The 72,089-nt window shown below is 40.3% G+C and overlaps 1 protein-coding gene across 3 annotated transcripts; it reads left to right on the forward strand.

Annotated features, from left to right (window-relative positions):
- The first annotated feature begins 38,102 nt into the window (after window positions 1-38,102).
- On the forward strand, window positions 38,103-47,938 carry LOC145114292 (nudix hydrolase 2-like). Of its 3 annotated transcripts, none has more exons than XM_079050294.1 (9): window positions 38,103-38,481; window positions 39,063-39,179; window positions 39,270-39,335; window positions 39,483-39,620; window positions 45,322-45,393; window positions 45,482-45,532; window positions 45,637-45,671; window positions 45,850-45,958; window positions 47,256-47,938. In XM_079050294.1, exons 1-9 carry the CDS (start codon window positions 38,284-38,286, stop codon window positions 47,478-47,480), a joined length of 1,011 nt encoding a protein of 336 aa, XP_078906420.1. In that variant the 5' UTR covers window positions 38,103-38,283; the 3' UTR covers window positions 47,481-47,938. The 3 variants fall into 3 exon arrangements, with proteins under 3 accessions (XP_078906420.1, XP_078906421.1, XP_078906422.1); XM_079050295.1 differs by having other exon boundaries at window positions 38,352-38,481; window positions 38,931-39,179; XM_079050296.1 differs by lacking the exon at window positions 38,103-38,481 and adding an exon at window positions 38,524-38,840 and having other exon boundaries at window positions 38,931-39,179.
- Window positions 47,939-72,089: the final 24,151 nt, after the last annotated feature.

A 72,089-nucleotide genomic window follows, 5' to 3' on the forward strand; every position in this document is an offset into this window, starting at 1 on the left:
TCGGGTCCGGGTAAACCGGGTCTAAAAACCGAAACCGGTGTTAGGAACCGGAACCAGTTTTAGGGCCGAAACCGGTTTTTGTGAAACGTTTAAAAGATGCATATCTCATTCGTTACAACTCTGATTGACATGCGATTTTTTCCAAAGTGTAGTTTAGAGTTTGTAAATGATTTTAGACTATAAATTTTCCATTTTTAGTGTCACACCCCCGAACCAGACGGCGGAAACGTCTGAGGGCTAGCGTGACTTAAATTGAAATATCATCACAATGAATATACATGAAACATAACATAAACATCACCATGCATTAATACATTACAACCGACCTTGTTCACATCAAGTACATTGTCTAAATATTACATATCCATAGCATAAATAGTTTGAGAGTTTTCAAAACATAACATCCTAACACACTTGGTATTGTTCTTCAGCTTATCTGTTACCTGAGAATACAAGTTATTTTGAAAACGGTCAACATATATAATGTTGGTGAGTTCATAAGCAGGTTTGATATGAAAATGCTTTGTATTGTTTGTAAAACCCAAAAAATCCGATATTTTCTGAAACGACAATTGTTTATACAAAAGGTGTGATGATCCATAAGTATATGCGTGTAACGCCCCGATTCTCAGGTATTGTTTAAATAATAATTTAATTGGTTTCAAGGCCTACTCGACGAGTTGGTTGCCCTACTCGTCGAGTAGCAACAGGCTTGGTACGCGTGTTTAGTGACCTAATCGTCGAGTCCATAAAGGGACTCGACGAGTAGGAGCTGGCAGAGGAAACCCTAAATCTCGGGGTTTTGCACTCTATTTAAGGAAGCATAAGCCTCCTTTGGCCTCTTTGCAGTCCTTTAAGAACTCAGAAAACCCTAATTCGTGTGGTGTTGCATTCTTGTGTGTGTAAAGCTTTGGAGAGGAGATCTTTTGAGAAGGAGAGCTTGGGGAACAAAAGGCTAGGAGCAAGGAAGTGTGGGAAATCAGAAATCTACCTCAGATAGCATCATTTGGAGGTATCAAGTCGTCACCTTTTCTCCTTTTTCTTTCTAGACCTCTTTTGGTTGAGATTTAGGGTTTTTATGGTTTGGTTGAGATGGTAATGTGGGATATGAGCTAGATCTGAAGTTGTAACTTCAGATCTGTAACCTTCTTGGGTTCTAGAGTCATAAAGCTCCGAATTTGGTCATGTATGAAACCTCTTTGAGTATGAAACCCCCATTGTAAGCTTGGATTTGACATTAAGAGCCTTTGTAGCTATGCATGCACGTAAAGTTTGCAACTTTACGTGAAAAGCATGCCTTAGAAGCTTGGATCTGTAGTTTGGAGCCGCTGCATGGCTCAAATGAGTCTGTATGGCAAAAAGGACTGAAGGGACTCGGCGAGTCGCATGGTCGACTCGACGAGTCACATGAAGATAGGCATGAACTCGGCGAGTTGGAAGAACAACTCGGCGAGTCCATTGAAGATTGTCATAGACTCGACGAGTGTATGAACAACTCGGCGAGTCGGATGAGGTTGCCCCAAATTATGTATGCGCGGGTAGCTGTCGAGTTGCAAGAAGGAAGCTCGACGAGTGGCCTTAGGGTCTCGATCGTAAACCAAAGGAACTCGACGAGTCACTCAGGTGACTCGGTGAGTGGGTTAGTACTTCAAGGAACTCGGCGAGTAGCCGGGGGTACTCGGCGAGTCAAGGTCAATATGGACTGTTGACCTTGACTGATGACTTTGACTTTGACCAGGGTTTGATTAGTTGGCTTAAGGGGTACCTTGAAGGGTTGGGAACTTATGGGTATGATTATACTATGGTAATAGGTGGTGGAGTTTGTGGCAGTGATCCGAGGGTTGAAGTTTATCTACCGATTCGACATCTGCGAGGTGAGTTATCCTCACTATATCGATAGGGTCTAAGGCACCAAGGCCGACCCTTTTGTTATCGTTATGGTATGCTACATGTGGATATGATCTGTTAGATCAGAATCAGGATAGACAGTATGTTATGCTTTTATGATCCGTAGGGATTGATATGTTAGTGACCTGTTAGGTCAGTGCTCTAGTTATGAGAGATTGCTATGTTTGGTAATCAATGAGATAGATACGTTCGTTGTTTGTATATGCCAGTAAATGTTAGTTATGCGCACATGGTTATTTGCTTGTTGCTTGGGTCGAGGCGGTCCTGCTTTGTGCTGAAGGCCAACACACCCTATGAGCGGTCCGGGAAGACTGTAGGCCCACGTGGCGGTCCAGTCATGCCGAAGGCTCGGTATAGATTCAGTTAGACTGAAGGCCCTGTAGCGCGGTCCAGTCAGACTAATGGCCCAGTATGCATGTTGATTGATTGATTATTACGGATATGGTATTATCAGTGTGGTATTGGTATTTTGGGGGTAGCTCACTAAGCCCTCGGGCTTACAGTTTTCAGTTTATTGTTTCAGGTACTTCAGGAGTTCATGTCAAGGCGAAGGCGTGACCGTACCGCTCCTCATCCTTATGATCTGGTTTTTGGGACACTCTGATTGAATAATGAACTGAAAACATTTTTGTAAACAATACTATTGGGTTTTATCTATGCTTGAAAAGTTTAAATTTGGCGTAAAAATTTTGGATGTAGAAGTTGGTATCAGAGCCTTGGTTTGAGTGAATTGGGGGAAACACACGTGTGAACCCAGTCTCAAATCAAGGAAATTTTCGGAATAAAATCCTAGAATGGTTTTCAAAATAAAGGATGGAGGATGCAGAGGGTACGATCAGCCGGAGCCTGTAAGTAAACCCCAAAATACCATACAGTTATTGATATTATGATATGTTAGAACAGCATGCTAGTGCTAGGCTAGGGATCTTCAGGAATCGCATGATAGACTTGCCTGATTATATGATGCCTACTAGCCTAGGGTTTCTTGTATATGGAATTGACATCATTACTGTAGTCGTTAGTGTAGGCATCACAGTGATGCGTAATCAAGATCTTATAGCCTGAGAATGTTTGATCCAGTCTTCGGATAGGATTGGGTATTCGAAAGTCTATTGGGTCCAGTGTTATGTGCGACTAGCCTGCACTAGCGCTGCAGGGGTTGATGAAAGTTTCATGTATGTGTGGGTTGTGAGGAGTTGTGAGATCAGTTGTGGGATAGGCGATGTTTCCCTAGGAGTAAGGGTTGAGCGCATATTATGTTGATGATAGTGTTAGGGTTTTGTGGTGATACTTGAGACAAATATGGGTAGGTGTGGAAGGTAGTATGGGCCCGTACTACTGAAAGAACAGGACCCATACGCGTAGCAAGGAAGTCACAACCCCTAGGGTTTGTGGGTTTTGGTCTCCCGATATTATGTTATTTATCTGATGGCTTGAATATATATTTCAGTATGGTGGTGACGAGACGTGTTGCTACTGGATCCGGATCAGGATCAGGATCGGGAGACGGAGGGTCAGAGGTGCCGATAGCACCTGAGCCCGTGGTACAAATAGGGATAGAGGAGTTGGATGCCAGGATCCGGGAGATTATGCACGACGAGATTGCCGCAACGTTTTGAGCACAGCTGCCAAAGATGTTTGGGTCGATTAAGACCGTGATGGTTGAGTACTTTTATGAGCGTTATGCAGCTCTAGCAGAGACAGCTGCCACTGCAGCCACTTCGGCTATAACTGCGACAGGGATTGGAGGAGGAGTCGGCAGGGCTTTCCAGTACCGGGACTTCGATAACACGAAGCCCCCGACGTTTGATGGTACACAAGATGCGATCAGGGTTATGAGGTGGTTATCTGACGTGGAGGGATGTTTCTTCACGTGTTCATGTCCTGCTGACCATAAGGTCAGGTGTGCCCTGAACCTGCTGAGGCTTGGAGCAAAGGACTGATGGAGATTGACGACAGGGTTGTACACTGATGATCAGCGAGCCGCTGTTACTTGGGAGCAGTTCCGAGATATGTTCCGCACCCGCTACGTTCCACGCGTTGAGCGGGAGCGGCTTGCTCAGGAGTTTTTGACATTGAGACAGGATGGGGAGTCGGTGATGGAGATCACTCGTATGTTCACGGAAAGGGCTATGTTCTGCCCGGAGTTTGCTTCAGAGCAGTCTCAGATGACTCGTTATCTGAGTATGCTCAAGACTGATATTCGACAGTTTGTTGCTATGCAACGTTGTGAGACTCTTTTGGATCTTCAGGAAGTCGCGAGGCGACGCGAGCTGGAGATAAAGCTGCAGTTGAAGGAGCAGCGTCAGGTTCCAGCACAGTCTCAGCCGGCACCTAAGCGGTCCAAGACCGCTGATACTCGGACCGGGGGTCAGCAGAGCCGCACTTGTGGAAAGTGTGGCAGGGGTCATTCAGGGATTTGTCGAGCAGGAGGTGGTTGCCACAAATATGGCAAGGAGGGGCACTATGTCAGGGACTGTCGCCAGTCCGCCCCTCCAGCAGATATGAGGATTTGTTATCATTGTCATCAGGTTAGTCACGTGAAGACCAACTGCTCGCAACTCGCCGCCAAGCCGACGCAGGGATCCGCACCGGCTACTTTGAGGATTGGGGATGGGAGGCCAGTTAAGGCGGAGCCTTCGAAGGCTCAGGGGCGCGCCTTCCAGCTCACAGCCGAGGAGGCCAAGGCAGCACCGGATGTGGTTGCTGGTATGTTTCTATTTTCTGTTTCAGTCATTTTATCTATGTTGTGCTTATCGTTGGTACCTGTGTTTAGGTACGTTTTTAGTAAACTCTTTGCCTGCATTGGTTTTATTTGACTCAGGGGCGAGTCGGTCGTTTGTATCTCAGACTTTCAGTAGAGAGTTCAGTGTGTCGGTAGATGAGCTTGAGTGTCCGTTGCGAGTTTCGATCGCCAACGAGCACAAGATTTCTGCTTCTTCAGTTTACCGGGGATGCGAGCTGGAGATTTTCGGGGTATCATTCCCGATAGATTTGATTCCTATTCCCATGGGGGAAGTATGTGTGATCGTAGGGATGGATTGGCTCATCCGGTTTGGCGCCATGATCGACTGTGAGGGACATCGAGTAGTGGTTCGAACCCCAAGTGGGGGAGAACTGGTGGTATATGGTGAGGGCACCAGAGTAGGATCAGGGTTTTGTTCGGCCGCCAGGGCTCGACAGTATATTCAGCACGGATGTGCAGGTTATTTAGCGTGTGTGGTGGACACGCGGGTCAGGGATCAGACTTCGGTTTCAGAGGTCCCGATGGTTAGAGAGTTTGCTGACGTGTTTCCAGAGGAGTTACCTGGAGTGCCTCCGGAGAGGCAGGTGGAGTTCAGGATTGATCTGGTGCTGGGTGCGGCCCCTATCGCTAAGGCGTCGTACCGACTGGCACCGCCAGAGATGCAGGAGTTGTCATCTCAGTTGCAGGAGCTGCTGGGTAAGCAGTTTATTCGTCCGAGTAGTTCCCCATGGGGAGCACCGATCCTCTTCGTCAGGAAGAAGGACGTTTCGCACAGGATGTGCATCAACTACAAGGAGTTGAACAAGCTAACGGTGAAGAACCGTTATCCACTCCCAAGGATAGATGATCTTTTCGATCAGCTGCAGGGTGCATCTTGGTTTTCCAATATCGACTTGAGATCCGGGTATCACCAGGTTAGGGTGAGGGAGGAAGACATGGAGAAGACCGCGTTTCAGACTCGTTATGGTCATTATGAGTTCGTGGTGATGCCGTTTGGGCTCACCAACGCACCGACAGTATTCATGGATTTGATGAATCGGGTCTGCAGACCGATGCTCGATCGCTCGGTCATTGTGTTCATAGATGATATCTTGGTGTATTCCAAGACCCGAGAGCAGCACGAGGAGCATCTCAGGGAGCTGCTGGAGGTTCTGGGATGAGAACGGCTGTATGCCAAGTTCTCGAAGTGTGAGTTTTGGTTACGAGAGGTCCAGTTCCTCGGAAATCTCGTTAACCAGGAGGGGATTTTGGTCGACCCGGCCAAAGTCGAGGCGGTTATGCAGTGGGAGATTCTGAAATCTCCCTCCGACATCAGGAGTTTCTTGGGATTAGCAGGGTACTACCAGAGATTTATTCGAGATTTTTCCAAGGTTGCAGTACCCCTCACTCGTCTAACGAGGAAGGAGGTGGATTTCCGGTGGGGCCCTGAGCAGCAGAGGGCGTTTGAGACCCTCCGACGACGTTTATGTGAGGCACCAGTGTTGACGCCCCCCGAGGGAATCGAGGATTTCGTAGTATTTTGTGATGCATCCATCACAGGTCTGGGGGCGCTCCTCATGCAGAGGGGACGAGTGATAGCCTATGCATCGCGGCAGCTGAAGCCGCATGAGACGAGATACCCTACGCACGATCTTGAGTTGGGAACGGTGGTATTCGCCCTCAATATTTTGAGGCATTATCTGTACGGGGTCCGATGTACTATATACACGGATCACAAGAGTTTGAGGCACATCATGGATCAGCCGAACCTAAATATGAGATAGCGCAGGTGGCTGGATGTAGTCAAGGACTATGATTGTGAGATCCTTTTGTTGGGTTTTAAGCATTCTAACACTCCTAAGGTGTACATGCAACCCTAAATACCTTGGATCTATGTTTTCTCTATTATACATGCAAATATCAATTTTCCAAGGTATTATTCTAACTAGCATAATATAAAGTACACATAATATAAATTCTAGTAGAATTACATACCTCTTGTTTGGTGCTTGATTCCATGGAGCTCAAGAGCCTAGTGCCCCAAGTGTGACACCTCAAATGGTTCACACAACATCATAAACACTTGGAATAACTTGAGAGAAATGAACACTTCATGAAATCGGTTTGCCCTCTACACATAGACTTAGTGGCCGATTTTGACAAGAATGATATGTTTATATAGTGTGACACTATTAGGGTAAACCCTAATTGTCATGGCTTTCCATTTCCTTGGATCCATGGGTTCAAATACACCATGGAGCATCCATGGAGCATCCTATGGGTTTTAGCACAACTTGATAATCCATGGAGCATTAGCCCACTATATAAGTATGGATGATTTACACAATCAACCCATATATTTAATTAGTCTTCTTTTGATCACTTAATTAATTGTAGATTAATTCTTGATCAATACTAATTAAATAATCTTATTAATATATTAGAACTTATAATATATTAATAAACCTTAAGTGTTATTTCTCTCATTTTAGTCTATCCAAATGCATGATGCCATGCAACCCAAATGGACCATGCCGGGTCGGGTCAAGTATATAGCAATTATAGTTATGGACTTAAACACTAATCCAACGGTCTCCCACTTGGATAAGTCTAATAACTATTATTGCAAGTACGCCTTCACAACCTGACCAGCAATCGTAGCTCTTAAAAGCTGTTGCTGAACTCTGAACAAATCAATGACGCGTCCATTAGATAATTGATCATATATTCCTCCATTCTAGATATCATATGGACTGAGACATGGATTATAATCATTCTCTCTGTCCATTTGTTGTTTTCCGATTTCTGATTTATGATGACGGACTAATTGAACAAATCAAATCAGTCCAGGCCCGGCCGAGCACTTACATTTTGTCATCACTAAATCATCGAGGGGCCCACAGATATCGCTTTTATCCCTTTGAGGGTAAAAGGAATGGATAAACTTCGACTCATATGCTTGTACCGACTACTTTGTTGAATCATACACAAAGGCACGTTTTATAACATCGAGTTACCAATGCGTTTTCGTGCAATCAATGTATAACCAACTCATAGTCAACAACTCATATCTCTAGGTTTGAAGAATATAAGATATTATCGTCTCATGATTCACTCGTGATAAAATCCATGAAGTGATTCCAAATGAGCGTGGGTTTAATCCAATACTCAGAACTTATGAGCACTCATGAATGTTGTAGCAACCATTGCTATGTCTAATGCACATTAGACAAATCATACAAGCCAAATTCATGATAGTCTTGATTCATATCTACTTCCAACATATGACCGACTGTGGATGGTTTAAATAACTTAGTCATTCGGGAAGAATGACCTAGTTATTCTGGAAGTCAAAACATGCAAAGTGAAACACAAAAATAATACTAATCTTGTATGGCCTCAACACTTTGAGTGTAAATAAAAACCCTTTTATCTAAGCACCATATTGATTACTCATTATTCATGTTTCGATTAATCAACTTAATACTTGAATTGAAACAATAGTCATGCCATGCACCAAGCATGCATGCTATGTTTACTAATGGTCTTTTCTTTTGTGAAATAGATCAATTGAACACGACTTCAACGATGCTCATTTCACAATCCCAATCCCTTTTGTAAATGTAAGAATACCAAACTCTTGCCATTTACTGTAATCTGTTAGACTCTAAACTTATATGCATTGATCCTCTTGTAATGACTATACCCAAAAGTCACAAAGACTTGGCAACAAACATTACAAAGAATTCCAATGGAGATCAATTCCATGGAAACGAAGTCTCAAATTCAAAGTACATTTCTTTGAACATCCTTCTTGCATTAAGTTCTCTAATCTTACACAGATTCAAAGAATAACCTCCACCTATGGAAACAATTCCATATTCCCATTTTGACCATCACTTTTGAACAAGAGTTACCTCTTTTCAAAATATGTCAATATGGTCCTTACTCTATACTTCCAATTGTCCATGAGTAACCAATCTTTGGTAAACCTCAAATTGTCCTCGACAATTGCTTAATCATTTTAGTCATATCCAGTTCTAATCCCTTTTCCCCTCTTAATGCCCTAAGCATTAGGAAAATTTAGAAAGGATAACTATTATAGCTCATGTAATCGATCCTATACCCGAAGCATATGGGACATGATTCATGCTATAAATTTTTTTTATTTGCCATGTTCTCACAATTCGAACTATGAAGAGGGATGTCGTAATCATAAACAAATTTTGAGAACGCAACATATATAGAATTTCCTTATGTTGAACCATTCCAGCATAACATTCATATATATTCTTGACTAAAGTAGATTAAAATGTCAATCTAAGCTTGTAGAATTGGAATGAAGTATAAAATCCTCTCCCTTAATTATAGGGAAACAACTTTTCAAAGCGAATTGAAACTTTTGTTTTCTATAATTAACATTGCTAACTTGCAACATAATCATCATGCTCCCACTAGCATAACGATTATTATCTCACTAGCATAACACTTATGCTCCCACTAGCTTTGACATGTACTCAGAAATCAGCTGGACCTCTAGAAATCAATACTTTATTGTCTTTCTTACCAAAGTTCAGATTTCTGATACGCAATTGCTTTGATAAGACTTTATCAAAATCATACATCTTTCCTTAGATAGCTCACTTGTGTGTCTAAACAATTATAAAGAGGGATGCCGTAATCATAATGTTTAGACCTTTTGTCATTCACACAATTGCTATCTACTTAAAATCTACTTAGTGAAAGAGTTTCCTCACCATCATTTTCATGAATCGGAGAGAAACCTTATGACACTTACATTTTTTATGGTGTAAGTGTTCCTATCCATGTGAATTTGTCATAACCATAATCACAAGACAAGGTTAGTGGCAAATCCAAACATATATGGACTGAACTTGTTCAATCTTAATTTATTGCCACCCGGCAGCACAAGGGCCTACCATTGCTTCCAGGTTATTATGCAAACAATTGAGAACTCATAGAACTCACAAGCATAGTCAACTTTTAACTGGAATAGACACAGAAATAAGAATATGTCAACACGATAGGTTACAAACCTCAAGCCGTGGGCTAGTGATTAACAAATATCTTGATTAGTTCTTGAACCTATCTTAAGATCTTTTAGACTCCCACTATCCTCTTGACATATAAGACTCTCTTGCCAAATATTCAAGAGATAGTGCGGATTCTTTTACAAACACTTCACACAATTGGCCTTAGTTGGTCTTTGTTTTATCCAAAACATCACAACTTACCAATTTCAAATGTACAAGAGTAAGAAAACATTTTACTCTACATTTGACAAGTGTTTTAAACCTTCTAAAGACTATGTCACTCAAGTTACAATCTTGGAGTATAACTCCAAGATTTGATTTTGGAACGAAGTATGATTTATCTTTTGATTTAACCATTTCAACAATTCATGATTCCTCTCCTTAGCCAACAAATGCACTAAGGTGTCCTTAGAGGATCAATTGTGATATGGTTCCATAATCACTAAGATAATCATAAAACAAGATACACAAGTACTCTCCCATCTCTTCAGATTGGAGAAACTTTTATCTTTCTGCCTTATTTGATTCTTCTTATTCATTCTGCCATATATTGAAACTTTTCCAATATTTCAGCATTACACTTAAACTTGTAAGCATAATCATATTTACTAAACTTTGGTAAATCATAACGAATAATCTTATCAACCTTTGTGGTGGACCTGACTAGTGCACAACCTAATGTACCCGATCCTTTAGTCCTTCGCTTGACTCACATGCGAATGTGAACAAGGAATTAGTCTTAATTTACCAAAGATGAAAAAATCTCATTCATCACACAATACAACTTGCATGATTCCAAGTTTCTATCCAACTGAAACTTAGGTGATGAGAATCTTTCCTTATTTGATAAATTATGACACTACCACAAACGAAAGAATCAAATTCATTTTCCAATATTGCTTATCAATGGAAACATATAAACAACAGTTTATCACAAATGCCTTTGTAAGGATACTTAAAATAAATAAAATCAAAACTTTTCTTTTATTTTAAAACGTGCGGAAAAACTTATCCTTACAATGCAAATTCATATGAAAACTTTGTTGTTATCTATTCCTAAGCAATATCTCATAACTCTTATGCAGTGGCTCAAAATTCTGGTCATCGAACCATGCGATCAAAATCAGCACACTTTTTCTTTAAGCTTCCTTCGATTCTTCAAAAACATCAAAATGTAATTACATTACATCATGTATTAAGAATCTCCAAAAGAGACTTAACAGAGTTAGATAACGGACTTTACCTGAAGTAGAGTCAAACTTTTGACTTTACCATCCTTTATGAGGTTTCAGGTAAATTCGGCAGCTTCGCAACCAATGCCCCTTTCCTTTAGCAATAGGCACATATGGACTCTTTGGGAATGGTACATGGGACTATCTCAGACTTAGACTTTCTCTTTACCATTTGGTCAACTGAGTTGACCGTTGTCAATGTCCATGAAGTTTTGGGAAGTCGATCTTCTAATCAAATTTGCTTTAACAGTGTTCCAAATCATTTCTGATTCAGTAGCACCAAGCAAATAGATAAGATCATTAAAGGGTCATATCGTGATCTGTCATCAGGGAGTGACTGAAGAACCAAGTCAACAGCCGGCTACCTTGAGACTTCGACACCCGACTCTCCCGGTTTGTCAATATGTGACTTAATGTCCAGGACCTAAGCACATATAGACTTTGTTTTCCAATAGGGATTGAGTGACTTAGAACTTATCAAGTCTTGAAACTTGTGGGATAAGGAGATTTATTGGAGGAGGTGGAGGAAGTGAAGTATGATTTCCAGTCCCACTAATGCACAACAAAGGGATTGATCTTTCACCTTGATTGCGATTTGGGATATCATCCTCATTAGGATAGCTTGTTCCTAAAGATTTGGGAAGACCATAGTTGTCTGAAGGAGACATCTATAAGGGAGAAATTCAAGTTAGTTGATTTAAAGTCCTTAATATAACACTCAATATGAAATATTAAGGCTAGGATCCAACAACCTATTTATAACTGGAAGAGGGATGCCGTAATCCGAGTTATAAAATAGTTGAAGGTAGGTAAATGACGATTTACCAAATTTCCACCATGAAAAACGAAATATAATTTAGTTTTAATTGGATTTGAAACTCCTAGATCTTTTGAGATACATTGAACTTTCAATGGCATGTTTGAATCTCGATTGTGCCCTCTCAAGTTTGTGACTGGGATGCCGAGGATCACAAACAAGGTGTGAATAACCATGCAAATTGACTTGGTACCCTTAACTTTATCACCTAATCGATGTGCCGGTTAACCACACACGCTCCACCGATCTATAATAAAGTCAAGTTACCCTTTGCCACTCTTACTAGTCCTTATTAGTGTGTCGGTTAACCACACACGCTCCACTAACAACTTGGTAAGGTACAAAGTGTAATTTCATGGGTTAGCACCTATTTCACATTTTCCTAAGTAACTAAGATTGGGAATTTATAAGTGTTTAGTTACTTAGTATTTTTCATTATACTTTTAATGAAGGGAGAATTATAGTCCTTTCCTACCCGTTCGGCTAACGACCCTCCACCAGTCAAGGAAGCGGTGGGTGAGAGTGGACACCCATTAAACTGCCATTTTATAGGCAGTAACCTTATACCCCCCTTATAGACATGCTTCATGAATGAGGCCTACTAATGGTAAGATTGACTTTATCTTATACATATCTATATAATTAAAATTATAATAATAGTATAAGGGTGTATTTTAAACATTTAAAATACTTGGTGGTTTAATCTATTAATTAAACTATACTCTTAATTTAATTAAACTTAAACCATGTCTTTATGAAATTATTAACTCTTTTAATTAAACACTTTAATTAATTTAATGAAGTCCATAAAGTTTGAATTTTAACTTTTAAAATTGTAGAGTTTGGAATTAAAGCATTAATGTGTGTGAGACTTTACAAATTCCAAAACTTGAGGGCAAGTTTTGAAACTATTCAAAACCTTTCATTTCATAACTTATGAGTTTAATGGTTCATTAAAATGAAGACACTTCATTTTTATGTAACCTCTTATTCTTTAATAACACTTTTAAAGAAATGACTCTTAAACATCCATAACTTGAAGACAAGTTATGGAGTCATAAAATAATTAAATGAAAAAGACTCTTCATTTTTATGTAACCTATGGCACTTTTATGATTTTTAAGATTCATAAATGTGACCTTTTATGTGACTTGAAGACATGTTACAAAAACACCTTTTATGAACTTCTTTTAGATTAATATGGATTGAAAACAACTAAAACACAATTTTTTTTTATTAATCTAAACTAACTCATAATCCAAGGAAACACAAAAAACTTTTGGTAATCCATAACTTGAGGACAAGTTATGGAGTCCATACAATTTCATTAAGATCAAGAATTATACAAACAAAACAATTTGCACATAATTCCTATGATCTAACAAAACTCATAAGCATGAACATTCATAATCAACATTTTTCACAAATCATAAATAAACTATACAAAGCTTGAAATTTTGATAATAATCATTTATTTGGATGAGAATAAACGTTACCATAACATCAAAATCAAGTTTTATGAACAAAAACACTTTGTGGTAATGATTCTAATCCAAAACAGGCCAAAAACTAAACGATTTTTCTTGCAAATAACATCAAGTATAATTGAAAACAAGCCTTGGCTCTGATACCACTGTTGGGTTTTGAGCATTCTAACACTCCTAAGGTGTACATGCAACCCTAAATACCTTGGATCTATGTTTTCTCTATTATACATGCAAATATCAATTTTCCAAGGTATTATTCTAACTAGCATAATATAAAGTACACATAATATAAATTCTAGTAGAATTACATACCTCTTGTTTGGTGCTTGATTCCATGGAGCTCAAGAGCCTAGTGCCCCAAGTGTGACACCTCAAATGGTTCACACAACATCATAAACACTTGGAATAACTTGAGAGAAATGAACACTTCATGAAATCGGTTTGCCCTCCACACATAGACTTAGTGGCCGATTTTGACAAGAATGATATGTTTATATAGTGTGACACTATTAGGGTAAACCCTAATTGTCATGGCTTTCCATTTCCTTGGATCCATGGGTTCAAATACACTATGGAGCATCTATGGAGCATCCTATGGGTTTTAGCCCAACTTGATAATCCATGGAGCATTAGCCCACTATATAAGTATGGATGATTTACACAATCAACCCATATATTTAATTAGTCTTCTTTTGATCACTTAATTAATTCTAGATTAATTCTTGATCAATAGTAATTAAATAATCTTATTAATATATTAGAACTTATAATATATTAATAAACCTTAAGTGTTATTTCTCTCATTTTAGTCTATCCAAATGCATGATGCCATGCAACCCAAATGGACCATGTCGGGTCGGGTCAAGTATATACTAATTATAGTTATGGACTTAGACACTAATCCAACACCTTTACCATCCTGGTAAAGCGAATGTGGTTGCAGACGCTTTGAGCCGCAAGTCAGCTGGGTCTTCTACCCCGACAAGGTGTATGAGGATAGCGGTGGATTCCCCGCTTGTGAGCTTGATTAGGGATGCTCAGGTCGAGGGCATGAGACCAGAGAACTGGAAGATGGAGCGGATTAAGGGCGAGAACGCCCGGTTTGTTCAGGATAGCCGCAGATTATTGACCCGACACGGTCGGGTTTGGGTTCCGATGTCCGGAGGGGTCCGGCAGACAGTGATGGAGGAGGTGTTGGATTAGTGTCTAAGGCTGTAACTATATTTGGTAAGTACTTGACCCGGTTATGCATGGTCCTTTTGGGTTGCCTTCACCATAGCAACTTGACAGGATGATTTGTTAAGAGAGAAGAAATATTATTAATATATTATGAGAATAATATATTGAGGAAATAATAATATTATTTGATTAATATAAGTCATATATTAATTGAGAATTAATTTGGTGACTTAAAGAGGTTAATTGAATAAAGGGGCATAAACTGTCAAATGTGTGATAGTTGTATTTTGGGCTATGTATCCTTATGGATATTAGGGTGAACGAAATTTAGGGGCTTGGGAACCTTAATTTCGTCCAAGCCTTGTATCTAGAAGGATCTTGGATTGCTTAGGGCCTAAGTCATTCAATTAGGGTTAAAGGAGAAACCCTAATAGCTCATAGTATAAATAGGACCCTTGGGATGGAGAAATCGACACACTTGCAAGCCAAGGAACCCTAGGGCCGATTTCTATCCCTCCTCCCTCTCTCTTAAGATCATCTTCTTGCTATTTGGTGTTTGTAAGCCATTAGAGGAGTGACAATTGTGACTCTAAGCTCCAAGAAGAAGAAGTATCAAGCAAGTAATTCAAGGTATTCTTTCAGATCTGATTTCATATGATTAGATTCAATATATTACATTAGATCTTGTATTGCAAGTCTTGGATTCAATGCATGTTCAATTAGAGAAACCTAGATCCAAGCAATTAGGGTTTGCATGTGCACATAGGAAAGTTCTTATGACTCAAACCCATCAGTGGTATCAGAGCTTTGATTGATTTCTATTGAATTGATGCATTGGTTGATTGCTTGTTTCTTGAAAAATTCGATTTTGTGATTCTGACTGCTGTACTCGGCGAGTTCCACTGTGGACTCGGCGAGTCCATAGAGGTACTCGGCGAGTTCGAGCGTCAGAAGGAGGAAGTTTCGGGATTTCTTGCTGTTTTACTTGAGGATACTTGCCTTAACTGTTTTGGGTCATTAAAATCCGATTTTAATCATATATATGAGTATATTCTTGACCTAACAAAAGATAATTACCAATTAGTTGAATAATAATTTCCTTATATGATAATTGTTGATTATTTGAATTGAATTGGTAAATTGTTTTGCAAGTAACATTAAATAAGATCAAATTGAGATAATCTAATTAGATGATTTATATTATTTGCTATTTGATCCTTATGCTTTGAAAAAGTTCAAGACTTGTCCTCAAGCTTTGAAATTTTAAATTTTGTGATTAAAAGTTTAATTTGGATAATTTTAAATTTCAATCCCTAGAATTTTACAAGTTTAAAATTCAACCCTATACTATTATATTATTACAAGCTTAATATATATATATATATATATATATATATATATGTATAATTTAAAATGCTAGTCTTACCGTTAGTAGGCCTCATTCACGAAGCCAGACTATAAGGTGGGTATAAGGTTGCTGCCTATAAAATGGCGCTTAATGGGTGTACATTCACACCCACCGCTTGCTTGACTGGTGGGGGGTCGTTAGCCGAACGGGTAGGATAGGGCAAACCTCCTCTCATTAATAAGTATAATGAATCTATATAAAGTAACTAAACATGTTTTATAAAATTCCCAATCTTAGTTACTTTAGGAAAAGTGAATTGATGCAATCCCATGAAATTACACTTTGTACCCTTGCTAAGACATTAATGGAGCGCGTGTGGTTAACCGGCACATTAATTAGGTTCTAAGCAAAGGTGGCAAAGGGTGACTCATTGTTTGTTATAGTTCAATGGAGCGTGTGTGGTTAACCAGCACATTGAATAGGTAACTGTAACAGTGGGGGCACCTTGTACATTTGCATGGTTATTCACACCCACTTTGTGATCCTCGGCATCCCAGTCACAAACGAGAGGGGCATATCGAGATTTAAACATGTCATTGAAAGGTTCAATGAATCTCAATGAAATCTAGGAATTCTCAATACATTTAAAACTTAAAGCTTATGTTTTTCATGGTGAAGAATTAGTGAATCGTCATTCACTTACCTCCAAATTATTTGCACATTGGATTACGGCATCCCTTTTCTAATGTGTAAATAACGTTGTTGGGTCCTAGCCCTAATTTTTCATTTTGGGTGTTAATTAGGGACTTAATCTAATCAAACTTTGTTCTTTCTATTTGTAGATGTCTAACGCAAACAACACAGCTGCTAGCTCATTTCCTCTAATGAGCCTTTGTCAAAAAGTGACATTCGATGGAACGAACTTTAGCGAATGGATAAGATACATTCGCACAATCGCGCGTTACAAGGACAAAGAGTATGTTCTCGATGAGAAGCTCGAAAAGATCAATCCAGAAACTGCTACTCCTGAAGAAATGGCTGTCTTTGAGAACCATGAGCGTGATGCAACGAAGGTCCATTGCATCATGATAGCCACAATGAACTCAGAATTCCAAAAGTCATATGAGGACATGTATCCTTATGAGATGCATCTAGACTTGATGGAGAGGTATCACCAAAGCGCGAGGCAAGAGCGCTATGAAATCATAACGAATATGATTACTGCTAAAATGGGAAGTGGAGAGTCTCTTACTGTGCACTTGCAAAAGATGCAAAGGTATGTTGATCGTCTTCGCAAGTTGAATGTCAACTTTGGGGAAGATTTGGCTATCGACATTGTTCTTCACTCCTTGCACTCATGCTACAACCAATTTAGGATGACCTACCACATGAACAAGGAAGAGGTCACCCTAAGCAAACTCCAAGGGCTCCTAAGGACTGCTGAGAGCAACCTCAAGGACAAGTCTGTTGCACCAACTCCCAATCCACCCGTTGCTCCTGTTTTGGCTATTGGACAGGGAAGGGGCAAGAAGAGGAAGGCTTTTTCAAAGAACCACCACAAAGGAAAGTCCCAAAATGGTTCCTCCTCTAGTGGGACCAAGGTTGATCCTGCTAAGCCCAACCCAAACCCAAAGGAGGCAGAGTGCCACCATTGCCACAAAATAGGGCATTGGAAGAGAAGCTGCCCGGAATATCTGCAAGCCATCAAGGATGGGAAGATCAAGCCATCTTTTGCAGGTATTTACACAATTAAATCTAATGATTCATCTCATGCTATTTCTTGGGTTCTTGATACAGGGTGTGGTTACCATATTTGTTCTGATTTGCAGGGACTAGGAAGAAATAGGGATGTGGAGCTTGGAAGAATAAATCTGATCATGGGAAACAGAAGAACGTCGCCTCTCACCAAGATTGGAGTGTATTCTTTAGAGCTTAGGAATGGTTTGAATTTAGAATTAAATAATTGTTGCTACTCGCCAGATATGGCAAGAAACATCATTTCTTTTCATGGTTTATTTAGACAAGGATTTAGATATTCGTTTAATAATGAGAATGGTTCGATTTATGCTTATCTAAATGGTGTTTTATATTTTGAAGCAATGCCTTGTAATGGAATTTATGAAACTGTTATGGTTGTAGATAACCTAGGAAATGATGTGTTGTGTATGGATTCTTCCAATGGTATGGATAAAGCATCCTTGTGGCATTGTCGTCTTGGACATGTCAACAAGAAGCGCATAGCCCAACTCCAAAAGGATGGAGTGTTGGAGTCGTTCGACCTTAGGGAAGATGACACGTGCGAATCTTGTTTACTTGGAAAGATGACCAAGTCACCCTTCACTGGCACTTGTGCGAGGGGTGAGGGTTTATTGGATCTCATACATACAGATGTATGTGGACCCTTTAGATCCACCACAAGGGATGCAAATCGCTTCTATGTGACTTTCACAGATGATTATAGCAGATATGGGTATATCTACTTAATCAAGCACAAGTCAGAAACCTTTGAAAAGTTCAAAGAGTTTAAACAAGAAGTGGAGAATCAATTGGGCAGGAAAATCAAGATGCTTCGATCTGATCGAGGTGGAGAGTACCTAAGTCTTGAATTCCACGACTACCTCAAGGAATGTGGAATAGTTTCACAATTGACGCCACCTAGGACACCACAATTGAATGGTGTAGCTGAGAGGCGTAATCGAACCTTGCTAGACATGGTTCGTTCCATGATGAGTCGTGCTTCACTACCTATCTCATTCTGGGGGTATGCCTTAGATACTGCCGCCCATATCCTTAATTTAGTACCCACAAAGAAGGTTGCCAAAAGACCTCACGAGATATGGACAGGGAAAGCTCCCTCGTTGGCACATATCAAGGTTTGGGGCTGTGAAGTTTTCGTAAGACGAGAAACTCACGACAAGCTCGAACCTCGTAGTGAGCGATGTATATTCATCGGCTACCCACAGAAATCCTTTGGATATCTCTTCTATAGGCCGAGTGACAATGTTGTCTTCGTTGCGAGGAGAGGGGTTTTCCGAGAGCGAGAACTCATAAGCCAAGGAGACAGTGGGAGGCAAGTCGATCTTGAAGAGATTCAAGAATCTAGCGATGAAGGAACCTCTAACACTGGCGCTCAACCCGAGGAGGAAACTCCAGTTGAACCAATTGACGAGTCCTTACCTCTTAGACGTTCCGAAAGAGTTAGAGTTCAACCCCAGTTTTATGGTTTTCATATTACTACCGAAGGGGACACGTATATTAGTGATGGTACACTAATAAATCTAGATGAACCTAATAGCTATAATGAAGCCATGGCAGGCCCAGAGTCTGTAAAATGGAAAGAGGCGATGGACAGCGAGATTCAGTCCATGTATGACAACCAAGTTTGGAATTTGGTTGACAATGTACCAGGTCGTAAGACGGTCGGGTGCAAGTGGATCTTCAAGAAGAAGACCGACGTGGATGGGAACGTGCACACTTATAAGGCGCGATTGGTTGCGAAGGGTTTCACTCAGACTCCTGGAGTTGACTACGACGAAACCTTCTCACCAGTTGCGAAGATAAAGTCTATTAGGGTGATGCTAGCCATTGCTGCATTTCATGACTATGAAATATGGCAAATGGATGTAAAAACCGCTTTCCTTAATGGGAAGTTGGCTGAGGATGTTTACATGGCTCAGCCAGAGGGTTTTGTCGATCCAAAGCATCCCAATAGAGTGTGTAAGCTTGAGAAGTCCATTTATGGGCTTAAGCAAGTGTCTCGCAGATGGAATCTTTGCTTCGATGAGAAAGTCAAAGAGTTTGGATTTGTACGAAGTGAAGATGAATCATGTATATATGTCAAAGCCAGTGGGAGTATAGTTATCTTTCTCGTTTTGTATGTCGATGACATACTGCTCATAGGAAACAACGTCCCGACTCTGCAGGAGGTTAAGTCCTGGCTCGGGAAGTGTTTCGCTATGAAGGACCTAGGAGAGGCTTCCTATATTTTAGGAATAAGGATAGTGAGAGAACGAAGTAAGAGACTAATAGGACTTAGTCAGAATACTTACTTGGATAAGGTACTAAAACGTTTTAGTATGGAAAACTCGAAAAAGGGAGAACTACCGATACAGAGTAATGCCAAATTGAGTAAGACTCAAAGCCCGAGTACAGAAGCCGAGATAGCTGAGATGAGCCGAATACCCTATGCTTCCGCAGTTGGCTCAATCATGTACGCTATGACTTGTACTCGCCCTGATGTGGCCTTTGCTTTGAGCATGGTCAGTAGATATCAAGGGAACCCGGGCAGAGCTCATTGGATTGCGGTCAAGAATATACTTAAGTACCTTCGGAGGACCAAGGAATGGTTTTTAGTCCTTGGAGGGAGTGATGACTTAAAGGTGCGAGGGTATAGTGATGCCAGTTTTCAGACCGACAGGGACAACTACCGTTCGCAGTCGGGCTGGGTCTTTACCCTTAATGGGGGAGCGGTGACTTGGAAAAGTTCCAAGCAAGAAACAGTAGCTGATTCAACGTGCGAATCAGAGTACATTGCAGCGAGCGAAGCGTCAAAGGAGGCTATGTGGTTGAAGAACTTCATTGGTGATCTTGGAGTTGTGCCTACCATAAAGGAGCCTATGGAAATTTTCTGTGATAATGAAGGAGCGGTTGCCTTGACCAAGGAACCGAGGGATCATGGTAGATCTCGACATATCGACAGAAAATATCATTTTATTAGACATCGAGTAGAAGAAGGACACCTCGTGGTAAAGAGGGTATCGTCAGAGGATAACCCAGCATATCCGCTTACGAAGGGACTTAGCAGGGTTAAGCATTTGCAGCACGCTAGGAGCATTGGGCTAAAGGACGATATTAGTTTAGATTAGATAGTTTGGAAACGTGTAATAGATAAATGTAATTGACATTTGATGATTAAATAAAGGAGTATTATTTATAAGTAAAGCTACTGTCTTATGTTAATTGTTTAACTATTGTTTCATTTTGCATGTTTTGACTTCCTGAGTAATTAATTATTTGATAATAATCGAATTATTCGAATAGTCCACAGTCGTTCATATGTTGGAAGTAGATATGAATGAAGACTGTCATGAATTGGTGTGTAGATTGTCTAAAGTGTATTAGACATAGCAAAGGTTTGCTACAACGTTCATGAGTGCTTATGAACTTGATTTGAGCATTGGAATAAACCCGCACTTGTTGGAATCACTTCATGGAATTTATCACGAGTGATCACAAGATGGTAATATCATATAGTCTTAAAACCTAGATATATGGTTTATTGTTTGTTAATTGGTTATGCATTGATAATACGCAAACACATCAGTAACTTGATGTTATAAAACGTATTGTTGTGTGTAAATTGATTAGTGGATAATAAATGCATATAAGTCGAAGTTTATCTGTTCCTTTTATCCTAAGAGGGTAAAAGCGATATCAGGGCCCCTCGATGATTTGATTTGACTTATGTGCCAGGCCCGGTCAGGACTGAATTGATGTGTTCAATTAAGTTCTATGTCAAATGAATCTGAGATCGAGAAACAAATTGCAGGACAATAAGTATGACCATGTTCCATGTAATTGTCCGCACGATATCTAGAACAGAGGATTATACGATCCCTTATCTAAAGGACAGGATACTGATAAGATCAGAGTTGACAGCGTCTTTGAGAGCTACGATTGCTGATCGGATTATATTTGCATATATAGTTACTAGACTTATCCAAGTGGGAGACTGTTGGATTAGTGTCTAAGGCTGTAACTATATTTGGTAAGTACTTGACCCGGTTATGCATGGTCCTTTTGGGTTGCCTTCACCATAGCAACTTGACAGGATGATTTGTTAAGAGAGAAGAAATATTATTAATATATTATGAGAATAATATATTGAGGAAATAATAATATTATTTGATTAATATAAGTCATATATTAATTGAGAATTAATTTGGTGACTTAAAGAGGTTAATTGAATAAAGGGGCATAAACTGTCAAATGTGTAATAGTTGTATTTTGGGCTATGTATCCTTATGGATATTAGGGTGAACGAAATTTAGGGGCTTGGGAACCTTAATTTCGTCCAAGTTTTGTATCTAGAAGGATCTTGGATTGCTTAGGGCCTAAGTCATTCAATTAGGGTTAAAGGAGAAACCCTAATAGCTCATAGTATAAATAGGACCCTTGGGATGGAGAAATCGACACACTTGCAAGCCAAGGAACCCTAGGGCCGATTTCTATCCCTCCTCCCTCTCTCTCAAGATCATCTTCTTGCTATTTGGTGTTTGTAAGCCATTAGAGGAGTGACAATTGTGACTCTAAGCTCCAAGAAGAAGAAGTATCAAGCAAGTAATTCAAGGTATTCTTTCAGATCTGATTTCATATGATTAGATTCAATATATTACATTAGATCTTGTATTGCAAGTCTTGGATTCAATGCATGTTCAATTAGAGAAACCTAGATCCAAGCAATTAGGGTTTGCATGTGCACATAGGAAAGTTCTTATGGCTCAAACCCATCAGGAGGCTCATAAGTCTCACTTTTCTATACACCCGGGGGCCACCAAGATGTATCGGGATTTGAGTTTGAGCTACTGGTGGCCGTGCATGAAGCGAGAAATCGCTTGGTACGTCGAGAGGTGCTTGACTTGTAGGATGGTCAAGGCCGAGAATCAGAGGCCGCATGGGAAACTGCAGCCCCTGGAGATTCCCATGTGGAAATGGGAACAAATCACGATGGACTTTATTACCAAGTTGCCGAGAACGGCGAAGGGGCTTGATGCTATATGGGTCATCGTGGATCGATTGACCAAGAGTGCCCATTTCTTGGCCATACGGGAGGGTTCGTCGGCCGAGAGATTGGCCGATATGTACGTCAGCGAGATTGTCTCTCGCTATGGGGTTCTAGTCTCCATTGTTTCCGATTGGGATGTCAGGTTTACTTCCCGTTTTTGGCAGAAGTTCCACGAGGAACTGGGTACGCGGCTGCACTTTAGTACAACATTCCATCCGCAGACCGACGGTCAGAGCGAGCGGACCATTCAGACCCTCGAGGATATGTTGAGGGCGTGTGTTATTGATTTCGGTGGGAGCTGGGATTCTCACCTACCGCTGGCAGAGTTCGCCTACAACAACAACTATCATTCCAGTATTGGCGCCGCGCCTTTTGAGCTGTTGTATAGTCGGAGATGTAGAACCCCGGTCTGTTGGGGCGAAGTTGGACACAGAGTGATGGGCCGGACGGAGGTAGTCTTGCAGACTACCGAAAGATCCAACAGATCAGACAGCGGCTGCAAACCGCTCAGAGTCGGCAAAAGAGTTACGTTGATAGACGCCGATCGGATTTAGAGTTTCAGGTTGGTGACATGGTACTTCTGGAGGTCTCGCCTTGGAAGGGTGTGATCCGCTTCAGGAAGAGGGGAAAATTGGGTCCCCGTTATATTGGGCCATTCAGGATTATTGCCAGGGTTGGCAAGGTGGCTTATAGGCTTGAGCTACCGGAGGAGCTTAGCCGAATTCATAGCACGTTCCATGTTTCGCAATTGCGGAAGTGTATTATGGACCAGGAGGCAGTAGTATTGATGGATGATATTCAGGTCGATGAGCGCCTGAATTACGTGGAGAGGCCTGTAGCCATCTTGGAAAGGAAGAAGAAGATTTTGCGGAACAAAGAGATACCTTTGGTAAAAGTGCAGTGGGAGCATCGGAGAGGATCCGAGTGGACGTGGGAGCCGGAGGCGGAAATGCGGGAGCATTACCCGGCGTTGTTTATTTCAGCAGACTTCGAGGGCGAAGTCTAGTTCAAGTGGGGGAGAATTGTAACGCCCCGATTCTCAGGTATTGTTTAAATAATAATTTAATTGGTTTCAAGGCCTACTCGACGAGTTGGTTGCCCTACTCGTCGAGTAGCAACGGGCTTGGTACGCGTGTTTAGTGACCTACTCGCCGAGTCCATGAAGGGACTCGACGAGTAGTAGCTGGCAGAGGAAACCCTAAATCCCGGGGTTTTGCACCCTATTTAAGGAAGCATAAGCCTCCTTTGGCCTCTTTGCAGTCCTTTGAGAACTCAGAAAACCCTAATTCGTGTGGTGTTGCATTCTTGTGTGTGTAAAGCTTTGGAGAGGAGATCTTTTGAGAAGGAGAGCTTGGGGAACAAAAGGCTAGGAGCAAGGAAGTGTGGGAAATCAGAAATCTACCTCAGATAGCATCATTTGGAGGTATTAAGTCGTCACCTTTTCTCCTTTTTCTTTCTAGACCTCTTTTGGTTGAGATCTAGGGTTTTTATGGTTTGGTTGAGATGGTAATGTGGGATATAAGCTAGATCTGAAGTTGTAACTTCAGATCTGTAACCTTCTTGGGTTCTAGAGTCATAAAGCTCCGAATTTGGTCATATATGAAACCTCTTTGAGTATGAAACCCCCATTGTAATCTTGGATTTGACATTAAGAGCCTTTGTAGCTATGCATGCACGTAAAGTTTGCAACTTTACGTGAAAAGCATGCCTTAGAAGCTTGGATCTGTAGTTTGGAGCCCGCTGCATGGCTCAAATGAGTCTGTATGGCAAAAAGGACTGAAGGGACTCGGCGAGTCGCATGGTCGACTCGGCGAGTCACATGAAGATAGGCATGAACTCGGCGAGTCCATTGAAGATTGTCATAGACTCGACGAGTGTATGAACAACTCGGCGAGTCGGATGAGGTTGCCCCAAATTATGTATGCGCGGGTAGCTGTCGAGTTGCAAGAAGGAAGCTCGACGAGTGGCCTTAGGGTCTCGATCGTAAACCAAAGGAACTCGACGAGTCACTCAGGTGACTCGGCAAGTGGGTTAGTACTTCAAGGAACTCGGCGAGTGGCCGGGGGTACTCGACGAGTCAAGGTCAACATGGACTGTTGACCTTGACTGATGACTTTGACTTTGACCAGGGTTTGATTAGTTGGCTTAAGGGGTACCTTGAAGGGTTGGGAACTTATGGGTATGATTATACTATGGTAATAGGTGGTGGAGTTTGTGGCAGTGATCCGAGGGTTGAAGTTTATCTATCGAGTCGACATCTGCAAGGTGAGTTATCCTCACTATATCGATAGGGTCTAAGGCACCAAGGCCAGCCCTTTAGTTGTTATCGTTATGGTATGCTACATGTGGATATGATCTGTTAGATCAGAATCAGGATAGACAGTATGTTATGCTTTTATGATCCGTAGGGATTGATATGTTAGTGACTTGTTAGGTCAGTGCTCTAGTTATGAGAGATTGCTATGTTTGGTAATCAATGAGATAGATACGTTCGTTGTTTGTATATGCCAGTAAATGTTAGTTATGCGCACATGGTTATTTGCTTGTTGCTTGGGTCGAGGCGGTCCTGCTTTGTGCTGAAGGCCAACACATCCTATGAGCGGTCCGGGAAGACTGTAGGCCCACGTGGCGGTCCAGTCATGTCGAAGGCTCGGTATAGATTCAGTTGGACTGAAGGCCCTGTAGCGCGGTCCAGTCAGGCTAATGGCCCAGTATGCATGTTGATTGATTGATTATTACGGATATGGTATTATCAGTGTGGTATTGGTATTTTGGGGGTAGCTCACTAAGCCCTCGGGATTACAGTTTTCAGTTTATTGTTTCAGGTACTTCAGGAGTTCATGGCAAGGCGAAGGCGTGACCGTACTGCTCCTCATCCTTATGATCTGGTTTTTGGGACACTCTGATTGAATAATGAACTGAAAACATTTTTGTAAACAATACTATTGGGTTTTATCTATGCTTGAAAAGTTTAAATTTGGCGTAAATTTTTTGGATGTTACAATGCGTGAATGATTTCAAAACGTGTAAAAATGATATGTTTCCCCATGATAAATTCTTGCATTATAGTTATTGAAAGTACAAGTGGATAATGTTGTTTCCCCGGAAAACCCGATGTTTTCCGATAAAATAGTATGATCGTTTTGTATTATTATATCGTCACAACGAATGAATATGATTTCCCATGATTACTTATATGGTATTGGATCTCTATGTGAGTCGTTATAACCATGCATGATAATGACTAGTTCGTCTGTCTTGGCATTCTAGCGAACGCCGGAATTGATCTTAAGATTTTGTCACCCTAGACTGGCCGAGTCTAACTGTAGCGAACAGCTTAGGTGTGGGGGAGTCACCCCTGTATAGATCTATACACAAACTCTCGCTCTCCCTCCAGGAGACTTTGACTATAACTACAGACTACGACCGACACTTATTGGTGTCGCCCGTTATTACTCACTTAATCAAAATGAATTTGAATAACCTTGATTAACTACCTGATTTTTGTTTACTTGAATAGAAGGTAAGCCTAACAGACGAAGAGAAGAGGACTACGAGGCCCTACTAATCACGTATGTTATTTAAGGCTGTCGAGTATACGAAGGACGCGTTAGCCCATTTCGCATTTGATTTAATTGGACCTTACTAGCAATGCTAATGGGCCACTGAGGCCCAATAGCATGTAAAAGCCATTGAGGGTCCCTTAGGCATGTAATTGGGTCCCAGGAGGCCCAATAAACATGTATCATTTATGTTAGGCCCAAAAGTCATGTTAATGAGTCACAAAGGCCCATTAAGCACGATTAGAATTATTTAAGCCCAACCATTTGAATGTTTACTTGTTTTGTATAGTATTAGTGTTGCGAAGTTGTTAAATCGATATGTCGTAATAATCACCAAATTGTTTTATACCGATTCATAGATTTATAAAAAATATATATATACTTTTCTATTTAAACCCATAAGTTATAAAATTTTGTATATTTTGACCCAATTATTTTAACATAATTGACCAAAAATATTAATTTGACCAATTCAGCCCCTTATTTTGGTAAAGTTGGCAAATTTTAGTCCTTTTTATAAAAAAATGACATATTAGGTCCTTGAACTATTTTTCTTGACATTTTTGACCCAAACACTTATTTAAATAATGTTTTAAGCCCAAAATTTAATTTTGGACAGTTTCAACCCCTTAGGTAAAAGATTTGCATTTAAATCCACACTTTTCGCAATTTTTACAATTTTGACCCAAAATCCAAAATATTTGCATTTTTAGTCCCTTTTGATAAATAAGGCCATTTTAACCCCTGAAATAGGTTTATTTACGTTTATAGCCCCTGTTTTGAGAAAACTTTCTATTTCAGCCCCCTTAAATTTGATTTTTCGCATATTTGGGCCTAAATAGCCGAAAAGCCCAAATTTTAGCCCATTAGGCTAAAATTTACATATTTAGTCCTTTAAAAAGCATAACATTTATAAAACTCTTATTTTAGTTGTTTTGACCTTTTGATCCTTGTAAAAACCGTGAATGACATCTTTTTCCCATCTTTTGTTTATTTATCAAAAATAGTCCAATAACCAACTTTATGTTGTAGTATGCTTATTATAAACCTTGTATGGTAGTTTATCTTGACATGTTAAGTGAAATATATCCTAGATCACATATTTTTCCTTCTTGAACTATAGATCTCGAAATATCTTTCATTTTTAGCACATTTTCACCACATACAAATACACATAGATCTACACATTTTACTTGTATACTCCCCTATAAATCATATGAAAACCGAAAATAGAGGGGTATGAACTCACCTTTGCTTGTTGTTGTCGGTTTTGAAGAAAGAAATGGAAGAGATTGATGAGATTCTCGGCCCTAACAACTTCTTGAAGAGACCTTCGAATTTGAAGAGTTATAGGGAGTATGATCAAGAATTTAGGGTGGTAAGAAGAGTGATTAAGTTGTAGAAAGAAAGTATGTTGTCAAGATCTTACCACAAGTATGTATCTTGGAGTGATTCTTGGATGAAAACCTTCTTGAAATGCCCTTAATCTCGAAAATTTTGAAGGAGGAATGAATGTGTTCTTGAGAGGATTTAGAAGTGAATTAAGTGTGTATATGTGTGTTTGGTGATCCTCGGCCGAGAGTAGAAGAAGAAGAGAGGGGGGAGAGAGTGGTTAATGACTAGCTTGGATACATGGAGGATTTTGCATGGATGTATGATGGACAAAATGGAGGTGGCACTCCAAAGTCAACCCTTCCCCTTTAATTCTCTTTCCCCTTTTTTTTTATTCCTACTTGGGCCGAGAGAGAGAGAGAGAGAGAGAGAGAGAGAGAGAGAAGGAAGAGAATGGCTTGGGCCTTTTGTGCTTGAGTCCATAATATGAGGCCCAAATTGGTGATTTTCGGCCCATTGGGCCTTTAGAGTAGTTCACAGCCCAATTTAGCATAAAGGAATGGATTTGAGTCTATTAAACCTATTTGGATTTGTTATGGCCCAATAAGGCCCATTAAGGATAAAACTAGTCCATTTTAGGCTTATAAGGCCCAAAAAGGTTAAGTCTCATGAGAGTGGTCCAATGAGAGCCCATTTAAGAGTTCTACGCCCAAAATAGTCAAATTGGAACTTTATTGGCCCATTAGGCCCAATAAGGAAATCCTAGTCCATAATGGACTTAAACCGGGATTTCTAGGGTTTCCAACCTTTTGTAGACTATTTGAGCGTTTGTATGGAGTGTTTGATGGAAAATTGTTGTCATTGAATAAGCATCATACATGTTTTCAAGTTTTAGTTACAATGTTATCCTTGTTAATTGTTTACAAAGCATCAGAATTCCTAGTTGTGACATTTAGTTTTATATTCATTGACTTACAGTCCCCTAAAGTCGAGATATCAAAGCTGAAAGTTTTTAGTTTTTCAGTTTTTTTGTATTCAGTGAAAGTTTAAAACTTGCATATGTAATTCGTTTGAAGTCGGATTGACATGTGGTTTTTTCCAACTTGTAGTTTACAGTTTGTACATGCGTTTAGACTATAATTTTATCATTTTTGATTTACTATTCAATGGTTTACAGTCCCCCAAAGTCGGGATATCAAAACTGAAAAATTTCAACTTTTCAACTATTTGTTTTTGTACTTTGTATTCTGTGAAAATGTTAACACATGCATATCTCATTCGTTTAAAGTCGGATTGACACACGGTTTTTTCAGAAGTGTAGTTTAAAGTTTGTACATGATTTTAGACTATAGTTTTGTCAATTTTGGTTTCATATTCAATGAGTTACAGTCCCCCAAAGTCGGGATATCAATATGAAAAATTTCAAAGTTCAACCCACTAAATAGTAAGTAATTACCAAAATAATCTTGTTTTTCCGGTTCTAAACCCACATTATCCGGTTCCAACCTACCCACTTTGATGTTTCCGGTTCTAGACCCACTTTACCCGGTACCGTACCCGGAACCGAACCGGAACCAGTTCCTATATACCGGTCTGGTTTCCGGTTCTACAAAATCCCGTTAACCGGTTTCGGGTTTTCCGGGTCCGGGTCCATCCGGTCCGGGTTTGACCCCACTTTCATCCCTAACCATAGGTGGCTTCTGGTGGTGGTGGTGGTGGTGATTGTGCTTGACCAGTGATGTGGTGTTAAGTAATAAAGGGGTGTTCACAAAAATAAAAAAGGCAGATAAAGGGGAGGATGTTTATATTTTCTTTTTTATTTTGTTTAATAAATAAAATTAATAGAAATAAATGAAAAAAAATAGCAAGGTCAAAATTGGTATTTAAAAAAAATTCAAAACAAATTGGACAAAACTTGCAATAATATAAAAACTTTGGACCTCTCGTGCTAGTCTAAACATTTTTCGACCAAAGTGACACTTTAGTCATATTTTTAACGTTTGTAAACTTAAAATTACACAATTACAAAACTAGGGGTATTTATCAAATCGTACAAACCGTTCGCCCACACCGAATAATGCGATTTCCAAAAATCTTAAACCGCAACATCAGGGTCGGCCCAGGGCGAAAATAAAAAATAGGCCCCCCAAAGTCACAAATATAATAAAAATTAAATCGAAAATAGATACATCCTATAAAATTCATTATTATTATTAAAAAAACACAAATATGGTCACACCATTATAAAACAACTAATTTAAAGAAAAATATTTCTCCTGATATGTAACGCCCCGTTTATTTAAATAAATTAATAAATGTAATTCCAGGATTAATTTGTGAAGAATTTTGATAGTTGAGGGTTGTTTAGTAAATTACGGAGTCGATTTGAGAAGAATTTCAGAAGTCAGGGTGCGTTTGGTAAAATTGGATTAAAGTTGAAAATATATTATGAAGGCAGGGGCTAAACCGTAAGTGTTGGATTCAATTTGAGAATAAATCATGGGAGAGGGGCTGTTTAGTAACTATTGGACTTAAATTGGAAAGGTTTTAGATGGTTGGGGGCCGAATGGTAATTTATTGAATGGATTTGAAAGGAATTTGTGGGACAGGGACTGATTGTGTACAAATAGAATAAAGTTTAGATGGAGTCGGTGTTTAAAACCCGTCACCACCTTTCCTCACCCTGGTCGCATACATGAAACCCTAAACCTACAAAAATGTTCCAGCCGTCATGTGAGATCTTCAGCCGCCACTCCCGCTACCCTCTCGTTTTCCGACCGACGAAGTATCAATCGACCGCCGCCACTTCTTCTTCCTCACATCTGTTCGTCGTCGGGTGTGTTGTAGCCGCCACCATCCTTTCTCCGCCAAGTCCAGCCGCCATGCGTGAAGACTGCTGCCGTTCGCTGTTCCGACCAGCAGGGGCCCGTTGCCGCCATCTCCTCGCCACCACCAAAGAACCACCGGAGCAGCCACCTAGTTCCGCCGCCGGCAAGACGAAGAGGCTCAAGGGATTAGGAAGCTCGTTCGTGGGTACGTTGCTGTTCGCGTTTGGGTGGCTGACTCAGCCCACGTCCGTCACTGTGGCGCTGAAGAGCAGCGATGTTGCCGTCTAGCGCCGCCGCCTCTACCTTTTTCCCGGTGACGTCGGCTGTTGCGTTGCCGTCCTAAAGTGGTTGCTGTCGTCACCGGTCACCGCTGGTGGGTGGCTGGGGAGTCGTTTTGTGACCATTCAGCGGGTGTGTGAGCATGTACTTCTGTTTAGTGCATGTTTGTTTAGCCGGAAAATGAGAACAGCCACCACCACCACCGTGAGGTGGTGGCTGCCGCCAAGCGCCACCGCCGACCACCATGGTGTGACTGTGTGTGTGTTAGTTAGTGTGTTTGTGTTTATGTTTGGATTAAACATTGTAATTGTAATTAGCTTTGGTTAATAATAAAAATAATGATAACCACCACCGTAAGGTGGTGGCCGCCGCCGTAAGCCGCCATGGACCACCACTACCCGAGGTGGTAGTGGGTGGTGCCCCACAAGCAAACCCTAATTGACCTAGTAAAACCCTAATGGGCTTAAGGATTAGTTTTGGGCCTATTGGGCCATGTTTGGGTGAAAACCCTAATTAGGGTTTAGAAAACCCTAATTGTGAGTAATTGGGCCTTAGACTTATTTGGACCCACTTTTGGGCCATTGAGATTGGATTGTGTATTAAGCCCAAATCACTCCATATCACTTATCTAGTAGAGTAAAGGACTTAATGGATTAAGTCCTTAATGGGTTAAGTAAGAGACACTTAACCCTAGTTATCATTTTATGTGAAACCCTAATTTCACTTGGGCTTTGTGTTGGGCCATCCAAGAACAAGCAAATGGACTAGAATAATTTAATGGGCTTTAGGGTAAGACCCATAGGAGGGTGTGGGCCCAATTTGGAAAATTGGGCCATAGATGGGCCATAGTTGGGCCTAGATGGTTGTATGGTATTGGGCCCTTAGAATGAGACATGTTGGACCGGACTGAACAATTGGGCCTTAAGGGAAGTCCATGTAGAGGTTTAGGCCCAATTTGGAAAATTGGGCCAAAGGTTGGGCTTTGAGCCATAGTTGGACTTTGGGCCTTTGGATTGGGCCTTGGGACTGAGTCAAGATAGGTTAAGGGTAAGGTAGTCTGTTACCCCAAGCATGGAATTATGGATATGTGATAGAACCCAATTATTAATTGGGTGTTATTTTGGTGTTGACAGTTCGGGAATCTGTCATCCAGCAGTTAGGGGTTGAGTCTGTGGGACTTCAGCAGTGTGGGATTGTGTCTACGGGACTTCAGCAGTGTGAGGTGAGTTTCCTTCCAGTAGGAACGGGTCTACGGCCACAATGTCGGCCCGTTTAGTTAGCAGTAGTTCCGGACTTCGGTCTGATGCAGTAGTTTAGTGTGCTTGATGTCTTTGTGATTCAAGCATGTCTTTGTGTTATGTGTTCCGGACTTCGGTCCGATGCAATATGCAGTATATGTGTTTATGCTAGTAGTTGTGATTATGCTATGCTATGTTCAGTCAGTTCCGGACTTCGGTCCGATGCAGTTTCCGGACTTCGGTCCGATGCAGAGGGCAAGACCCTGGTTAGTTCCGGACTTCGGTCCGATGCAGTTTCCGGACTTCGGTCCGATGCAGAGGGCAAGGCCCTGGTTAGTTCCGGACTTCGGTCCGATGCAGTTTCCGGACTTCGTTCCGATGCAGTGGGCAAGGCCCAATAGTTGCTTTATATGTTATTGTATGGTATGTGATAGTTTGGGGGAGCTCACTAAGCTTCGTGCTTACAGTTTCAGTTTTGGTTTCAGGTACTCAGTTTCCAAAAGAGGAGCTCGGAAAGATTGCAGTGCACACACCATTTGTTCAGCCTGGGATGTTTATATTCTGATATATTTGATAGTTGTTATGATATTTGAGACACATTGTTTATGATTCTTATATGACGTTTGATGAATATGGTTTTATTACTGATTTAAAATGAAATTTTCAGACTGTGTTTTTGGGATGTTTCATGATATTTTTTAGATAAGATAATTTTTTTCTATATATACCATATACTCTTTGAATTTTGGGACCCTTAGAGACATGGACCCTGAGCGACCGCTCGTGTTGCCCACCATCTGAGTCGGGCCTGCGCAACATTATACGCTGTGATTTGTGTTTTTAACTCTAAATATTCAAATTCATTATTATTATTATTATTATTATTATTATTATTATTACTACTGTATAGAGTAGGGTAGTCAACATATCCAGTCATGCATACCATCAAACAATATGATTTCTAATTTCTTACCCAGTCAGAATTTATTATTCAGACAGACCTTTCCAGTCAGCACTTTCTCAGTTAACAACTGTCACAACCTTTCCAGTCAGTACTTTCTCAGTTAACAACTATCAAATCAGTTCCAACTAAAAGTTTTAGGTTCATTTTGATTTTGGTTTTCAACCCGATTAGGTCGAATAAAACCGACCATAAAAATTGTTTAATTTGTTCGGGTCTCGATTTGATTATTTGGAACCTGGAAGGCGTTTTGCACAAGGGGTTTTCTAAGGGGTCGTTTGATAGTTGCTGACTGGGTTAGAGCTGACTGGGTTAGAAGCTGACTGGGTTAGAAATGCTGACTGAGTCCATATCTGACTGAGTTTATGCTGTTTGATTATTTATCTGAATGGTTGTGCTGAATAAAAGAAATGACCATATTACCCTTGTGTTGTTTCTTGTGCTGGATAAAAAAATTATAAAAACACAAATTATCATATAAAATCCAAATTAAACATACATCAATTAAAATCCAAATACAAAGTGTAATACAAAATCCAAATACAAATTGTCATACATAATAAAAAAAGTACATCATTTAACGTCAACCATTTGAAAATAACTGATTAGCAATCTGGTCACGCAAAGTAGTCATATAGTCAACGGCTTCTGAACTCCATTCTATGCCTTCTATGTTTTGGCCCTCACTTCCTCCACCACCCACATTAGGAGTAACCATAGTGTTTTGTTCAAAGTTCGTAAATAATTCATCTTCAATATCGTATTTCCTTATAAAATTATGGACCGCAACACAAGCAATGACTATGTCTCTTTGCACTGGAAAAAGGATAAGGAGCCATTTGTTTTAAAATTGGAAATCTCGCCTTCAATACACCATAAGCACGTTCAATGATATTTCTAAGTTGTGCATGAGCATGATTGAACTTTTCTTTCTTTGTTAAAGCTCTGTTTCTTCGAAAATCGGCTAACCAATACCTAGTATTGCGGTAGGGAGCCATAAATCCACGGGTGTTGGTGTATGCGGCATCACAAAGGTAATATTTATCTGTAGATGATTGACAAATTTATCATATAAATAATATAGATAATAAAACGTATAGTAAAGTTACAAACCTGGTGGAGGGAATGGAAATCCGGAAGTCGGGTTAAATGCAACTTCTTTCAAAACTTTAGAATCATGTGCTATGCCCTCCCATCCAGCCCATACAAAGGTGAATATCATATCAAAATTACAAATTCCAATTACATTTTGATAACATTCACCTTTTCCTCTTCCCCTATAACGAGTTTGTTGATCAACAGGCACAACTGCATGTATAAGTGTTCCATCTAGTGCACCTATTGCTCCGGGAAATATGTGCATTAGCCGTCTATGTCGTTCTGAGGTATTTCTTGTTGGATTAGACGAGGTTGGTACTATAATTTCTCGTGCAAAACACATCATTGCACGTAAGACCTCATGAAAACATTGGTGAATCGTTTGTGTGGAGTGATGAAATCTTTCTTTAACGGCTCGAAAACGTTCATTATGTCCTATAACATGTAAAAACATAGCCAACTTCTCTTCAACGCTTATCGTCCTACTACATTGCAACCAATGTCTTTGTGTAAAGTGATTGCATAATAGTACAAATGCATCTTGTGAAAGACGTATCATATCGTAACATTGTATAGGACATCCGTGTATCAAATCTTGCGTATACACAAACCCCTTTGCTACTTGTTCGCTAGCTCTTATTCTTTTAACTATTCTTTGCCTTTGTCGGACCAACATCAACCAATACCACGAGAATATAAGGAAATATAAAAATTCACCTTCTTTATCCATGTGTCCTGTTAGATATCAAATACAAATTACATTTAAATCAATAACATAACACTCAATAACATAACAATCCATAACATAACAAACTGTAACATGTAAATACTAAAAGCATAACATTCCATAACATATAAATTCATATAACATACTAATGTCAAACAATGAAACATAACATACTAATGTCAAATAATGAACCATAACATACTAATGTCAAACAATGAACCATAACATACTAATGTCAAACAATGAACCATAACATACTAAAGTCAACCAACTAATCTAAACTTTCTTCCCGCATTTGTTACCCACGACTCACAAGTTGACAAGTTAAGCCGCAACCAAATTTTCCTATTACCAGCACTTTCAGCAAATAACATAAGAGCAGTAGTATATTTCGGATCATATTCTCCCCACTCCAAGCTTGTCAACTTCGCCATACAAGCATCCATCTCCTTGTCAAGATTATTTGCTTCCGTGAATGCTTGTGCAGCCTTGATAATTTCTTTTCCAACTTCTTTCAATTCATCATCAAGTGTGGTTTCTTTAGGACCATTTCGTTTGCCCCCCTTGTTTTTTGTCCGCCCAGATGATTCCTCACTAGTAGGTTGAGGTACTGTTGAGCTTGGGGTATCTGCATGAGGTGCTGGCTCTTCCATCTCTGTATCCTCAAAATCATGTGTACTGAATGTTTCATTGGGATGAGGTAGTGTCGAAGATGGCCCCCAACTGTGAACACCGGTCGAGGTCGCCCCTTCAAATAGTTGGGTACAAAGTTCAGGGCAAGGGAGGGGTGCATTTCTCAGCTTATCTACATACTTGTTCAACTGTTTGAAAATTTAATAAATATTATTAAAGTATTAAAAAATAATCTAATTTAAAAAATATGTATATATGTACCTTCGCTTCCGCTTCCCATTCTTCATTAGTCATGTTAAAAGAATTCGTTACAGGATCATAAATATTTCCTGTTTTGTTTTTAAGTTTTAACCACACTGCATACTTTGCTTTTAGATAGTCGTATCGGTTTTTCATTTGTTTTTTCTCGACAACAAAATTATGATCTGTTTTCAATTTCTCCGCGACCACAGCCCATGAGCTTGCTTTTAGGCCACTACCCTACCGGCCATTGCTTGTTAATTCTTGTATACATGCTTCCAAAAAAGTTTTGTCCACCAATTCCGACTTCCAACTAACCCTAATTCTTTTATCTGTCATGTCTATTATAAAAAGGGGGAAAAATAGCTAATCATCCACATAACACACATTTACAAATAAATCAAGCATAAATGTGATTTCATCACATTCTTAACAGCATATACAACATATATTTTGATTTCATACAATTAACTTTTGATCTCATAAGCATATAACACTTTTTAATTTATGATTTCACACAAACATGTACAACATATTCAACATAATATTCAACATAAGTTCATTTCAGCAACCTAAAATCTGATTTTATTCAAACATTAGTTCATGTTAAAATCACACATTAGTTCATACAGATTTCATACACAAATATTCATTCCTTCATATAGATAAAATCAGATTTCATAAACAAAAACACATTATGAATTGATTTCATGCTAACCCTTCGATCTAATTGAATCCAAGAATAATGAAAGAAGTAATTTCAAACTTTGATTTCAGAATGAAATCATCAATTTGACAGCAAACATGAAGGGTTTTGTGATTTCAGAAAAAAAAAAAACGAAGAAACGTTACCTGCAGTCGAGCTCCTCACCGGGGCTGTGTCGTCGTCGCCGGAGCTGTGTCGTCGTCGGCGCAGGAGGTGAAGTGGCCGGAAGTTGGAGGAGAAATCTTGTTGCTTGTTGTCGCGCTGAATATTGAAGGAAGGGAAGAACGATCGGTGATTTTTGTTAGGGCGCAGGAGAGGAAATTGCTTGTTCTATCGGTCAGCCTCTTTTTTTTTTGGACCGAGTCAGCCCCTTGGTCATTTACTGCTTACCGAGTCAGCCACAATGGAGGCCCATCAAACAGTCTGACTACTGACCGGGTCAGCAGTCAGCTCTGACCAGACTGGGTAAGTGCAAATCAAACGACCCCTAAAAGTACCCCCCTCTTTTTCCAATTCCACCCACTGATTTGACTTTTTGTCTTTTGTTGTTTTTTTGTTTTTTTTCCTATTTTGTTTTTTTGTTGTTTTTAATTATTTTTAAAATTATTATTATTATTATTATTATTATTATTATTATTGTTATAGATTTCGCATAAAATTTTAACATTTGTACCAAATTATAAATTCGAACGGCTATATGAAATCGTTTTTAAATATTTTTTATATTTTAATATTACTATTATTATTATTATAAATTTCGAATAACATTTTATAAATCGGGCATTATAAATTTGAATGACTATATAAAATCGGAACAAAAACAAAGTTTGTCCCTATTAATTACGGATATTAATTGGTACGGTATTACAATTGCGTGGTGCGTTATGCGGATTGAAATATTTTAGTTGAGCACTATACTATGTTTCCGATTTTATATAGCCGTTCGAATTTATAATAATAATAACAATATTAATATTAATATTAAAATATAAAAAAATATTAATAACCGATTTTATATAGCCGATCGAATTTATGATGTCGTCCGAATGTTAAAATTTTGTGCGAAATTTATAATAATAATAATAATATAAATTAAAAAAGAATTAAAAAAAAACAAAATAGGAAAAAAAAAACAACAAAAGAAAAAAAAAAGAAAAAAAATGATGTGAAATCAAATGTCAAAAAAAATTGATTTGATAATTGATTTGATTGATTTTAAAGGGGGTAAATTTGGATAGGGTACTTAGGCTAAAAGGAGTGGAAATCGCTAAGAGACTCGCCACCTGTAGCCACCCTCGCCAAACACCGCCCCTGCCATGCGCCAAGGGGAGCGCCAACCTAGCATCGCCAGTGGAGTAACGAGAAGAGAGAGAAGGCCTTGGACGATTTTGATTGGGTGGAGTGTGTTTGGCCGAAGCGCTTCCTTCTTGACTCAGTTTAATTGTTGAACCGCGATGTGAAGATCGAAAATGGAAAATGGGAGTCTCGCTGCAATCAATTTTGCTGGAGGAAGAAGAAACAAAAATCTGAATTGGACAGAATAAGACCTCCAAAAATCTCATACTTACACATCACACCCCTATCTTAATCTCTATCACAAGCCAAGTTTCTGAAATTACCAAAAGGACCCTGTACTTAAATATTTATTGTTTGTGGTTTTAAAAAATAAAATTTGCTTAATATTTGTGAACAAAAAATGTTTGTATATTAAAATAAAATGATTTAATTAAATTAGAAAAAAAAATCAAAAATAATATAAAATAGAGTGTCAGGAGTGTTAACACTCCCTACCAAATGCTAAGATTAGGTGCTAAATGGTTAAAAATAATGTGACACTAAAAAATCTGACGTGACGACGTGTTATGAGTGTTACCACTTCCTTTAGCTTTATACACATACACAGTGCAGTTTACACGCCGCTTCTTTTATTTTGTGGCACTAGTTTTGCTCAATGTCGGGTTCCTCGTCAGCTCTTACGTCCATGTCGAACAGCACACTCACCAGTCACGAGTCACGACGCACGACGCACGACTAGTCAGTGGTCACCTTTGTCTTGTACCCTTATCCACGAAAACTTGTCTCCTAGAGTCCTAGTCCTAACCACTAGAGCCCAGCCCAGGCCCACGTTGGAATTTTTTGCAATAATGGCTCCAAGTCTTCGAGTTTCTTCAATGGCTATCGGAACCTACGAGGCTAGTACCGGCTACACATACGACAGTGAATCCTTTCTTCATAGCTTCATTCGGTACATAAACATTAGTGTTAGTCGCTTAACCCTAATCCTCCATTTCTGCATTGCGATCTACAATGCATCTCTTGTCGTTGCTGTTATCGTCTTACAGGTAGGTATCCCCGACCCCGCTTTTATTCTACTGTTCGAAGTTCATGTTGCAGTTCTAATTCGGGATATGGCTACTCATATCCCTGAAATCATTGCCCGCATTAGTAACTAATTTTTAGATTACATTGAGTTTCTGTGTGTATGTGTGTGGTTGGGGCAGGAACAGTAAGAAATGATTTGGGTAAATTTAGAATAATTTGAACAAGCAGCCTCACTTAAATACAAAAGCAACATCAACATGTTTAGTAGTTAGTGTGAAGTCAGAAGTGTTTGACAATATCTTTGTTTGCTTGTGGGAAGAGTCATTAGTTGCTCAATCAATCGCATGCCTGCTGTTGTAGTTAAGTAAAAGGGTAATTTGTGAGTATTACCTTCCTTTAGAATCCTTGTTGTCTATTGGATGCCTGGATGGTTGAACTTTTGTCAGTAAGAGTGTAAGGATTTGTGCAGGCATGTTGAATTAAGTTGATAATACTGGGGTTGGAATTTGAAGTATCTTTCCAAGTAGGAGTGTAAGAATTCATGTAGGCCTGTTGGTTTGATACTTTGATGGACCAATTGACAATCGAAAATGATGTCCAGCAACTACCTGCAAGCAATGATGAGTTTGGAGGTGTGATGGTAGAGATGAAGGAGCATATGGTCTCAGATGTCTTTCGTACACTGCTTAAAAATTCAATGGCGCATTGGAGATCACAGGTACACCTTGTTGGGTTGGGGTTTTATTAGCTTTCCATTTTTGTAATTCTGAGATGGGTTTGGGTTTGGGTTTGGGTTTGGGTTTGACAGGGCAAGAAGGGTGTTTGGATTAAACTGCCAATTGAGCTATCAAATCTTGTGGACACTGCAGTTAAGGTAGGTATCTACTATCTAGTGACTGTTGGATAAATTTATGAGTAGAAACTGATATCATTCTATGTTAAGGTCATGCATGGTGATTACTGATTAGATAATTAATAATTTTTTTCCCTTCCTGAAATACTTTGTTATTGGAACTTGCAGGAGGGTTTCGTGTACCACCATGCTGAACCCAAGTACCTGATGCTCCTTTACTGGATTCCTAAAACTATAAATCCCATCCCTGCAAATGCTTCACATATAGCACGTGTTGGAGCTATTGTCTTAAATGATAGGCGAGAGGTATATTGTATTATTACACCAACTTTCTATATTTCTTCTTTTTGTTTGTTTTGCTATTATGGTGCTTTATTTAATCAAATCGCCTCATCTTTTTATTACTCGGATAAACCCTTAAATGAGAGTTTTGCACTCTTTTCGTCCCTGGACCATCTAACTTACGGATATATCCATAATTTCTTCTATACCACACAGATGATTCATGTAGTTGAGTTTTAAAATCAAATCTAAAAGTAGAACTCTCTCCCTTTTTCTCTCTTCCACCCTCCTTCCTCCCTTACTTTCCTTCACTCTCTCTCTCTCTCAGTCAACATCTTTCTCAATAACAAAAAAATCTAATTTTTTTTTATAGGGAGGCAGTGGAAAACTAAAATTACTTTACACACACACACATATATATATATACACACACACACACACATACACACACCCACACAAAAGTATATGATGACGGAGCATCTAGTCTTGACCCGGTCCAATTGGCGTGAACTTTTAATTACGTGCATGCTTTTTTTTATTTGGTGGTCATAATTAATTTGTTTTGACTTTTAGTCTTTTCCTTCCTAGTTTATTAGACTTTCCTAATTTTTGGTTGGCTTTGCTTTTTGTACCGAAGCCAGAAATGGGGGACTTTTGCATTTTTTTTTTCTTTGGAATATTTATGTGAAAACCTTGTGTTGAAGGTTTAGCCACCTGTTCACCTTAATTGAGTTTTGCCATTTGATTGTGAAATTAGGAGTTAGGACGCATCAGTATACACCCCCACTTACAAACATATCCACACACACATTAGTATACACCCCCACGGGGCCCCATGATAGGAGCCTTATAAGATATGTATTCCCACAATATGTATCCTTTCATTTATCATGGAATTTATACAAGTACAAGATGAGTAAACTACAGCTATACATGACAACAAGCACTCTCTAATATGGAAATTTAAAATACATACATATCTTCTAATATTATCGGCTAATACCCCCCCATCAAGCTAAGTGTTTGCCATAGCTCTATTCTAATTAACAACTGGAGCGGGAAACCGTGGGCTGCTTTTTAGCACTCCAAGAGACGAGGTTTCCACCAAGAAAAATAGAATAGCCATAAGTGGAGCGACGCGTTTCAATACACCGAGCCCAGTCAGCATCAATGTAACCAAGAGTCCAACCAAGAGTCCAGGAGGAGTGAGGTCGGTGAAAGTGCAATCCGTAGGAAACTGTCCCTTCAACATAACGCAGTATCCGTTTGACAGCCTGGAAGTGATCAACAGTTGGATTGTTGGAGCTTAAAGGAATTGACTTACTTGATTTACTGCATAGGAGAGATCGGGTATTGTGATGGTTAAATATTGGAGAGCACCCACCAATTGTAACGACGTAAATTTTCAAAACAATTTTTCATTTTTAAATCATATTTTCAGTCATCAAAAACAATGTCAACAAACTGTATCCAATGTCATCATAACAAACAAATCCCAGAATCTCAAAACATAATCTCTATGAGTGTGTACGGATCATGCCGGCGCCTTCCCGCGATCCTCGCTAGTACCTGAAATACATAACACAACAACTGTAAGCATAAATGCTTAGTGAGTTCCCCAAAATACCACATACAACACATACGCCTTTCCAGGCCATAACCCTGTAGGATCTTCCGATCCATGTGTCTCAGGGGACTTCCGTCCCAAATCCCGATAGACCTTCCGGTCCTACCCGTATCGACCTTCCGGTTCGTAACCTCCTGACCTTCCGGTCCATATCATCCTGACCTTCTGGTCCTTACCATACATAACATACATAGCACATACATATCACATAACCGCATATAGCATATACATCTCATAGCATACAAGACCTTCCGGTCACACATAGGTACCCTTCCAGGTACAGTATTGTGAGAAGACTCACCTCAATGAAGTCGGATAAACTCTCGTGCTCAACGTCCCGACCTAGCCTCCTATTATTCAAATAACATTCCCGATCAATATTCTCTCATAGCCTCATCTCTACAGATTGGGTAGAAGGCCATTCTACCCTTCCCTGAACTCTCTTGAATCAGTCTTGACCAGAACCCTAAGGTCAACGAAAGTCAATGGTCAAACCTTGACCGACTCGTCGAGTGCACATGGGCGACTCGGCGAGTCCATGCGGGTTCTCTGAATCCTTCTAGCCTCTCTTGGCTCGTCGAGTCATCGTCCCACTCGACGGGTTACACCTGTCACGAATCGCGGGGCAACCCTGACTCGACTCGTCGAGTCCCATTATGGACTCGGCGAGTTGCCTCCATGGCAACACTGAAATGACCTTCTAAGGTCAGATCTACTTCTCTAACCTATAGATCTGGCCTTCCCAACCACTATAATCACGTAAAGGTCCGACCTTTACACTCATGCAATATCCATAAAGCTTCTTTGGGTGAAATAACCTCTAGAATGACAACCTAGGGTCATATCTCTAATGAAATAGCAAAAAGCAAGATAGATAAGACTCTCTGGACCTCTTAAGGTCCAGATCTAAGAAGAACTCCACCTTGGGACCTCACATACTTCGAATCCAAGCCAAAGAAGGCATAAGAAAACCCTAGATTCAAGTAGATCACCAAATACACGAGATTGAGCACATATTAGTACCTCTAGCAGCCTCTTCTGATCAAATGGGTGATAGATCTGAGCTCCTCAATCTTCCTTGTTTGTCCTCCTTCATTCTTTCTTGCAAAATTACACTTAGAATGATGAATTAGCCCTCCTCTTGCACTACAAGCTTTCTCTCTGCTCTCTAGGGTTTCTCAGGGGTGCATTGGCCGCAAATGGAGGCTATAAAGGCCTTTAAATAGGGCATAGACCCCGAGAATTAGGGTTTCAATTTACAGCGCGGACTCGCCGAGTCCACGCATCGACTCGTCGAGTCCTTCATTAAATCAGACAAGAAATGCGCGATCCTACTCGGCGAGTCTGAGCGCCTACTCGCCGAGTCCCTCCTAAAACTCAAGATAAATAATTAAAATAAGATACCTGGGAATCCGGATGTTACACCAATGATCGATACAAAGTGGGGCCTGAGAATGGTTCACCTACGGTACACAAGTAGGGGTGGCAAATCGGGCCATCGTGTCGTGTTTTTGTCTGACACGACATGACACGACAAACTTTTATGTGACACGAACACGAAAAGACACGATGTCGTGTTTGTTTTAATGAACACGAAAACGAACCAATTAAAAACGACAAACACGACACGACAAAGATAACATAATATAAAAATTAGTTTATTTAATTAATATTTAATCATACATAACACGACAAACACGACAAACAAATGCTTAATCGTGTCAAAATTTGAACACGAGCACAACACGACATCGTGTTTTTTTATACTTGACACGAACACGAATTCGAATTTCAGTTTCGTCCCAATTTCGTTTCGTGTCGTGTATTTTTGTCGTGCCGTGTCAACAATTGCCACCCCTATACACAAGTATTCAATCGTGCCTAATAGAGTGGTGGTTGGTTTGGATTCCATCCAATCAACACGAGTGAGAATGTTATTGGCATATTTAGCTTCGGTGAGAAAGAAGCCATTGTCGGTATATGTGACTTCAAGACCAAGAAAGTAATTTAACTTTCCAAGGTCTTTGGTGGCAAATTCATTGTTTAAGCGAACGATAAAGGTGCTGATGAGTTTGGAATCATTGCCAGTGAGAATAATGTCATCAACATAGACTAGTAGATAGAGAATAATAGAGCCACGTTTAAAAACAAAAAGTGAGGTATCGACATAGCTACAAGTGAAACCAAGAGTGATGAGAAAAGCACGTAAGCGTTGAAAACAAGCATGTGGTGCTTGTTTTAGTCCATAAATGACTTTCTTTAGCTTGCAAACATGCAAATGATATTTCTCATCAATGAACCCGGGTGGTTGCTCCATAAAAACCATATTAGTGAGTGCCATTTAGAAATGCATTTTTGACATCTAGTTGATGCAATGGCCATCGTTGCATAACACCAAGTGATAAAACAATACGAACCGTTGAAGCTTTGACAAGCGGACTGAATGTAATGTGTGCCGAGTAATCCCTTAAATATGGAAAAACTCGACAACCGAACACCCGAAACATATCAAAATTGGGTAGAGTAGTAAAGAGCACCTCAAAGGGACTTTTGTCTTCTAAGAAGTCTGGATGGCAAACGATTAATAATGTAGACACGGATGCGAATGCATCAACCTAATAGGACGCAGGAGCGTGAGCATTAAAAAGCGTAGGAAGGCCGGTTTCCTTAATGTGATGGTGCTTTCGTTCGGCTCTCCCATTTTGTTGAGGAGTATATGGACAAGATATGCGATAGTGAGTTCCATTTGCAAGGAAGATTTGGTTGACCCGTTGATTAATGAATCAACGCCACCATAACCGGTCACAAATGGCTTTGAATTTTCGACAAAAATCGGTGACAGAAGAGGATCCTTTTTGTAGCTGGCGAAGGGAGTCACGTAGAGTTTGTAAGTGTTCTCGAGAATCATGGTTGTAGGCACTCTCAAATGCACGCCAAATTGCATGGGCAGTGTTAAGACCGAGGGTTTCAGCCATAGCTTCTTCCGTTAATGAAGATTGAATAATAAGGAGGGCCTTTTGATCAGCATAGCGTCATCCGGATTGGGTATCAATTTGCCTTCAACTTCTGTGGTTGTGGGTGGAGCAAGAGAAGAGCCATCAACATGTCCTAGTAGGTTTTGATAGGAGAGGAGAGGAGGGGACGAATTTGAAGAAAAATTGAGTATGATAATTTGATGGTTAGAAGATGAAGAATGATGGCAAGGGGAAGCTCAGAGGAGGAAAAAGGAAAAAGCCATGTGATCGAGATACGTGAAGAAGAAAAACGAAGAGGAGAGGGGGTGCTGCTCTGTGGCTGATACCATATAAGATATGTATTCCCACATTACGTATCCTTCCATTTATCATGGCATTTATACAAGTACAAGATGAGTAAACTACAGCTATACATGACAACTAGCACTATCTAATATGGAAATTTGAAATACATACATATCTTCCAATATCATCGGCTAATAAGCCTAGTGGTTGAGGCAGGGTTCAAAGTTCAAACTATGGCATGCCTAAAATATTTCTAGTGTTCCGTGATTTGACCTCCCACATGGGCCCTGGGGTAGGTTGATAAGCAATTTTTTTACATACTCACACCAACAAGTAGCGCCCACAAAAAACAAATGCCCAAATCTACATAGATTCTCTCACCTACATACTCAAAGACATACATACACACACACACATTGATATACATAAGCATCCTCCCTACACACAGCAACATACATCCCTTATTGTATATCATAAACTTTGTGTTGATATTGATGACAGGATTTATCATTTATGAGAAGGTTACAAATTAGCACTATATACATATACGCGTGTCTAGGTATGTTTATTTTTTGTACATACGTGCATGTGTGTGGATGCCGATGGTATAATTATGTATGTATGTGTGTGAAATGAAAGAGCCACAACACTAATTGGGCGGGAATCGAGTTCCTGATTGGCCTGAAAGGGACACACTTATGACTTAACCCTCTCTAATCCTACTTATTCCCACCTTTCTATAATCTATATACTGTTTAGTAGCCAAAAAATCCTAGAAAATGTATATTTGGATTTTTTTAGATTAGCTGACTAGATGTTTTTTTTTTTTGGTTTATAGATGCTTGTTGTCCAGGAGAAGATGGGGCAACTACGAGGCGTTTGGAAGGTCTCCACTGGAATTATTCATGAGGTGTATGTTTCTACAGAAGTTCATTAGTTTTTTTCAAATTAGGTTACAGTGCTTTTCTCTAATAATCTGACGAGAGTCCATTCTACAGGGTGAGGATATTTCTGTAGGGGTGGTTAGAGAGGTCAAAGAAGAAACAGGAGTAAGTTTTGAGCTTCTGATGTGTATTTTGATACTATCCCCAATCTTTGTGTTAAAAATTAAAATGGAATTCTTACATAAGGTTGATGGTTGTAACTGTTTCAGATCGATACAGAGTTTGTCGAAGTACTAGCATTCAGGTATACACAATCAATTTTTTTTTTTAATCCATATATTCTGATCTGAACGCCATTATTGTTGAAGAAAAAGCAAAAGATTAAAAAATGGCACTATCTATAAGTTCGGTAGCAACACTTGCATTGTTGAGTCAACATTTGGATAGTGTAGCTTGTGATATTTAATTGATGCAATTGGCAGTCAAGAGCACAATGTATTCTTTGGGAAATCAGAACTATTTTTCATGTGCATGATGCGTCCATTATCGTATGACATCCTGGTTCAAGAAACAGAAATTGAGGCAGCCAAGGTACTACTTGTACACACTACATCTAACTCCCTCTTCAAACCACTAAAGGCTATTCAGTGTCTTATAAAGGAAAGGGAAAAATGACCAGTTTGGTGGACACCTGCCAACACTTCTTTTTTTTTTTTTTTAAATAAATACTTGATATTCTGAACATGATTACCTAACTATTCTTAGACAAAATTTTTAGAGGGTTTATGTCATGGTTTGGCAACCCACTATTTTGTATGTTCTCATTTAGTTATTTTAATGTCTGTGAGGGTAACCAAGTAACAAGTTTGTTGAAAATGCATCTGTTATAGCAGGTATTATAGGTTTTAGATGCTTAGTTGCCTGCTGTCATATATAATATATTGTCCTAATTAGTTTTTATTTTATTCAAAGAAGCCACTATTCATCTCCTTCAAACTGAATTATAAACAGTTGAAGAGGATATACCCAACAAAACTGAGAATTATTGTCAAGAAGATAACATAATCTTTGAATCCAGTATGGCTAGAAATAGGAGATGTCCATATACAAGGAATAATATACAGAAAAGTAACAATGATAAACATAAACATGCACATGTACACATTGTTAGACCCATTTTCTATATAGCTCTTTGTTTCCCTTCTACCCTTGTATAAATATTTCATTATTCACAGATACCTATCGCTTTACAACCACATCACCCCCATGTATTGTAACCTATCAAAACTGCTATTACAACTCATGATGCTATTTTATGAGCAACATGGGCAGACATACAAACTATAAACCCTTTTCAAATAAACCAACTTATGTTGTTCCGTTTGACCTTTTTCCTTTTTAATCACCTTGCCACCGTTTTTTTTATTAATATAAAAACTTCATGAAACTACTTATCCTGCTGGAGCTGGTTACCTTTATCTGTATATCTTTTCCTTGTCAGCTGTAGGCCTTATATTCATTCATCTGAGTTTATAAAATTAAGTTTGAGTATAGAGGTTGCAATTTTGACCTAATTACCTATAAATGGGTCAAAACTTGCCCTTCTTCAAATATTTGATGTTACAACCTCCTAAATTGCTCTATTGAAATTTTTTGTAGATTATTATTAGAATGTTAGTTTTATAATCATAATAATGCGCTAATCACTTATAATTTTTCTTATAAAAAAAAATGGACAAAAAAGTGTTACCATGTCGACCTGACACAACTCTCGTTTAGACCTGTATTAAAAAATGAAGTGCCATTTTGGCACCTGTATTTAGGTCACTCTTGAAAATAATTTGGTATTATCTGGCATTGATATTGGAAAATGTTTTGTGCACTGCAGTGGATGCCATTAGAGGAATATGCAGCTCAGTCTTGTGCTCAAGAACAAGAATTAAGAAAATACATTACCCAGTTATGCATAGCAAAGGTAGAGAGGGACTACTCTGGATTTTCACCAATCCGGGTAACATCAGGATCATATTCCAATGGTAATGCAACTTACATTTACTTCAACAAGTCTGATTTAAACAAAAAAGGAGATAAAAAGAGAAAAACACAAATCTAGCCACTTTACTTTCCTTAATGCTTAACGTTATTCCCCACCAATTTTGCAATGCCCACTGCCAAATCAGTCTCCTATATTAACATCTTCTCAACCTAAGTACCTAACTCTTGATTTTTGCAATATGGATCGCCCTTTTGCTGTGAAAATGGTTTTTGAAGCGCTCTACCTTAAAAAAAATGTTTATTTTGATAGAATATGAACAATTTCGCAGTATTAGTTTTTTTTTTTTGTTGGTGGGAGACTTACAAATAGTAAAGAAAGTGGTTAAGTTACATAAGGCTGTTACAAATGATGGGAGTCATTAAAGAAAGTGTGTATCATTAATGAATAAGGAAAAGTTTGTCTATTGTAACCTTTGGTTACTCAATACAACTACTTATCACGTTTGTTTGTTTGTTTGTACAATATGTATTTTTGATTTTTTGTGTATTTTAAAGCTGATACAAATTTGATGGTAATCCTGCCCTATTAAACTATATATGTTTATGGCTGAGGTGATGGTCAGTTTGTATTTTAAGTCTATTATGCATTTATTTATATAAATAAATAAATAAATGAATAAATAATGTCTACCACTCGGCACCGGCAAATACAGTTTTAAGCAAAATGACGAGAGTTTCCCTACGTGGCTGCAAACCACACTTTCCAGGTGTTATGTATCTCGCTACGTCTAAGGGTATTTCGGTCATTTTCTATGTTATTTATGACTGCCTGAGCTGATATCCATATCGGTGCACAGTTAGCCTAAAAAAGTAATATCTTTCTGTTCTTCTATTAAAGAATCTCATCATTTTCAGTCACAAGACAAATGTTGTTGTGCTCATATTTCTCTTTCTTTACTGCACTTTCTTTCATGGGGTCCGGGGTATCAGCATCCTATCAACCAACACCAACTCCACCCTCTCCCCGACCATTATATGGAACCCCACCACCACCTATTGGCCCTTCATGCGAACCACCACCACCACCATCTATTATTCCATCATGTGAACCACCACCACCATCGCCTAGCGGTCCTCTCTACGGAGTGCCGCCGCCACCTTCACCTCCACGCAACTGTCAGCCATCTATGCAAAGCTGTGTCTATTCTCCTCCCAATACGGATATCTATCAACCTATAGATTCTGCATCTGATATGCCCCTCTATTGCTTACATATATTAGCTTTAATGTCCCTTATTTTCCTTCCATGGCTCATCTGTTAGTTAGCTGTTTCTGTATTTTATGATTTTCTTTATGTTTTTTTTTTTTTTTTTACTTCTGAATCATAAAAGACATGTTTGCATATGCTTAAGTTCCTCCTTTTTTCTTTTTGATGTTAAGAGACTTTAAAGATAGCAAATGTTATGATGACATACATCATACATGCATTAGTTAGTTGTATCCTGCAAGTGATTAATCATGAGGGAGTCTGGTCTATTTAGAAAGCTATAATTAATATTTGCGGTGGCATGCGACAGGATAACTCAATGCTCACGCCATTTTCTGAATAAAGTCACCGTATATCGTACTCCTCTAAACCACTTTCCCTTTTTGCATAACGTGTTCTGTGTTCTTTCTATTTTTAGATATACTACTCCAACCCAACTTCTATTTTATTTATGTACGTATCATGTATGTAAGATAATTTATTTGTCAACACTCGTACCTACGTGGCAGCTTAGTTTTTGTTCTTAAACACCCAAGGATACGTTGTATCTTGGGTTCACCAAAAATGGTTTGGTTCATGTTAGGCTGTGTAGACTTAAAAACATTATATATTTTATTTTATTTTATTTTTTATATATTTTTGGCCAAATACCACAAAAGTGATTAAGTTTATACAAGAATTCGATTTTGACATTTGGACACTTCGTTTACCAATTTGTTACGATTTCGATCATTTGACAACAGATTAATCAGGTTGCTTGCTGACGTGACATGATAATGTGTCAGTCTTAATGGCGTGACATACTGACATTGCATGATGATGCGACACTTTTGGGAACATTACATCCTGGGTGTCAAAATTGGAAAAAAAAGACTAAAATATAGCGACTTCTGGGATAGTTTTTGTTCAAATTCTCCATTGTTGTCGTTTTTCCACTCCAAACAAGTCCATGGATTCTAATCGATTTGTGATAGAATACGAATTTTTACAAAAATCACTAGGTTTTGGAAAACTATTATAAAAGTCGATATATTTTATTTTATTTATTTATTTTTTTTCCAATTTTGACAGAATGTAATGTCACCAAAAGTGTCAGGTCAGCATGATACATCATCAAAACTGACACGTCAACATGCCATGAACATGGTTGATCAGTTAAGTGGTCGAAATCGTAACAAGTTGGTAAACGGAACGGAGTGTTCAATTTGAGACAAAAAATAATGTAATGTCAAAATTAAGTTTTTATGTAAACTTAGTGAGTTTTGTGAAATTTGTCATATTTTTTGTATAAAAATATGATCTAAAAGTTGTATTATTTTGGCTATAACTTAAATTAACAAACAAAACAATTAATAAAGTTATATGCATCAATGATATGACACAATTCAAATTGATCCATTCGTAGTTAGATAAGTCAAAATCATAACCTTTATTAAATAGTAAAAAGCAAAAGACTTATATTGTATCATGTTTTTTTTATGTTGATACTAACGTGATTGAAATTTATTTTGTGAAAGCAATTATCATTTGTCACATGTACGCCCCAAACATAATATGGAAAATAAAAATGTGTTGGCGGATGTTACATGTGAGTGTGTTGGTACAAAATTAAAAGTTCTTTCTATTGTTTTCTTATTGGTTAAACGCACACTTGCAAGAGGACAAGGTACATGTGGTATCTTTTTTCATTAAAATTTATGCATAACTATCATTAAAGTAAAAATGCAATATATATATATATATATATATATATATATATATATATATATATATATATATATATATATATATATATATATATATATATATATATATATATATAAAACAAGTAGTAAAAACTTGTTGGTTGTTAAATATGTTGATCACAATTTATTTTAGTGTAGACAATCATACCGCATGAATGGTATGTAAGATAAACATGAATGTCCTAAACGATCTCTATGTTTAAGTAAAACAAAAAGAAACATACACAACTTATCGATTAAGACTCTCATCCTATTAAGCTTTGTATGTTACATACAAACGTCATCTATGTCTAAAAGCAAATATGAAAGTTTAAGATGTTCAATAAAGACGGTCAATCGGAAGGTCTGGATGTTGATGACACCTTCTCTCCCGTTGTGAAACTAATGACAGCCATGTCTGTAATTTGTGTTGTTAATCATAAGTAGAAGATGTATCAATTTAATGTAAATAATGTTTTTTTATATGGTTCTTTTGAGGAAGATGTATATACGAGTTTACCTGAAGGTAATTTTTCAAAAAATGAGAAATATGTTAAGTAGTTAAATCATGTATGCGCTAAAAAGAGCCCCTAGGAAATGAATAGAAAAAGTACACTGCCTCTTTGATGGAATTTGAGTTTATTCATAGTAAAATCGATTATTCGTTGTTCTATAAAATAAGAAATAATGTGTCTGTATTTTGTGTTAGTTTTGTAGATGATATAAATTTAAATGTTAGTTGTGAACATGAAATTTTTGTTGTGAAAGTTTCCTTAAAATCCAAAATTTTTAATTAAGAACTTTAGGGTTGTTGAGATATTTTCTTGGTATTGAGATTATTTGTTTGTCTCAAAGAAAGTATTGTCTTGAGTTATTGTATGGTGTAACGTCCTATTTTCACAATCAAAATTTTTCGCTTTATTAGAGTAAAACTTCCCAATTATAAATCCATTATTAAGAAAAATGTTTATTCCAAAATACATTTATTGAAAATTAGAGTAATATAAGAAACACAAAATCCTCAATGTTGCTGATGAGTGTATATAGTCCCGCCTTCGCCTTCCCACGATCACTGATAAAACCTGAAAAAAAAACATAAACAATTGGGTAAGCACGAAACTTAGTGAGTTTCCCCCAAAATACCCCATACGATAAACAAACAAGCATACATAACGGCCCACAATCATCGGATTGGAATGCCCAGGCCCAATTAGTCATTGGACTGGAATACCAACATGCAACGGGTCCAATCAGTCATCGGACTGGAATACCCAGGGTTTGTTGGCCGATTGCCTCAACCCAATCGCTCTTCCCGAGCCTCCGTGCCTACGGCGTACAGTCGGCCCGCATCGGGTATCTTGGCCTACAACACAAAGCAGGACCGCCTCAACCCACTACCACAATATGTTGACATATAAACAATCAAGGATCAACCCACTACCAACTAGCCTCTATGAAATATGTAACCATAAGTAACCAGAGGTGAGATAGCCACTCGAACAGATGATCCTACTCTAGATCCACAACCAAACAATGAACATGCAAGAAAGCCTAGATCAAGAGTTCTCATGTTATCCTACATGACTGCATACAACCCTAGGGCACTCCACTAGATGATAACCAGTCTACTAACACTCTAACCAACATACCACTACTATAGCATCCATCATATAAGGATATATATATATATATATATATATATATATATATATATATATATATATATATATATGTGTGTGTGTGTGTGTGTGTGTGTGTGTTTGTGTGTGTGTGTGTGCACAGATCTAACAGATCACTACAACACAACAACATACCATACATAAGGATACATAGCCACAATCCAAGGAATGCATAACCATATATACTCAGAGGTGAGATAGACACTCGAACAGGTGATCCTACTTTAGAGCCACAACCAAACAAGGAACTGGCAAGAAAGCCTAGATCAAGAATCCTCAGTCTATCCTGCGTGACTACATACAGTCCCTATGACATCCTTCTACTAAAGATAACCAAAACTAGTGGGCCGAAATTAGTGTCTTTGACCCCCGGTACAGTGAGACAAAACTCACCTGAATCGAAGAACTCTGAAACACTACGATACGATCCCTTTTCTGCACTGCTTGCACCCACGAATCCACTATTATCAGAACCATATAAAATCTTAATCAATAGCCCAAAATCTTCAAATTTGACCCAAAGTCAAACTTGGTCAAAAAGTCAACGGCCAACGGAAGTCAACGAAAGTCAAAGTCCAAGACTGTTGAGTATGCCCAACGTAATCCACGTACGCCCAACGTACGCGACCTGATCCCACTGCTTCATTAAGCACTTTATCCCTTAAGACCTTTTTTCCAGAGATCAAATCTAGGTCCAAATTAACGCCCTAAATCATAGAGTTTCCAACTTTATAATTTTGCATTGCTAGGAAGGGTCCAAATCCAAAACCCTAACTTTTCATAAGATTCTAAACTTCTTTACACATGCATGAATGGAAGAACAATACCAAGATCACATTTTTATGACTTAAAACCCTTATATACACCTGGAAATGCACCTCACAAGATCTGGAACAACCTACACTCAAATGGACCAATATATGGGACAAAAAGGACACAACTTTAACACCTTCAACTAGATCTAAGGAAACATTCATAAAGCTTCTAACTTTATACCTTCTGGAGATGAATGAGGGAGGAGAACTTCCAGATCCAAAGTTGCTTCAAGCTTCCAAGCTCTATCACCAACTTCCTCCTCCTTCAAAGATACCAAAAAGCACACTCTTTCGCTTACAAGGCTTAAATTTGGGTTAGGGTTTCAAGGAAGGGTGTTGGAGAGGTGGAGGTTGAGAATGGAAAGGGTTTGGGGAAGTTAAGGAGCTTAAATAGGGCTCAAAACCCCGAAATTAGGGTTTGGGTTCTGGTCGCGTATGCCAAGCGTATGCTCTTGGTGTTACACTGTAAATTTTCAAATAAATTTTTCATTTTTAAAATCACATAAAATCAACATCACATTTCCCCAAAACCACAAAATGCATAATTTGTCAAAACACAAGTCAACAAATGTTTGATAAAATCCTAGAATCCTCAACTGGTGTCATGATCTCTAACTGGTGTGTACAATCAAGCCGACGTCTTCCCGCGATCCTGAGAAGTACCTGAAACACATATCACACAACACGGTAAGCACGAAGCTTAATGAGTTCCCTAAAATACCACATACACAAATAATAAGCCTCTCATGGCTATAGCTCGGCATGGACCCTCCGGTCATGCGTCTCGGTGAGGACCCTCCGGTCTCACGGCTCGGTGTGGACCCTCCGGTCATGTGTCTCACTGAAGACCCTCCGGTCTCATAGCTCGGGTCGGACCCTCCAGTCATGTATCTCTTTGAAGACCCTCCGGTCTCACAACTCGGTTTGGACCCTCCGGTCCTAACTCAGTAAGGCACAAAATAATATAGCATATATCACAAAAACAAAATGCATAATATCACATAACTCAATATAAACACATAGGACCCTCTGGTCGATAACTCAAATAAGACCCTCCGGTCACACAGTAATACCACTCAGGTAAGTATAGTGAGAAGACTCACCTCGTAAGAAAAGCAAATATGTCTCGCACTTAACGATCGGTCTAGACTCCGCCTACATATCACAATCATCTCTAATTAACACTTTATCATAATCACATTAAAGATGTTAGGCTAATCTCTTTTCTAACACCAGGAAAAGGGTGAAAGACCATTTTACCCCTCCATGGTCTCAATATCCATCACTTGACCAAACCCTAAAAGTCAACGGAAGTCAACACTCAAGTCAACAGTCCATGTTGACCCAACTCGTCGAGTGCACCTATGCGGCTCGTCGATTTCCTCCTGTTCTCAGAGAATCGGGAAAACTCCAACTCAACTCGTCGAGTTGTCTCATCAATTCGCCGAGTTGTAGCGCGTCCAGACTTTCGGGGAAAACCCTAACCGACTCGTCGAGTTGGGTCATCCACTCGTCGAGTCCCTTAAGTCCCTTTCTCATTCAGACGATTTTAAGCAAAACTAAAGCCCCATACTCTAGATCTAGCCTCCCAAGGCTGAAATACCACGTAAAGCTGCAAGCTTTACGTCCATGCATGGCACCTAGGGCTCAAAGTGCCAAAACAAGGCTCTATGAGGGCTTAATGCATAAAACTTGGCCAATAGCTTGATAAAGCTTGAATCTTTAAGGCCAAGGGACCTCATACTGCCTAGATCTAAAGTTTCAACTTCATGTCATGCTCAAACAACTCAAAGGCTCAAAAGGAAGATGGAAATGGCCACAAACTCCCTAAAGAAGAGATCTAACCAAACAATGATCAAGGTGATAGATTTTTACCTCCAACAAGCAGCTAGCACTGAAAGAACACCGGATCCAGAGGCTTATTCTAGTTCCAAACCTTATGCTTCTTCTTTCTCCTTCCAAGAATGCACCAAATCACACACTTTTAGTCTCTCTCTCTCTCTCTCTCACACACAGATGATACCAGCTCGTTTAGGGTTTCTCTCAGGGTGTTAAAGTGATAAGGGAGGCAGAAATGAAGGCTTAAGGTCCTTTAAATAGGACACAAACCCTAAAAATTACGGTTTTCATACTCAGCTCCTACTCGTCGAGGAGTAGACTCTAAAAATCGCGCGGGTGTCTCCGATTCTACTCGGCGAGTTGGCGCCTCCAACTCGTCGAGCCGCCCTGAAATAATGAATATATCTTAATTGAATATTATACCTGGGAGTCGGGATGTTACAATTCTCCCCCACTAGAATCAGACTCCGCCCTCGAAGTCATCCTACGGAAACAACTCTGGGTACTGCTCTCGCATCTCGGACTCCAGCTCCCAAGTCCACTCGGATCCCTTCCGATGTTGCCACTGAACTTGAACCAAAGGCACCTCTTTATTCCTCAAAACCTTCACCTTCTTATCCAAAATCGCCACTGGCTTCTCAATGTAGTTCAGGCGATCATTGACCTGAATTTCCTCTAAAGGAACCACTGCCATCTCGTCGGCTACACACTTCCTCAGCTGGGACACATGGAAGGTGTTATGGATCTGACTCAACTCCGCAAGCAACTCTAACCGATAAGCTACCTTACCCACTAGGGCGATCACTCTGAATGGACCGATGTATCTAGGGCCCAACTTGCCCAGCTTCCTGAATCGGATCACTCCTTTCCATGGAGATACCTTCAGGAGGACAAAATCCCCGACCTGAAACTCTAGCTATCGCCAGTCCGCGTAACTCTTCTGACGGCTCTGGGCTGTCAGTAACCTCTGTATGACCTGCTGGATCTTCTCTGTCGTCTTGAGGAATATCTCAGTGCTCCCCATCACTCTCTGCCCTACCTCTCCCCAACAGATAGGAGTCCGACACCTCCTCCCGTATAAAAGCTCAAAGGGAGGCATACCGATACTGGAGTGATGGCTGTTGTTGTATGAAAACTCAGCCAAGGGCAGATAAGTGTCCCAACTTCCACCGAAGTCCATAACACATGCGGGTAGCATGTCCTCGAGCGTCGGAATCGTCCGCTCGCTCTGCCCGTCCGTCTGTGGGTGATATGCGGTACTGAAATGCAACCGGGTACCCAACTCCTCATGAAATGTCTTCCAGAACCTGGAAGTGAAACGCACATCTCGATCTAACACTATTGATGTTGGCACCCCATGCCGTGCCACCACCTCTCCAACATAGATCTCGGCTAATTTCTCCGCAGAAGAGCTCTCACTGATAGCCAAAAAGTGAGCACTCTTCGTCAACCGATCTACAATCACCCATATCGCATTGACACCTTGCGCGGTCCTCAGTAATTTGGTGATAAAATCCATGGAAATCTGTTCCCACTTCCACTGGGGAATCTCTAAAGGCTGCAACAGGCCATGAGGACGCCGGTGCTCTGCCTTGACCTGGCGACATGTCAAGCGTCTCTCGACTACCCATGCCACATCTCTCTTCATACAGGGCCACCAATAATCCCTTTTTTAAGTACAAATACATCTTGGTGGCCCCCAGATGGATCAAGAATCTCGACCTATGGGCCTCCTCCATCAAAATACGTCGAGCTCCACCCGTATATCGCACCCATATCTACCCACGGAAGGTCATAAGCCCCCGACTATCCTTCTCAAACCCAGAAATCTGCCTGATCACCCACTCTCTCTTACGGTTCTCCAGTCTCACGGCCACCACCTGGGCCTCTCGGATGGTATCTAAGACTGGATTCATCACCATCATCCTCATGCACACGTCTCAGAGCAGAGCACTCACTGCTCTACGACTCAGGGCATCGGCTACCACATTAGCCTTTCCAGGGTGATACAAAATCTCATAGTCGTAGTCTTTCACTAAATCCAACCACCTCCTCTGTCTCATATTCAGGTTGGGCTGATCCATAAGGTACTTCAGGCTCTTATGGTCCGGGTATATGGTACACCGGACTCCATAAAGATAGTGGCGCCAGATCTTGAGGGCGAACACCACCGCCCCCAGCTCCAAATCGTGGGTGGGATACCTCGTCTCGTGAGGCTTCAACTGCCTTGATGTATATGCTATCATGTGTCCCCTCTGCATCAACACAACACCTATCCCTGATATAGATGCATCACAGTAGACTACGAAGTCCTCAACTTCCTCAGGAATGGCTAACATTGGAGCTTCGCACAATCTCTGGCGAAGAGTCTCGAATGAAGCCTGCTACTCGGGCCCCTAAACAAAAGTAACACCCTTCCTGGTCAATCTGGTGAGAGGAACGGAAATTTTGGAGAAATCTTTGATAAACCTCCGGTAGTAGCCTGCCAGGCCCAAAAAACTCCTAATCTCGAATGGGGATCTTGGCACCTCCCATCGCATGACTGCCTCAATCTTGGTTGGGTTGACTAAAATCCCATTCTGGTTAACGAGGTGTCCCAAGAACTGAACCTCTCACAACCAGAAATCACACTTGGAGAATTTGGCATAAAGCCTCTCCATCCTCAATACTCCAAGAATCTCCCGACGATGCTCCTCGTGCTATTCTCTAGACCTCGAGTACACCAAGATTTCATCGATGAACACGATCACCGACCTGTCCAACATGGGCCTGCATACCCGGTTCATGAGGTCCATGAACGCTGCCAGTGCGTTGCTGAGCCCAAAAGGCATCACTACAAACTCGTAGTGCCCGTAACGAGTCCTAAAGGCCGTCTTCTAGATATCCTCCTCGCAAACTCTCATCTGATGATACCCAGATCTCAAATCAATCTTGGAAAAGCAAGTCGCCCCTGAAACTGATCGAATAAATCGTCGATCCTCGGTAGTGGATAACGGTTCTTGACCGTCAGCTTGTTCAAGTCCCGGTAGTCGATGCACATCCGGTGTGATCCATCCTTTTTCTTGAAAAAAAGGATCGACGCTCCCCACGATGTGCTACTCGGTCTAATAAAACCCTTCCATAGCAGCTCCTGGAGTTGCGAGGATAACTCCTGCATCTCGGGCGGCGCAAGGCGATAAGGTGCCTTGGCAATAGGCGCCACAACCAGGATCAAATCAATCAGAAACTCCACCTGCCTCTCGGGAGGCACAGCCGACAATTCCTCGGGAAAACATCCGAGAACTCACACACTACCAGAACGTTGGAGATAGAACTCGTCCTCTCAGTGGCAACTCTCGTATCCATCACATACGCTAGAAAGCCCATGCATCCCTGCTGTAAACTCTGCCTCGCCCTGGCGGCACAGCAGAAAGCTAATCCATATCTGGTCCCCTCGCCATACACAGTAAGTACTCCCCCACTAGGGTCTCGTATGGTCACCATCTGACGCTCACAATCAATCACAACTCCAAACCGACTCAACCAATCCAAGCCCACTATGTCACAAACATCACCCATCGCTATCGGCACCAGATCTATCGGGAACTCAACACTGAAAATCTCTAATACACATCCCCGGAATACATCAGTGGCAAAAACTGCATGCTCGTCAGCTATAGAAACCCTTAGTGGTCGAATCAACGCCTCGCGTCTAACACTAATGTAACGACTAAAGGATAAGGACACGAAAGATCGACTCACACCCGAGTCAAATAACACCAAAGCAGGCACAAAACTCACAAGAAAAGTACCTATATACAACACAGTATGAGCATAAACAACTCTCAAAATAACATAAGTAAAGAGATACGTACCAGCAACAACATCAGGCGATGCGCGAACCTTCTCCACAGTCAACTGAAATGCTCTCCCACGAGCTCTCGGAGCCTCGGCCTTCCCCGGCCGACCATCAGTAACACGTAAAGTAGCAGGAGCAGAAGCCTGGGATGATCCCTAAGTGACAGTCGGCCTTCCGGTGGCCCGTCTGGTTGCAGTGAAAGCAAACCAAAAATACCTTGGGGCAGTCCCTCGCCATATGCCCCTCCTTGCCACATTTGTAGCAAATCCCCGCTCGGCAAGACCCCTCATGACTCTTGCTGCACTTGCCACAAGTGCGGCCCTTCTGGCCTCCAACTCTCAAATCAGCGGGCTTAGCCCGCTTCGTCATCGGCTGTGATTACACTGGTCTCCTATCCCTCCCCTGTTGCTCTCCCTCCTCTCTGGTCCGAATCTCCAGCTCAATCTCTCTCCTCCTGGCATTGGTCTGCAACTCAACCAATGTCCGATAAGACGAGTTCGCCACGAACTCCCGAATATCTCTCCTCAAGATGCTCAAATACCGGCTCACACGTGCCTGCTCAGTAGACACGTGCTCAGGGCAGAACAACGCCCTCTCATGAAACATCCTCGTAATCTTTGTCACTGATTTCGTCTTCTGCTTGAGAGACAGAAACTCATGTGCCAAACGTTCCTTCTCCACCTGGGGAACATACTCATCTATGAATAACTTGGTGAACCTCTCCCAAGTCACTGCAGCATGATCTGCAGGGGTAAAATCAGTCTTCACAAACTTCCACCAGTCCTTCGCTCCCAAGCGAAGCTGGTTCAGCGCAAACCGAACTCTCAGATGCTCCGGGCATGAACACGTATAGAAACACCCCTCAATGTTGGAGATCCATCTCATGGCAGCAATCGGGTCCTGCGTCCCATCAAACTCTGGTGGCTTCGTGTTGCAGAACTAACGGAACAACAACGAGTCACCTCCCTGTGGCCTAGCAGCAGCTATGGCCGCGGTGGCTGCAGCAACAGCAGCCTCCGTGACAATAGCGTATTGCTCATCGAATGTATCAATCAACGTGGTCTTAATAGACCCAAACATCTCTGGTATGGCCTCTCTGATAGCTGCGGCCACCTCCTCATGAATGATCCTGCGGATCTCCTCGTCACTGGTACCACTACTCCCGGGGTTGTTGCGGGTAATCACCATAGTGTATCTGAAACGCAAACACAAAATCATCAGAGACTAGCTCAAGCACACACACACTCGGTTACCCACCCCTACATGCTCCTTAGCATCCTAAGGTTCTTACTTGAGTCGCATACAGATCCGATGCTTTCAGTAGTACGTGCCCAATACTACCTTCCACACCAACCTGTAGTCGTCCCAAGTCCTCCTCCTAGGATCCTAATTCACAAGTACTCTATCCCTCACAGATATAAAACTACTCTCTCGGTAGATTCCTCAATGCTCATTTAGGTATCTCTCCTAGATTACTCAAAATTCTCTCTAAAAGATTCCTGCTATGTTTCCCTACTCATTACACACACAGAGCAAATAGCAGATAAGATCAATCAACCGCATACCTTAGGCTAAGGAATCATGAATCAGGAAACTCTAGCTCTAAATGAGTAGAGTACTGAGGCCGATCCAAAGCAATACCAAGTTGAGTAAGACCCAGAGCCCGAATACTGAGGCCGAGATAGCAGAAATGAGTCGAGTACCTTACGCTTTCGCAGTTGGCTCGATCATGTATGCTATGACTTGTAATCGCCCTGATGTGGCCTTAGTTTTGAGCATGGTCAGCAGATATCAAGGGAACCCTGGTAGAGCCCATTGGACCGTAGTCAAGAATATTCGTAAGTACCTACAAAGGACCAAGGAATGGTTCCTAGTCCTTGGTGGGAGTGATGACTTGAGAGTACGAGGGTACAGTGACGCTAGTTTTCAGACAGATAGAGATAACTACCGATCTCGGCCAGGTTGGGTCTTTACTCTAAGTGGAGGAGCAGTGACATGGAAAAGTTCCAAGCAAGATACCATAGCTGATTCAACGTGAGAATCAGAGTACATAGCAGTGAGCGAAGCGTCAAAGGAGGCGATATGGTTGAAGAACTTCATCGGAGACCTTGGAGTTGTGCCAGACATAAAGGAGCCTATGGAGATTTTCTTCGATAATGAAGGAGAGGTTGCCTTGACCAAGGAACCGAGGGATCATGGCAAATCCCGACATATCGACAGGAAATATCACTTTATTAGACATCGGATGGAAGAGGGACTCCTCGTAGTGAAGAGGGTATCGTCAGAGGATAACCCAACAGATCCCCTCATGAAGGGACTGAGTAGGGTTAAGCACCTGCAGCACGCTAAGAGCATTGGGCTGAAGGACGATATTAGTTTAGATTAGATAGCTTAGAAACGTGTAATAGATAAATTGTAATTAACATTTGATGATTAAATAAATGAGTATTATTTATAAGTAAAGTTACCGTCTTGTGTTAATTATTTACCTATTGTTTCGCTTTGCATGTTTTGACTTCCTGAATAATAAGATTATTCGAACAGTCCACAGTCGCTTATGCTTTGGAAGTAGGTATGAAAGAAGACTGTCATGAATTGGTTTGTAGACTGTCTAAAGTGTATTAGAAAAAGTTTGCTGCAACGTTCATGAGTGCTTATGACAGAAGATTTAAGCATTAGATTAAACCCACGCTTGCTGGCATCACTTCATGGAATTTATCACGAGTGATCGCAAGACGATAATATCATATAGTCTTTAAACCTAGATATATGGTTTACGGGCAGAAATGCAAAGTGAACTCTGGAATCTTTTCCCTAATGAAAGCCAGGAAATGTTTGTCCAAAGGATGCACATCATACTTGGCATTTGTGATCGATGCTAAGAAGGAGAAGAAGGAGGTACAAAGTATACCAGTGGTGTGTGACTATCCAGAGGTCTTTCCTGAAGATCTTCCTGGATTACCACCTGATAGACAAGTGGAGTTCTGAATAGACTTGTTACCAGGAACGACACCAATAGCAAAAGCACCATACCGATTAGCACCGACGGAGATGAAGGAGCTTATGACGCAACTTCAGGAGTTGTTGGACAACGATTTCATTCGACCTAGTTCATCACCCTGGGGAGCTCCGGTGTTATTCGTGAAAAAGAAAGATGGAAGCATGAGGATGTGCATAGATTACAGAGAGATGAACAAGGCAACGGTAAAGAACAAGTATCCATTGCCAAGGATTGATGACCTATTCGATCAGCTGCAAGGTTCGAGCTATTTCTCAAAGATCGATCTTTGGTCAGGATATCATCAGCTGAAGGTAAGAGAGCAGGATATTGAGAAAACTGCATTCAGAATGAGATATGGACACTACGAGTTCTTGGTTATGCCATTTGGACTAACCAATGCTCCAACACCATTCATGGATTTGATGAACAGGGTTTGTAAACCATTCCTCGATAAATCTATGATAGTGTTCATAAATGACATTCTGATTTACTCGAAAAGCCAGGAGGAGCATCACAAGCATCTGCGAGAAGTATTAGAAGTCTTGAAGAAGGAGAAGTTGTATGCAAAGTTATCCAAATGTGATTTTTGGATCCGAGAAGTCCAATTCTTGGGTCATATGGTTAACCAAGAGGGGATAATGGTTGAACCAACAAAGATCGAAGCTGTGATGAAGTGGGAACAACCGAAAAGTTCCATGGAGATTTGAAGATTTCTGGGACTAGCTAGATATTACCGAAGGTTTATCCAAGGCTTTTCCTCGATAGGTGCTCCATTGACAGCTTTGACCCATAAAGGAGCTACTTATACTTGGACTGAGAAACACAAAAAAGCATTCGAAAAGCTAAAGAAGAAGTTGTGTAAAGCACCATTTCTTTCTTTACCTGACGGAGTTGAAGACTTCGCAGTTTATAACGATGCATCTGGAGTTGGGTTAGGTTGTGTACTGACCCAAAGAGAAAAGCTGATAGCATATGCATCGAGACAATTGAAGGAGCATGAAAAGAACTACCCCACTCATGATCTGGATTTGGCAGGGGTAGTATTCGCCCTAAAGATATGGAGGCACTGTCTTTATGGCACGAAGTGCAAAATTTTCACTGATCATAAGAGTCTCCAGTATCTCTTTAATCAGAAGGAATTGAATATGAGACAACGACGCTGGCTAGAGTTACTCAAGGACTACGACTGTGAGATACTTTACCACCCTGGTAAAGCAAATGTTGTCGCTGATTCTCTAAGTCGAAAAGTCAACCTTGAAAGAAAAAGGCCAAGAGCGTTGAGAATAGAAGTTGTCTCGACGATTGTGGAAAGCAGTAAGAAAGCTCAGGAAGAAGCTTTAGAGAAAAATGACCGAAAGGAGGAACGTTTGGGCAAAACGTTGGAGTTCAGTACAAACAGTCAATGATTGAAGGTATTTCAAGATCGGATTTAGGTACCTAAGACAGGAGGAGTAAGAGATCTTCTGATGGAAGAAGCTCACAAGACCATGTACTCGTTTCACTAAAAGTGCACACTTCATAGCAGCCAATGAGAGGTGGTCTATGGATAAGCTTGCAAATGCTTACGTGAAGGAAGTGGTAAGAATTCACGGTGTTCCTCTAACGATTATATCAGATCGTGATAGTCGTTTCACGTCAAGGTTTTGGAGGAGTCTACAAGAGGAAATGGGTACGAAATTGTGTTTAAGTACAACTTACCATCCATAGACTGATGTTCAGATCGAAAGAACGATTCAAACACTGGAAGTTATGCTAAGATCATGTACCATGGAATTCCAAGGTAACTGGGATGGGCACTTACCTCTGGTAGAGTTTTCCTACAATAATAGTTTCCACTCGAGCATCAAGATGGCACCTTATCAAGCCTTGTATGGAAAGAAGCGTCGTACACCGTCTTGTTGGCTTGAGGCTGGAGAGAAGCAGTTTATGGGCCCCGAGATAGTCCATCAGACTGCTAAAAAGCTAAAGGTGATTAGGGAAAGGATGTTAGCAGCTCAAGATCGTCAAAAGAGCTACGCTGGCAAGAAAAGACGACCGATGACATTCGAAGTTGGAGATTCGATTTTGCTTAAAGTCTCACCATGGAAGGGACTTATAAGATTCGGAAAGAGAAGAAAGTTGAGTCCAATGTTTATTGGACCGTTCAAAGTTCTTTAAAGGGTTGGGAACCAAGCTTACAAGCTGGAATTACCAGAAGAACTAGATGGTATTCATAACACTTTCCATGTGTGTTATTTGAGGAAGTTCACGGGAAAAGTTCCCGACATAATTTCAATTTCAGAGTTAAGAATGGATGAGAATAAGAGGCTAATCGAAGAGTCCGAGGCAATCGTTGACCGTAAGACTAAGAAGTTGCAACGCAAGATGGTCAACTTAGTGCTTGTGCGTTGGAAACATACGAATGGGCCGAACCTCACCTGGGAAACATAGAGTGACATGATGAGTCGCTACCCACATATGTTTGTTGATGCATAATTCCGAGACGGAATCATCCTAAAGGGGAGAGAATTGTAACGCCCGTGTTTCTAGGCTAAGCATTAGTAAGATGATGTAATAGTTAGGGTCAACCATTGTAACTCATTTTGAAGTAATAAAGAGGAATTATGTGAATATTATGTGAATTATGTACTTGTTTATAAAGATATAATAAATTAAGAATGAAAATAAGCGTCAAAAATAAAATGTTAGATAAACCCGATATATCTAAATAAAGTTGTAGTGGTCGTGACAAGGATTCCGGAGATATAAAGAGAGCCGAAATCCAAGTTATAACGACGAAGTTATGACCTGTCGAAGTTTCGCGACAAAACCGGCACGACGCTGCGTGACGTAAAAAGTGAATTTTAATAGGAGCTCGAATTTTAGATCGATCGATTTTTGGCCAACTCAACCTAAATGAGAGTTGAATATCTCATTAATAGGAGGTCAACGATAAAAAGACAGACGAAAACGAAGTCTGTATGTGGAAGTTATGAATTTTAAGCAGTCATTTAACAGTATAATCTTCTAAAACTGTTAATTTAAAATCGGTCGAGAATTAGCCGATGGAGTCAGAAGGAAAGTTGTAGATCTTGTCATTACCTACGCGTGGATATAAAGAACGTTGAAAACGGAGCTGTTTTACCTGTGTCCGACGCCACATGTCAGCACCAGGCTTCACCTTGGAGCCTACGCAAGGCTCACGACGTGAGAGGCCCCAGAAGGCCTATAAATAGAGGCACAAATCACTCATTTTCTTCACACCTTTCTTATCCGTTCTCTCCCATTACCCCCAAACCATTTCTTCCTTTCCCTAGCACTTCCTAAGTGCTAGAGGTGAGTCCCGAAGCGCCAGAAGGCTCCGAGAAGAAGAGCTTTCAGCTCGGAAGTTCTGCCCCTGCAGAGTCTGGCTCCTAACCAAACCCCCTCTTAGGTAAGATACGCCTACCATATTTTAAATATAACTTATATTTAAATATAATATCGTTATTATAAACCTATAAAAAAGATTTATCAGTGATTCAAAGTCGTTATACTGATTGAACTACATACGGGGATGATGTCTAGGTTGTGATTTAGTGAGGTGTTTAAAGTGGGATTTCCAAACAGTATACTTCGTATACCAAATGGACCTTACCTCCGATATGATCCTACCTGGTTGTTCCTTACTTGATAGATAATGAAGTAGACTCTGAGTTAATGATGAATCTAGACTAATAATTAGTCGCAATGAATATTAGACTAAAATCTAGTGGTAATGATACTAGGTTTCGTCGAAGGAAAATAACTTAATAGAAGCAAAGCACTGTATGAGTTAGGAATCACCACCTTAACAAGTGAGTGCATAGTTAATTTTATCTTACACATAGATATGAAGTATTTATTACGTGCTATATGTACATATTATCTGTATACTTGCTATCTATGCTGGATGAACGATTTTATACATGTTTTAAATGATTTAAACTGTATATGTATTTTATATCTACAAATATGTTGGGTAAAACATGGGTAGATGTAATAGTTGGTGTTCGATGAAATAAAATGATGAGAGGCCTCGATATTGACGATGATCCAGTCATCTAGCAGAGTATAGATGATGACCACAGACTATTCTAGACAGTCCAGTGGAATGCTAGCAGGCTCGCAACCTGTAGGTGTTTATTTGAACTTAGTGTTCGCCAGCAGTACTCCATCCCCTTCATGGTTGCCTTATTTGACATAAATTGCTGAGGAACCCCCGAAGCAGTGTTGTCACCCCGATGAAAATCCTTAGGCTAGGTCCCTTATATTAGATGCTTTAGGGACGTAAAGTGAGGATAACGGGAACGGGTAATCGGGTTTGTTTGGTGTGATGAAATTAATAAACTTATTATTGTGGGTTGAAAACCCTATGTGCTCACCAGGCTCCTAAGCCTGACCCACTCAGTTTCTTGTATTACAGGTAGTGGAACAAGAGCATAGTTGGATGACTTGACGAGGGATTATGGATTATAGGCCAGTAGATATAAATATATGTTGTAAGGCCTATGTTATTCTGTTTATGCTTTTGATCTGTATCGAACATGACATCCCGAGGTTTTAATATAATGAAATACATTTCTTCGGAAATGCTTTGATAAATCTTTATCATATTTTCCTTTCGGGAACAAATTCCGCAACACTTTTCTTTAAAAGGTTAATCTGATTTTCAACAAAGCATAAACAAATCAGTTTTTTCTGGCCGTGAAAATGGGGATGTCACAGATCGACCCAAAAATCACCAGGGTCGACTCAAGGATGCTTCTCGTGATCTCAGAAGCAATGAACTCACGTAGTCCCTCATCGAATGGCTCGACACCCGATCCCGAACCTGATCCTGACCTTGAACCTCCCCTTCCGTGTCGTGTCACCACCATTCTGAAACAAAACATATAATTGTCAGGGTTATACATAACCTCGAGAGGTCTCACATACTACAGGTTCCCTGGTTCTATCTCAGCTCTCCTTGACTCGAGTACGGATCCTCTGCTTTCAGTAGTATGGGCCCATACTACCTTCCACATCTATCCGTACTTTCCTCAAGGATTGCATTGACTTTACCAAGTCCCTTCTACTACTATAACTTTTCATGCTATTCTCATCCTAGGCTTGCCCTAGGGTAATCTCCGACCTACTCTCCGCCATCAGCTGCATAAGAAATCTCTGCTACCTTTACCTAACTAGCTTGCGAATACCATTACATATCACTAAGACCAGATAATTCTTCGAATGAGAGATCCTACCCTACAATGGTTGGACTCAAACAAGATCTGCGGAATAGGGCTAGACCTAACCTTCTGAAATTATTTAGGTCTTGCAATATGTAACTTAACGTATTCGTTTACTAGTTTATTAAAGATAACTAGATTCCCTAGAAGCACAAAGCAAGCAACATTCGGGCTTTGAGTAACCAAACCAAGCATATCCTATTCAGGCTATAATATGAATGACTAATCAGCTCTAGCATATAATTCAATAAACACATATAACAGGCACATAAGTCATCTTCCTAGATCCTTAGCCATAATCTAGCATGCAGTTCTCATAATCATACAATAGGCATATAAGGCATCCTTCCTAGATCCTTAGCCCTAATCTAGCATGCAATTATCATAATCATAGCATATCATAACATAACATGTATGGGTATCTTGGGGAAAACTTACTTGAGCTCGGCCTGTTGCACGCATCACACACCTTGTTATTTCTCAAAACCTTTTATTTTAAAAACTTAGAAAATTATTTTCTTGTAAAAATCCTTCAAACCCTCGATTTGAGTCCAGACACCCCCGAAGGTGTGTCCGAATCCCTCAAACCAAGGCTCTGATACCAATTTGTAACATCCCACAAATTATTACCAAAAATTTCATTTTTAGTATAACGATTCATAAAACATTTTAGAGAAAACATCATCAAGTTATTTCATATCATCAAATCTATAGATCATAATTCTCAAAAGCATGTACTAATCAAATAACAATGTCAGAGTACAATCCCAAGAACATCATAGTGCAGAAGATAGTGGTGTGATGCGCTGCTACCGTGCCGACTCCTTTCCCTTCTAAGAAGAAGGACCTGAAACAAAAACTGTAAACCGTAAGCACAAAGCTTAGTGATTTCCCCCATCATACAACATACCATGCAACATACATACAATCTAACACATCCGGGTACTGGACTACCCCTTCGGTCTTTTTCAATCGGTAACTACCTAGCATATCAGGGTGCTGGCCTACCCCTTCGGTCCCGTCGACCGGTACCTAGCCTAGCATATCAGGGTGCTCGCCTACCCCTTCGGTCCTGTCGACCGGTACCTGGGTACTATTTCACGCCTACTTCTACCACATAGCATCCTAGTGCATAAACATATAAATCATATACTGCCTAACTTATCTGGGTGCTGGCATACCCCTTTGGCCCTATCGACCGGTACTGGGGTCCATTCTACCCTTCCTACCGTTCTCACATAACATCGTAGCATACTAGTACATAAAGCATAACATACCAGATAATTATCACAAAGACAATCATCTAACAACCAACTCTTACTAGTAGGCCGACATTGTGGCCTTAGATCCACTTCTACTGGAAGGTAACTCACCTTAATGTCGTGCAGCAACTGGACTATCCTCGGTGCTGGGATCAACTCTCCTCAAAATCCTACACATAATAGTCTCCTTTAGTTACTCCTTCATATTCATATCCCATTTAAGGGTCAATATTGGGTAATGGTCAAAGTCAAAGTTAAAGTCAACGCCCTGGTCAAAGTCAACATCCTGGTTGACTCAACTCGCCGAGTTGATCCATCAACTCGTCGAGTTCCATAATCCAGAGAATCTCGAATTCGCGATTTGACTCATCGAGTTACCCTCTAACTCGCTGAGTTTCTCCTTATGACAGAATCGGGACTTCCCATTTGAACTCATCGAGTCCTTCCTTGGACCCGTCGAGTTCTCCTTCATACAGTCGGGACATTTGCTCACTGACTCGACGAGTTCATCCTTGTAATCATCGAGTTCTTGACCTTTAAGTCCAAAACACGTCTAACTGGCTGAGTCATCTTCTAGACTCAACAAGTTGCTAAGTAACAGAGAGGTTTTGGGGAACCACGACCTGAATCACCGAATCCTAAGAACAATTCGTCGAATCCCCCATGATCCAAAACTATATAGTCGATTTCAGTCGGGCTTAACGCATCCAAAACATAGATCTGGCCTCCTAGGGTCGATATAACACGTAAAGTTTCTAACTTTACGTTCATGCATGGGTTATTTAGCTCAAAAACCCCTAAAAAGTGGTTCCTAGGATGCATGGGACTCCCATGGCCATAAAGTTGGCACCTTTATGCTATGGAGTCCCTCAAAGGCTCTGGATCTGAAGTCAATACCCCAAAACATGCTTCCATCCATGAATGGTTCCAAAAATGGCTCCTTAAAGCCCTAAACTATTCCAAGAATAGATCTAATAGATGAATGGTCAAGGTATAAACTTTATATCTCAAATGAGCTGGAAATGGAGCACAACCTCTGGATCTACTTGCTTCCTCTTGAACTCCCAAGCTTCTTCTTCCTTCTCAAGCTTCAAAACCACCAAAAACACACAAAAATGGCTCAAAAACACTCAAAATGGGTTAGGGTTTCGAATTAGGGTTTTCTGGACTAAGGGAGGCGATGAGGGAGGTCACAATGGGGGTGTTAAGGTGTTTAATTATGGTGCAAACCCTGAAAATTAGGGTTCTACTATGGCAGACCTACTCGTCGAGTCGAGGCTCCTCGACTCGTCGAGTAGACTTCAAGTCCTGTGTCCAATATATATATATATATATATATATATATATATATATATATATATATATATATATATATATATATATATATATATATATATATATATATATATATATATATATATATATCCAATTCCTACTCGACGAGTTTCGGGCCTCCAACTTGTCGAGTCCCTTAGCAAAAATGAATAATTCTTATTTAATACGTACCAGGAACCGAGCGTTACATGTATGCATTTTGAGACTCAAGTCGGGTATGTTCATGGTTAAGCCGGTCTGAGGCTTTGATGTAGTAAGGCGTCACTCGATGTCGGCTCGAACCCTAAGTGGGGGAGAACTGGGTATTTCGCATGTAGGATCATTGGTTGGTCCAATTTTTATGATTCCATCTCAATGAGTCAGAGGGATCTACGGTTCAGGTACGTTGGTTCCGATTCGGGTCTATTGCTACATTAGGATTAGAGGTGGGCTACCATCTAAGTGTTTGTGTTTAGGAAGTTTTCTTGTTGTGTTATTCAAGGAACCGTCGGAGTCCTCCATAGACTTGGAGAATTTAAGGTTTGGATACATCTTGGGTGCAGATCAAGTTGTCGTTAGGTGTGTGTGTGTTGCCATCACATCAGGAAGCTGGTGGGTAAGAAATTTGGTATGGTCAGTAGTCCACTCTTTTTGTGCATTGGGTATAGGAAGTGTCGTTGGCCCACGATATGAGTTAGTTCTTTTGGGACGAGTTGGGAAATTGTGATCGACCTCAAAGTTCGCTGAAGATTTTCGAAGGTCTCTGGCGGTATCAGCTGATGGTGCGTTGGAGGCGTTAACCCTTAGTCAAATTCAGTAAAGTTGTATCTTGATCTCTATGTAGGTGTTCTCTCAATTTATTGATTATGGAATTGTTGTTCCTAGTGGGTTTGAGATGGAAGCTGGCCTTAGTTATTGGAAGATCGGATATCGGAGCAACGTCGTTCAGTTTTCAGATATCATCGTGGTTACGCAAAGTTTGGTTTTGGCAGGTCGTGTCGGTTGGGTTGGTATTTAAATTGATTCGAATAAGAATGTGTCTGATAGCAGTGATTGTTATAAGAATATGTCTGATACCAGTGGAGGTTCGTCATTTCGTTCGATTCACAAGTACGTCACCTTTTGGGTAAGGTTACGATTAAGAAGGAACACGACCGGCTGGGGAACGTTGTGTTTCCTCCTAGAGGGTGTGAAATGTTGCGCTTTCAAGTTGGAGTAAGGGTTCGATTGTCTAACTTGTTCTGATGGTGTGCGATCATGTTTCGTTTGACGATGTGTCAGTGGCAGTTGGTTTATGGAAGAATGTGTTTCTCAGAATGGTATGGTTCATTATTTTTGCAGAGTTCCGAGTGAGATGTTGATTGGGTTCCTACCGGTCAGTGGGATGATGGCAGTATGTCCTTAGGCCCATTGGATGCAGGCCAGTAGTCCTCATATATGTGGTTGGGTGATGGAAAAAATGGTGAGGGGTCGTGAGATTCTCACCCCAATGGCTGGATGACATCACAACATGTGGTGAGTCATCGTGGGATCCACTTTTGTGAATGGGGTCGGCAGTTGTGTAGCGAAGACTCATGTGTTGATTTATTAATCGTGTGACATTAGCAGGTGTTTGATCAGTATAGTGTTGTCACTAGTATCTTAGTGACCGGCAGGTTGAGTCAGGTAGTTGCACGGTGTTGACTTGCTGGGAAAGTCATGGTGGTATATTGACAGCTCATTACTGGGATTCTTCCTAACTGATTCGTGTTCGTTTTATGATGAGGTTTTGTGTGAGTTCTCTCCCTATATTACCTATGTCATAGTGGTGTGGATGCTAGACTAGCCGAGTCTTAGTAACTGATGGTTGTTATGAGTAACTTTTGAGTTGTTGATAACTCTAGGACTGCTGAGAGTCCTAGGGTTGCTGATAACTTATAATTGTTTAGATTGACATGGGGGATAGTGGTATGCTGGTTGGGATACTAGGAGGCTGGTGATGCGGGTGGTTATAAGTCTCCTGGGAGTTTTAGCAAATGGTTGTGCACCTATACTGTTATGGGAGCCTGAGTGTCATGAGTTTTGATATTGCCAGGGATGCGCTCGTGAGAGCAATTGATTAGTTACGACTTGTCAATATGTCGGGTTTGCAATTGAGGACCCCAACCATGATATCTGATTTTGGATCGGGATGATCTGAACTGATGTTGTTACATTTGATTATCTTTATGGCTTGGTGTAGGGTTTTTGAACCAAGGGGATGTGTGGATTAGTTTGGCCCTCACTTGTTCTTTTTCGCTCTGATGTCAGTAAGCGAGGTCGTCAGTTCTGCAATTAGTAGTGGATTCCTGTCTACTGTGGTCACTGGATGGCGCAAGTTCAGGGAGGTGTTGTTTAGGGGCCATACCTTTGATTTTTGGTCAGCATGGTGGATGTAGGACGAAGGCCTTGTCTGCTTCGAAGACAAACATGTTCAGGGAGTTTTAAGTTATGGGCGAGGGTGTCAATTTCTTAATTCGGTTAGTTGTGATGTGTTGATCTTCAATCTATGTCAGGTCAAGTAATTCTTGCTTTTGATTTGATCAACTTTTGGAAAGTGCCCATTTAAACATTGTTCCGGTTCTGCAGCGAGCATGATTTTGACCTTGGGGGAGTCTCTTCTCAGTTTTTGCGTACACGCCTGGTTTTGGAAATCTGTAGGATTTTTAGTTGCAGTTTCAGGCATTCGGTGTGGAGATGGCTTGGTCAAGAAGTAATTGGTTTGGAAGATCCCTCGAGAGG

The sequence above is a fragment of the Lactuca virosa genome, chromosome 5, assembly GCF_052849685.1.
Source record: "Lactuca virosa cultivar CGN04683 chromosome 5, Lactuca_virosa_CGN04683_v6, whole genome shotgun sequence".
NCBI classification, from domain to species: domain Eukaryota; kingdom Viridiplantae; phylum Streptophyta; class Magnoliopsida; order Asterales; family Asteraceae; genus Lactuca; species Lactuca virosa.

Bases quoted from the DNA above. Each gene is read 5' to 3' on its own strand.
- LOC145114292 (XM_079050294.1), top strand. From the start codon at position 38,284: ATGGCTCCAAGTCTTCGAGTTTCTTCAATGGCTATCGGAACCTACGAG. The intron at 39,336-39,482 runs GTAGGTATCTAC...TGGAACTTGCAG, and splicing joins TTGTGGACACTGCAGTTAAG to GAGGGTTTCGTGTACCACCA. The intron at 45,672-45,849 runs GTATACACAATC...TGCAATTGGCAG, and splicing joins GTCGAAGTACTAGCATTCAG to TCAAGAGCACAATGTATTCT.